The sequence below is a fragment of the Protopterus annectens genome, chromosome 3.part1 (assembly GCF_019279795.1).
Source record: "Protopterus annectens isolate FY-2018-M chromosome 3.part1, PAN1.0, whole genome shotgun sequence".
NCBI lineage: Eukaryota > Metazoa > Chordata > Ceratodontiformes > Protopteridae > Protopterus > Protopterus annectens.
The window spans coordinates 99,804,354-99,876,442 of record NC_056732.1 but is presented as its reverse complement, the minus strand read 5'-3'; the positions used below and the strand labels follow the sequence as shown (position 1 = coordinate 99,876,442).

General features: G+C 37.2%; 1 protein-coding gene across 10 annotated transcripts; it reads left to right on the top strand.

Annotated features, from left to right (window-relative positions):
- Positions 1–58,320: 58,320 nt before the first annotated feature.
- Positions 58,321–67,437, top strand: ADCYAP1 (adenylate cyclase activating polypeptide 1). Of its 10 annotated transcripts, XM_044066609.1 has the most exons (7): positions 58,601–59,050; positions 59,488–59,592; positions 63,029–63,166; positions 63,523–63,618; positions 64,399–64,533; positions 65,002–65,113; positions 66,746–67,437. In XM_044066609.1, the coding sequence occupies exons 2-7, from the start codon at positions 59,495–59,497 to the stop codon at positions 66,758–66,760; spliced, it is 594 nt and encodes a 197-aa protein (XP_043922544.1). In that variant the 5' UTR covers positions 58,601–59,050; positions 59,488–59,494; the 3' UTR covers positions 66,761–67,437. The 10 variants fall into 10 exon arrangements, with proteins under 10 accessions (XP_043922541.1, XP_043922543.1, XP_043922544.1 ...); XM_044066606.1 differs by lacking the exons at positions 58,601–59,050; positions 66,746–67,437 and adding an exon at positions 58,321–58,581 and having other exon boundaries at positions 65,002–66,417; XM_044066610.1 differs by lacking the exon at positions 65,002–65,113.
- Positions 67,438–72,089: the final 4,652 nt, after the last annotated feature.

The following is a 72,089-nucleotide window of genomic DNA, read 5'->3' as shown; positions in this document are numbered from 1 at the left end:
TTTGAACAACAAATGCATGAAATAAGCTGCAACAGTTCTTGTTTTTCAATGATCCTACCAGCTGTTCAGGCTGTCTTGTTGTACCTGCAGAAAGACGTAGCTGATAATGGAATCAAAAGGTTAGTCAGCAAACTGATAACATCCTTAACAAGGAGATTTTCCAACTTGTATGAAAACTGCATTTACACAGTTTCAGATGGCTTGGATCCATGCTTCAAGCTGCATTTCGTGACACGTGTGCAGCAGGTGAAAGCCAAAACAGACATTGTTACTGCAATGTTTCTGTGTGAGCCAATGTCAATTCAGCCTACAAATCAGCCATCTGAAGTTGTTTCTGAAGTGACTGAATTGAATGAACAACCACCAACAAAAAAGACAAAGACAGCAGCAGAAGACTTTTGGTCATGTTGGGATCAGTTGCAGCCTGTTTGGGCACTGAACAGTGATAATTCTGTCTCCATAGAAACAGAACTGAGCAATTTTCTGACAGAGCATTGTGTTCTGAGAGACACTGACCCACTGAACTGGTGGAAAATGAACATGTCCAGATTTCCAACATTGTGTCATATGGCTAAGCACTACCTTTCAGCACCGCCTACAAGTGTACTAAGTGAACGTCTTTTTAGTACGGCTGGTGATACCTTCAGTGAAACAAGAAATTGTCAATGCCGACAACATGGAACGATTGGTATTTTTGAAAGCTAATGCAGTATTCCTGAGTTAAATGTACGTCAGTAAAAGGTCTGTCAGCTATTTGGTAACATCAGTAAAAAACTTTGACACCTACTTGGTAACATCAGTAAAAAGCTTTGACAGCTATTTGGTCATGGCTCCATTGTGGTTTTTTGGTTTTGTGGGGAGTTAAATGTATGTATATGATTATGTACAATAACAATTTCTTACTTTTAGCCCTTGTCATAGTGCACAGACAGCAGAACACAGCACAGAACAGTTTGCAAAACTTTAGTGTTTTGTTTTAGTGCTTAGACTCGAATGACTCGACTAAAACAACTATTCATATTCGTATTCATATTTGGCCGAAAAGTTGGTACAACTATTCGTATTCGGCCGAATACTGTTAATCCCCTATTCAGTACGGCCTTAATATATATATATATATATATATATATATATATATATATATATATATATATATATATATAGCTTAGATATAGCTGTATATATATCTATATAAATATATAAATATATATATATATATATATATATATATATATATAGATATATATATATAGGTTTACTATTAAAATTACGAAATTTAAAAAAAATTTTGTAATGAAATGTCGAGATGTATTGTTGAATCTGCAGATTTTCGACTGTTCAGAAAGTCAAAAATCTGCACTAATCCAAAAAAGTCAAATTCAACATTTTACGGCAATTAACGACAATGTCACCCTTGCTGTAAATCCCTAACTCCTACAAATAATATCCCATTTCTGTAGGGGGGCAAGCCCCCCTTCACCCCCCCAGCTATATATTCCAACTCCAAAATTGCACTACAATGAGGAAAGGTATGTATTTCCCTAGCCACACTGTACCGCAATCTCTGTACATCCCTTTGAATTTATATTAGTGAATGCACAGGACATTCGCTAATATAAACTTTCTAACATTCAGAATGTACTCATATGAACATCTGTACTTCGAATTGTTCATAGGTGTACATTCTAACGTTGAGATTTTAATAGTATATATATATATATATATATATATATATATATATATATATATATATATATATGTGCTAGTCTCCAAGTTGACTGAATGTTAGATTGACAGTTGCCAATTCAACTACATATGGTCAACTAGGTAGCTAATTGACAGGTGTGCGAGATTGCACAAATCTAGGAGTTGGGAAATTTGCCTTTACTCTGTGTTTGTTTGATCACTGCTTTAGTATATTTAATTGGACGGTGCAGTGGTGCAGCAGTAGCATTGTCACCTCACAGCAAGAGGTTCTCTGGTTTGATTCTCGGCTGAGGTGCCTTCTGTGTGGAGTCTGCATGTCCTCCCTGCGTTCGTGTGGGTTTCCTTCATGTGCTCCGGTTTCCTCCCACATTACAAAGACATGCATCTAGAGCCTTTCTCCCCGGGCCTCCGCTGAAAATTGGCTTTGTTCCAAGTCAGACTTTCCCGGTTAACAAATGTTAAATAAATTAATAAATAATTAGTAGGGGGTGTGGGGTGCAGCTAATCCCTATGGCAAAAAAAAAAAGTCTTTTCTTGTTTTTAAAAAGTAAGAAACTGCATGGGCCGAGGTTGTTTCTTGGTGCTGTATTGTGAGGCACTAAACAGTTCTTAAATGAGTTGTATCTTTTTGTAAATACTTGTACATATAAGTCAGAAATTATTTTAGTGACATTAGATATTTGCTCTGTTTTTACTGTCATTCCTAATTCCACTGGAACTGAATTTATGAAATTTTTTGCTGAATGATGGTAGTCTGGATAGCAGGGAGACCGATGTCATTTGTTTATTTGTTGAGTATGCTGGGAGCCATTGCAGAATCCCAAATGATGTGGATATACTACAAAAGGGCCTTACCAAAACAGATGCCTGGTGCCAGAGCCATGAGCTCAAGCTAAATGCCAAAAAATGTATAGTTGTCCCCTTTGGGGAAAAAACGTACCTGTGGACTACCACATAGGTGGCAGTGCACTAAACACTGAAAGTGTGATAAGAGACCTTGGGACACAGGTGGACAGTGGTCTCACCTTTGATAACCACATAGCCACAACAGTTAGAAAATCCTTCTACGTGGCACACCTCATCAATAAGGGCTTTTCATCCAGAAAAAAGGAGGTCATTGTCCCTCTGTACTCATCCCTCATTAGACCCATTACAGAATACAATGCTCCGTTTGGTATGTACCTCATAAGACATCTGCAACAACTAGAAAGGCCGCAGAAATACCTCACAAAAAGAATCACAGGCCTAAAGCAGATGCCTTATGCTGACCGTCTAAAGAAACTCTAGCTATACTCTGTCACATATCCCCTACTCAGAGGTGATCTCTGCCTAACATACAAGGCCATGTCAAACCCGGAGTTGTTGGACATGCTACACTTAAAGAAATCCCAATCCCTCCGAGACACATTCTCCAGGGATCTTAACCTTGTCATCACAATGAATAGGACAAGCTGGAGGGATAGGTTCCTGACCAAGAGACTCCCCATATTCTGGAATAGGCTGCCCATACATGTGAGGCAGAGCGCCTCAATGGCCCTCATCAAAATGAACCTTGACGATTGGATGGGAGATAGGAAATTCACCCCGGGGATCACATAAGTAGCCCTGCTAGACAGGGGTCCAGGAAAGTAAATATTTGTGGGAAGCAATAGCCAGGGAATCATTATGGTTAGGCTTGTATAGGCCCTAGGGCCGATAGCCTAGTACCTACCTATGGACCTATGAAGCTATAAGTTAATTTTAGAAAACAATGCCTTTCTGTATGCAGGAAAATATTACTGGCAACGATTAGGCATAGCTATGGGAACATCATGTGCCAATAGCTACGCCAATATCATGCTGGCATATTGGGAGCACCAGTATGTTTTACACACAAGTGATTACACTCCATATATTTGTTTTTATAAATGGTTTGTAGACAATGTGTTTTTGTTATGGAGGGGACGTAAAAATTCCCTACATGAGTTTGTAAGCTATTTGCATACTACAGCCACCTTCCTGACTTTTGCAGTGAAAGGTTCTTCTGAGTCCATAGATTTTTTTGGACGTTAAGATAACTAAAAACAGCAAAGATAATTTTATTATGAATGTCGCAGAAACACTATCCTGCATAGAAGTAGTATGCAACCACAGCATATTTATAAAAACATTATTAGGAATAAAGGACTTAGGATATCTAGATTGAACAGTGAGCAGATGGGTTTTAATAGTGATACTGATAAGTTGAAAACTGAATTTTTACAGAGAGGATATAAACAAAAGGAAATAGTAGATAAAACTCACTGATATCCCTCTGCTGAGGGATAGTTCAGCTCAACCTTACTTTTCTAGACAGGGTTCTCCTGAACCTTCCGCTAGCTGTATAGATATTGCTAATAATAATAGAGAAAATACTGAGCTATGCTATGATAAGCATGTCGGTTCTGTAGAACCACCTTTGAGAGGTACGTTTCCCTGCCATACATGTAACTTTTGCAATTACATTAATTCAGCAGGGATGTTTATACATCCTTCATTTGGTACGTGTCATACTTTTAACTTGCTAGCTGATTGTAATACATGACATGTTGTTTACTTAGCTCAGTGTGAACAATGTGCATCTTTCTATATAGGAAAGAGGAACAGAACATTAAAAGGGAGGATTAGGGAACATGTCAAGCATACTAGACAAAATGATGAGAATAATGCCCTGGCACATCATGCATCCTAAATGGGAGTTTCACACAATTTTACCTTTATGGCAATTGAGAAACTTGATTTTGGTGTCAGGATGGGTGATTATTTGAGTAGGATGGAAGAAAGGGAGTTACGTTGGTTAATTAGGTTGCAAGCCGATAGGGAGAAAGGCTTCAATGACAAGATTTTCTTGAAACCAGTCCTGATGTTATGAGATTTGAGAAGATGAAGGTTTTATTTGATACATATACTTCTTAGATATTTTGCAATGCAATATTTTAATAATGTTTCTTTAAGGAACAGTTAGCCAACTACATAGTATCAGAATGGAATTGTAACATGATTTAAATTCTGTTTTTTTGATTTGTAGCTTGAATGGTCTGAAGAAACAGCAGTTTTGCTGTGAAAGCACTTACCAATAATAATAAAAAGCCTCCAGTTGTTTACATGGTGCTCGAGATTTTGTACTTAGTAATTTTATAGTTTTGGTCTGCTACACCGTCGCATCCATTCACCAGCTTTTTTCATTTACATGCTTGACAATAAATGGTTTGTGACATGGCATGGTTGTAGTCATTGTCTGACACAGTCTGTGGATTTCCGATAGATATCATTAACCATGGCTTGAGGGTGTATCTAGCATTACCAATAAAATGCCCTTATGGAAAATCACCCCACACAAACCATCACTATAGGGTGCAAATGCACTATATGTGGGAGTTATGATTACTGCTTGGGTAGTCTGATGACACTTTGTAGATTATACCTTGTGCATTACAGGCCACATGCAAGTTGATGAGTGATATCCTTTATGCTTAAAATACTTCCTTTCCTGCTTATCAGATGGGGCCTTTATTTCAATGTAGATGCAGTCTATGCTCCCACAGTACCTCAGAGAGATGATGTATGTCATACAAAGCCCACATAATGCTGGTTGTCTCCTCTACGGCACATGGAAATAGTACATGCTCCCACACAAGTTGTGGCACTAAAGACTTAATGGATCATCCTTCAAGCAGATGTGTGTAATGCCCCTACCATGTCCCTCATTGGTCACTGAAAGTATCATACAGCTAGTATATCACAGAACAAAAACCACACTGCATCCTTGTCAAAGAACTCACTTTATTGGATTTTTTTAGTGCTTTTGTCTTAAAAAACAGGACTTCTTCAGAAATAACAAAGGTCTAAGAGACACTCCATTTTAAATATGCAGTAATCATGTGAAGAAACACACACTGTGTCCCTTGTTGTTTGCTGAAAGGTGCCTGTAGCTAGTGTTCTCAAAGCCACACATACTGTGGCATCCCCAGGGATAGATACTCTACAAATACCATGGGCCTGCAAATGAAGGCAACACATCTTGACCAGACATTTGATATTGCCTTTGACCACATGGTAGCAGCTCAAAGTTTCAGTGTTGTGAATGGCATGAAATGCAAGAGGTAGACTGATGGCCCTGCATCTCTGAGGGTGATGATGTACAACACCATGAATACCAGTGGTCAGTATAGCCTGTTGCACACACAGGTTTGTTAATGCTATAGTAGCTATACATCATTGTCTACCGCAACATGGAACTGTTTCTGAATACCAGGGTCAGTTGTAAATAAATTTATTTATTTATTTGGAATTTGTTTACCGCTAAAGCTCGACTGGGTCATGAGGTACCCATTTTCTGTGGAGGCCTGGGTAGAAAAGCTCCATATATATATATATATGTATATATATATATATATATATATATATATATATATATATATATATATATCAAGTTCTGTATGATAGAACAGATAACCCTGCCCCCTATTTCTCCATGGCTAATATTGCCAACAGTGCATTAATTACACATTAACAACAAAACACAATATACACAATTTGTTTTGGATTTTTCCTTAATATATATACAATTAAAAATCTTACAAATGAAATCTGTATAATTCTATTACGTGAACAAAGCTTGTTCAACTCATCACTAAGGCCCTACACTATGCTTAGAGTAAAAGTAAAAATCAAAAATCTGCATTAGAACAGTCATTTGCAAATAATGGCGGTCCATTTATCATCAAACAGTGATGTGTATGTATCAGTTGTTTACCTGCTATCAATATATACATAAAACAGACACTTTTCAATCTAGTTACTGGTTATAGATAAACAGTTGAAAGTGTATACTGATTGCAAAAGTGAAGGAGCTGTTTACCTTGAACAATATGAGAAATGAAAGTAAATTCTAAATACAGGTTATACCATAATGAAGGTAAAAGAACACATGTATATATATATATATATATATATATATATATATATATATATATATATATATATATATATGTATACCATTTTCGACCAAATGGAATTCGACCAAATGAGTTTTCAGTGAAATGCATTTCGGTGAAGTGGGCTGCCTGAAATCATTTTCGACCAAATGTAATTTGACCAAAAGCAGTAGACCCATATATATATATATATATATATATATATATATATATATATATATATATATGTATATATATATATATAAATAAATATATGTATATGGATCTACTACAGTTTATCAAAGTTTCAAAACTTTGAAGACCATATGTCCGAGACAATATGAGCGAAGTTTTATAACTTCAAATACTTTGCATTGAGATTGTTGTACAGCTCGGAACTCGGGATTTGCCATTTTCCTCACTGTAGTACAATCTCAGAGTTGGTATATTTAAGTAGCAGGGGGTGTGGGGGTGCAAAAAGGTAAGTATAGCGCATTTTGCTTACTTTTTGTGGTTTTTATTTTTATTTAGAAGTTTCAAAACTTTGCTCATATGGTCTCAGCCATATGTTCTTCGAAGTTTTTAAACTTCGATAAACTGTAGTAGATACACACACACACACACACACACACACACACACATATATATATATATATATATATATATATATATATATATATATATATATATATATGGTTTACTATCTAAATAAAGAAAGCAGTAACAAAGACTATTCACATCTCCAAACTGGAACAGCGAATAGTGTCAAGCCAACTGCTCAGAATGTTGATTTTTTCAGAAGGAAAAAATTGACATTCGATAAGTAATGGACCACTCACAATCCAGAAAAAACACCGGAAAAAAGGCATACACATGTCTGCTGTTTTGCAGTGATTACATGGTGCCATTGATTACAACCACCACATTTAAAGTTTCCTCTCTTTCTATTAAATGTGGTAAAATCAAAAGGTAATTTTACCCCACCCCTCTCTAGCATGTCCTTAAATGACAAATCTCTCTTAAATACAATTTTTGGATGAATACCTAATTTTTCTTTTACACCCCCCCCCCCCAAGTTGGTATATACCATACAGTCATTTTCTAACTACTTTGTCCTTGATTTCAACTAAAAAGGTCATAGGGTAAAGTCCTTTTGTAAATAAATCTAGTATAAAGTCCACTTCTTTGGTTGTAATCAATGCCACCACAAGATCACTGGTGAAAAATTTAAGGTTTCTACTATTTACATCAGTATTAAAGGCTGTTATACTTACCACAGCAAGAATGTGGTTTATTTAGCCAAATGTTTAAAATGTCTATCATATTATGTTGGAAAAACATCTAGGAAATTCAGATAAAGAATATATGAACATTTGGCTGATATTATGAACTGTAAATCCACAAATGCTTTATATGGGCATATCATGATACACCAGGATCATAAGTTTGTTTTTTTGGTAATTCAACAAATTACGCCAGATTCTCAAGAGAACGTCATACCAGGACATTCAGATATATGTGAACTTAACTGGGAATTGCATTTGAACTCAACAATTTTGCCAGGGTTAAATGAGACGAGTAGTATTAACTGTTTGTTGAAGTTAAAACACTATGAGGGGTTTTAGTATACTGTGTTTTACTTAATTTCTAACTTTTTAATTCTTTGTCTTAATTATGTATGGTTTTCTATTGGTCATATGTTTTTGAAAGTAGTATAATATATGTGATCTTAACTGAATTGTTAGTTTTGATTAGGTCCCACAGAGTTCAGGACGAAAGTGCTTAACTTGCTTTTATTCTATTTGCAAAAAATGTTGGCTTTTCCTGCTGTTTGTCACCTCTACTAGTTTATTTTAAGTTACTCTTGAACTGGGCTAGGAAAGAGCACTGCTTTACATGGATGGTAATTCTATTCCAGAGAAACAGTAGTCTGAGACACATAATTGTCTCTTCAACATGTCCTATTTGTGTTGCAGATGTAGTTTAGGTTACCAGATTGGGCAATTCTAATCACACTTGTTTTTCAGATGTGCAACAGGTGCATCAGAGTGGGACTACATGATGCTTTATTGGTCAGTCATACATAGGTTCATAGGTTCATAGGTTCATACTAGGCTATCTGCCCTAGGGCATTTATAAGCCTAGCCAGAGTGTGTTTGGCTTTCGCCACCCATTTTAAATGAATTTTGCTATGCCCTTTTTCGAGGTTAGTATACTGTGCCTCTGTCTAACAGTGACACAGAAGTGATACCCGAGGTAAACCTACAATCTCCCATCCACTCATCAAGATTCCTCTTGAAGAGAGTTAATGAGGGACTCTGCCTAACCTGGACTGGGATTTTATTCCAGAGTGAAGGGAGCCTCTGCATTATGAATCTGTCCCTCCAACATGTCCTATTTATTTCAGTGCTGAGGTTCAAGTCTCTTGAGTGCATAGCTCGATGGGATTTGGATTTTCTGAGGTGCAGCATGTCCATTAATTCCGGGTTGGACATGGCTTTATACGTCAGGCACAGATCGCCTCTGAGCAGGCGGTATGCCACTGAGTAGAGCTGGAGTTTCTTTAACCGGGCAGCATATGGCATCTGTTTGAGCCCTTTGATCCTCCTGGTGAGGTACTTTTGGGGTCTTTCCAGTTGCTGCAGGTGTCTGGTATGGTACATCCCAAAAGGGGCATTGTACTCAATTATGGGCCTGATGAGAGATGAGTAAAGAGGCACGATGACCTCCCCTGATCTAGATGTGAATCCCTTCATGATTAGGTGGGCTACATAAAATGTTTTTCTAACCACTTTGGCCACGTGGTTTTCAAATGAGAGATTGCTATCAACCTGGGTCCCCAGGTCCCTAATTACTTCTTCCATACTTAATGGATTACCACCTATATCACCTCTCAGAAGCCTGTAGGAGACCAAGAACAGGGATAGAGCTTTGAGTTGATCCACACAGGACATGATGTATACCTCCTGTAGCCATTTTGTGATGAACCTCTCTGGACATTCCAGTTGTTGCTTATACCTGGTCAGATACGTATCAAAGGGGTTTGTGTATTCAATTATTGGTCTGATGTGGGTCAAGTACAGCAGAACAATGACATCCTTGGACCCAGATGTCATGCCCTTGCTTATAACTTGCACAACATAGAATGATTTTTTTACTACCATAGAGACTTAATGGTCAACGGCCAAGTTACTGTCTGCATGCATTTTCAAACCCCTGGCCATTGTGTCTACTCTTAAGGGTGTATTATTATTAATGTGGTAGCTTTTAGAGATAACCATTCTCCCAAAGGATACTATTATGCATTTCTTGGCAATGTGCTTTAGACTGTGGCTCTGGCACCATTTATTAGTCTGTGTCAGGACTTCTTGGATGAGATTTGTTTTCTTTCTAAGATTCTGAGAATGCACCTAGTCTGCAATCATCTGCAAACTAGGTCAACCAGAGGCATGTCATGTTGGTCTTGATTTCAAAGAAGTAGATGCCAAAAAGGACCACCCCCAGCACTGACCCCTGAGGTACTCCACTAGTGACTGGTTTCTTTGTGTAGACAGACTCCCCTAGCCAAACATCATGGTTCCTATCAGTGATCCAGCTAGCTATTTAGCAGGTGACAGAGACGTTTATAACTAATTTTGTGAATTTGTCTACAATTCCCAAGTAAGGTAATGTGTAAAATGATTTGACCAGGTTAAGGTAAGCAGAATGCACTATTTTGCTCTTGATCATTGCTTTGGTGACCTTTGTGATGTCCTTTCTCTGGGACAATAATCAAGGAGCATCAACCCTCACCACTGACAATGGTGGGGAATGTTCACTTAGAACAAAAATAGCTACACACAGTAATTTCAGATGTAGCTGTCTCCACCAAGCACAATTTCCTTTAAGAGCACACAGGGAGCACACTCCAGACCTCAGACTGGGTTTTCCTCTCCAGGCCCCAAATAAGACTTCACCTTTCTCTCTACAAAAATCAGTGCTCTGTGTCCCTGTTTCAAGTAGCTGATACATACACTTTTGATTTTCACACACACACACACACACACACACACACACACACACACACACACACACACACACACACACACACACACACACACACACACATACACACCTGTGAAAGGCTATCACAGATTTACCCACTATACCACCTCTACCCAGACTGTAAGGTAGATTCACTGTCACCAGCCAGCTACTTTAAGGCTCATACCAGGGTACCCAATTACTCTTAGGAAAATGAATACTTATACAAATGGCAATGTTAACCAAGAGGCAAGAATTTCAGGAGCATGGAGCAACGGTGCACCCAAATAAATGCAATTAATCTCAAACGTTAAAATATTTTCTAAAAGACCAGCCATAATGAAAGGTTTATATATATTTTTAATAATAAATAATAAATAGAAAACTTGAAAATACTGAACATCTATTTACAATAAACACCAGAGTTTTATTCACAGGAAATAGAAAAAAATAACACAGATGAAAAGACTCAAACTGATACAGAAAAACAATACCTTTAGCTAGTCTCACTATTTTCCTAACTGGCTGAAGAATTACAGTCCCTAGTTACGTTACTTACAAAAGCAAGTCAAGACAAAGTGGTGTGTGGTCTTTCTTGTCAGGTTCCCAAAAACTAAGTGCTCAGTGTCACTATCACATCTCTCAGTAATATCTAAAATACTTTCAGTGCTGGCTATAGAATTACTTCACATCTGATCACCTGATTCTGTGGTTCCCACAATACACAATGACTAAAAGCTGAACCATGATCTAGCACAGATGTGTTACAATACACACCTAGAGCTTTTCTAAGGCATCTAGAGACTTTAAAACAATTCCAGTAATTTCATCCTTCCTAAAGAGACTAACCAGCATTTCTCTGGCACTCCAGTTTCACAATTAGTTCACAACTAAGGACAATAAGAGCCCAGGCCTTTCCCAGACATTGTGTCTCTGGCTGATTCATACCTGTACGATAAAATAGTTATGGCCTAAACCAAGTCATTTAATTTTTGGCTATTTTTCTTAAGGTGAGCTGAGGGGTGCTTAACCCCTTCCCTTCCAGGATCCTCTTTTAACATGTATACATTTCCTCAGTTATAGCAGTACAGTTTGATGTAAATGTATATTTATTTTCTTTCCAGCAGGACCCACTGTTGATACATTTTTAATACACACTGCTTTACAAATATATTTTTATCACAACCATCTATACAAATCAGTTTAATATACAAATGACATAAAATTCTTTACAAATCTCCAGCTAGCCATGCTGACATATGTTACACATGCAAAACCCTACTCTCTCTGGCATAGCTGGCATTACCTCACATCATCACATCTTCCCCCCTTTGAAGACTCAAGCTTGTTTCTCAAGTGACCATGGAGAAATGTTGCTAGAGAGAAATGAGCCTGTCTGAGAATACATTAACCCATACCCTGTCTTGAGATCTCATCTGCATTGGCATGGCTGAACCCACTCCTAGTACTAGGTTTCCCCATGAATATGTCTCCAGACTCTGCTCGATTTCTCGAACCTAGGTAGGGGATAGCCATTGGGACCTTGCTACCCCTTCCACTGACGTGTCAGTCTGAGCCTTACAGAGGAGATCAGTCACCAGATCCCCCTCAGACTCCTCCTGCCACCATTTGCACAAGGGTCTCCCTATCATGGTAAAGCTTCATCATGTTAATATTATACAGTTTGTGCTTCTGCCTCTTGCCTAGCAGTTCTACCATGTAGTTAAGATCACTGACCTTCCTTACCACTTTGAAGGGTCCTTCTCCAGCTGCCTGCAGATTATTGTGTCTCACAGGAATGAGCACCATAACCTGTTGTACCACAACATACTCTCGGGCTCGAGCATTCATGTCATACCAGACCTTTTTCTGCTGTTGGGCTCCTGCCAGGTTCTCCTGGGCCAAGCCTTGTCCTGAGGTTTAGGACATATGCCACAACAGACTCCTTGTGGGATTTACACTCATCTTTCCATTCATCACAGATCAATCCCAATGGTCCCCTCACACTATGCCCATACAGTAACTCAAAGTGTGAAAAACCTGTAGATTACTTGGGTACCTCTTGGTATGCAAACAGCAGATGGGAGCAAATATTTGTCCCACTCTCTCTTAAACTGGTCTACAAATGCCCTTAGCATGGTTTTTAGTGTAGAGTTTAACCTCTCCACAAAACTAGTAGTCTGGGGGTGGTAGGGGGTGGTCTTTAGGTGCTTCAACCCACAGAGCTCCCACAGACAAACCAGCAGGTCTGACATTAAATTGGCACATCTGTCAGTCAGTATTTCTCTCAGGAAACCTACCCTGCTGAAAATTTCTAACAAAGCATTTTCCACCTTCTCCGCCTCTGTGGGGGACAGAGCCACTGCCTCAGGGTATCTAGTAGTATAATCTACTACCACTAGGATATATTTTTTCCCTGTGGAACTTGTGGTATTCAGAGGCCCCACAATATCCATAGCTACCCTCTGAAATGGGGTCCTCAGTCACAGGCAAAGGCATAAAAGGAGCTTTGAGCTTGCTTCCTGCCTTGCCTACTTTTTGGCACAGCTCACAGGTCCTGCAGTACCATGTTACATCCCTTCCAACCTTAAGCCAATAACAGTTCTTCATATATGTCTCTTGGTATGCTTTATGCTCATATGACCTGCAAAAGGAATGTCATGGGCTATGGCTAGAAGTGACAGATGGTAGGCTCTAGGCACTAGCAACTCCTGTACTACCTCACCCTCTAGCATCCCTTGTGGGCCCACCCTCTATACAGTAACCTTTTGTTCCTGTATCCAACAAAAGCACTGTGTTGAGGAGTTCAAGACACCAGCCAGCCCAGATATTGTCACAAGTGTTTATTGAGCAAAAAATCAATGGTGAAATAAAAAAGCGTTAAACGCCAACTGAAACAAAGCGTTATTCGTCTGAACCTCAGACTTCATCAGACATCAGTTTAAAACAATTAAACAATTAAACAATAATATATATAGACAAACCCATTCAAATAGTCCAATGAAAAGCACAAATTCATGAATAATTTATCAGTATCATGTGAATGGAGCAAAATAAATATATATTGAACCATATTATGTTAAAATACGTTGAAAATAGATATCCAAATATGAGAATGAATAAATATGTTAATAAATATATTAATAAATATGTTTAAATATGTAGTTTGTATGATGTTAAAAATGTTAGAAAAATGTTAAAAAATTCTGAATAGTAACTACATAAAAACTATACACCTAATAGTACAAACAACTGGTATAACACCCCCTCTAGTGGTCCATCAGGTAAATACAAATCCCACCTTAAACTCATTTAAAATCCAAAACACTGAAAAATTGAATTTTCTTTAGTGTGATTCCATAAAATGGTAAATAAAATTCCAAATGCAATAAATAACTTAAAATATATCTCGTAAAAATATCAAATTATACTGTTCGGAAATGTAATATATTATGAATAAAAATCGTAATTAGATATGAAATAACCCTCAAAAATGAATGAAACATCATTTATAATCTTCTTTTGTTCCTGTATACAGACTCCCCTTTTCCTTGAGAATCCGATGGGAAGGTGGCCTAATGGTTAAGGTGTTTCCCTTGCAAGCACAAGGTGCAGGGTTTGAGTCTCACAAGGGATAATTGGCTAGGCTTAAAATGGCTTGCAAGGGCAGTTAGCTTAGTACTAATCTATGAACCTATGAACCTATGAACCTTCCTTAGCTACCTCCCTTAAGCCTTGTAATGTAGGGTCTGAGAGCTGAGCCTGTCTCAACTGCACCTTTGTGACTCTTCCCAGCTCCCCTTCCATAAGAAGCCTAATATCTTCTACAGTGGTACCTCACTCCCAGGCTGACAGTGAGGTACCACTGTGAAGCCTAATATCTTCTACAGTGGTACCTCACTGTCAGCCTGGGTGCTACCACTCACCTTTGCCCATGTTGTCACTCTGTCCAAGGGAACATCAGTACATACCAGTAGTTGTGACTCACCTATAGGCTCACTGCTACAGGGTAGCTCCTTCCCTGAAACAGACACATCACCAGTCCCGGCTTCAGGTGTCGGGTCTGTCTGGGTCACCTCCAAGCTACCAGACCCACATGCCTGTTTCCATGCCTGACTGTCTGTAACTACATGCACACAAGGTAATGCATTATCAGAATCATTCCCTATCAAGAGATCTACAGGGATATCCTCAAGCACACCTACTTGCTTGCTTCCTTTTCCACCCTCCCAGTGAAGATGAACTCTAGCCAAAGTAATTTGGAATGGGGTCCCCCCAAAGCTCTGAACGTAGTGGACTGCCCAAGCAAGTACTGCTCCTCTTTAACCACTGCAGGCTTCATAATTGTTATGTCAGAGGCTGTGTCTCTCTTAGCAGTGGTCTGTTTCCACTCACTAAGATAAGATACAAACTTCAGTGATAGTCTGGTACATCTGTTGTCTCCAGACAACTTAGCACTGGCATACTGTTATTCCCACTTGTTGGCTCCCCCACCTTTTGTCCCCCACCTTGCTTCAGTGGACATTTGTAGGCTATATGACCCTTCTGTTTACATCTAAACCTTGATCCTGCCATGGACCTGAACTAGTGGCTTTTGCTGTTACAGGTGGACTCCATAGGGGTGGTTTAGGCTGCCTACCATGGGTTCCCTTATATCCATGTGCAGCACAGGGTAACCCCTTCTTGTGCAATGGTGCCCTGATTGCTAAGTAGAGTTTTGTCTTTTCTCCCCAGTTCATCTGCAGAGTTACACTCATGGTCTGCCAGCCAGATTCTCATGTTCTCAGGCAAGTGTTAAGGGCTTGTTTCCTCACCAAAAGGTTTGCCAGTCTTTCAAAAGTGCTGACCTGGCACCCATTCACCAACCTATGAAAATAAGTGCTTAGCTCAGCAGTATAATCCCATACACTTTCATCTGCCTTACGTCTATGCTCACTAAACCTTTTTCTGTAAGCTTCAGGTATTAACTTAAAACATTCCAGTAAACATTGTTTAACCTTGTCATAATTTAAACAATCAGTATCAGACAATTTAGAAACAGCAATTAAAGCTTTACCATGGAGTAAGGGGGTCAGGAACCATACTTAGAGCCCTTGGTCAGCATTATATTGCCTACATACTCTTTCAAATCATTAGTGAATAAAGTTATCAAAATTATCACCTTTATACTCTGGAAGAAATGTACTGACCTTTGTTGCTTCTGGGATTTGGTTATTCCCTTCCCCATTACCTCCATGTTCCTGTCAAAGAGTCAGCATGTCCGTCTCATGTTGAAGCTGCTTCTCATTTTCTTCAGCCTCCAAACACTGCAGTGTCTCATTTTCTTCAATCTCCAAATGCCACAGTGTCTCTGCCAATTCTAATGTCATGTATTTTGCCTCCAATTCAAGTCTCTTTAACTCCAGCTGAGTTTTTAAATGCTCTGAGGGAAAGGTGAACTGTCCTATTTCTGAGGGCTGCACATCCCCATCACCAGACTGGCTGTCTTCCTGGATGCTGGTCTGTGCTGCAGCTGTGATTATAGCTGAAATAATTTCCTCTTTAGTCAGGTTGGCATGCACCAGTCCTTTGGATTTGCCCACCTTAGCCAACTGGTTCACTGTCAGCTTGCCATAATCCTCTGCTGACATATTTCCCCTGATTTCCCTATCTAAACTAACAAAAATAAATAAAACCGTTGTGAAAAATAAAACCCTGTATGTTTACTTTGTAGCTGCTGACAGTACATACACCTTTAGTGACAACTGCTTACAGGCTAAAGAAGTTCAATTAATATCTACACCACTGCTCATCAATACATGACTTCCTTCCTCTGGGCCAGTAATCAAGGAGCCTCAGTCCTCACCACTGACATGGCTGGGGAACGTTCCCTTAGAATAAAAATAGATATACAGTATACAGTAATTTCAAATGCAGCTCTCTGCATCAAGCACAATTTCCTTTAAGAGCACAGGGAGCACACTCCAAACCTGGGGCTAGATTTTCCTCTCCAGCCCCCAAATAAGACTTCACCTTTCTCTTTGCAGAAATCAGTGCTTTGTGTACCTGTTCCAAGTAGCTGACACACACACACTTTGAGATTTGATTTTTACACACACACACACACACACACACACACACACACACACACACACACACACACACACACACACACACACACACTCACTCACCTGGGAAAGGCTAGGACAGACACTATACCACCTCTACCCAGACTATAAGGTCTACTTTAAAGCTTTTATCAGGGTACCCAATTAATCTTAGTAAAATGAATGCTTATACAAATGGTAAAGTTAACCAAACAGCAAGACTTCAGGAGCATGAAACAACAGTGTCACCCAAATAAATGCAATTACTTTCAAAAGTTAAAATATTTTCTAAAAGACCATAATAAAAAGTTTAACTATATTTATTAATAAATAAAATGGAAAACATGAAAATACTGAATATCTATTTACAATAAACACCGGTTTTTACTCACAGGAAATATAAAAAATAACACAGATGGAAAGACTCAGACTGATACTGAAAAACAATACTTTTGGGTAATCTCACTATTTTTCTTACTATCTGAAGAATTACTGTTCCTTAATTAAGTTACTTACAAAAGCAAAGCAAGATGAAATGGGTGAGTGGGCATTGTTGTCAGGTTCCCAAAAATAGAGTGCAAAGTGTCACTATCACATCTCTCACCAAAATCTAAAATAATTTCAGTGCTGGCTATAGAATGATATCAGATCTGGCCATCTGATTCTGTGGTTCCCACACTACCCCCCTGACTAAAATCTGAACCAGGATCTAACACAGATGTGTCACAATATATACCTAGAGCTTTGCAAAGGCATCTGGAGACTGTAAAACAACTCCAATACTTTCATCCTTTCTGGAGACACTAACCATCATTTCTCTGGCACCCCAGGGTCACAATTAGCTCACCACTAATGACAATAAGAGCCCAGGCTTTTCCCAGATATTGCATCTCTGGCTGCATTCAGGCTTGTAAGATAAAATCTTTATGGTATAAACCAAGTCAATTAATTTCTGGCTATTTTCTTAAGGTAAGCTGAGCTGAGCAGCAGGACCCACTGTTGACACATTTTTAACACAAACAGCTTTACAATTCAGTTTGATATTTAAATGACACAAAATTCTTTAGAAAACTCCAACTAGTTATGCTGGCATATGTTACATATGTACTGCCCTACACTCTGTGGCATAGCTGGCACTACCTCACATAATCACATCATCTTCTTGAAGAAGTCCACCAGAATGAGTTGGCATAGCCTGCTTTGACTAAAACCAAATGGGTTGGATCCAGTGTCTGATGGTTTCCTATGTCATTGCTTATCATTTCCATGATAATTCTTTTCATGGCCTTGCATATGAGGTTAGACGTATGGGTCTGTAGTAACTCAGGGCCATATATGACCCATCTTTGTGCAGCGGGATGGCAGTTGAAGTCCTCCATTCACTTGGTACAAAGCCTGTCCAGAGGCTATGGTTAAACAGTTATTCGACTGGTTCTGATATGTTGTGTTTCATACTATCTGTTAAAAACAGTATCCTGGATATCAGCGGGGCCCACTGATACAGTGTCTTGAGCCTTTGAGAATACATTGAACACCTGCTCCTAAGGAATAATTTGGGGCAATTATGGTTGAGGTTATTTCCTGAGGGGTGTCTGAGAGGGAAAGGAGGTAAAATTGGAGTTACATTTCTTGGCCAGTAGGTTTACTATATCTTCAGGCTCAGTATAGTTGGCTCCATTTACAAGTAGTTTGGCACATCACTGTTTATTGCCTTTGATATTGCAGACATAGCTGAAGAATCCCTTGTGATTACCCTTCAACTTGGAGGCTATTTTAACCTCAAATTTGGCTTTGGTAGACTTGACTAACCCCATGAGTTGCTTATTTAGATTGATGAGGGAGTTTTTACTTTGCAGGGCAAGGAACTTCCTAATTTTTAACATGATTTTCTTCCTTTTGTTATATAACCTATTGATGTTGGGATCAACCAGGTTGGGGGGGGGGGCTTGTTTTCTGAGTTTGTCTTGTGATTATTCTGGCAAAGTACACAAAGTACAGCTGTCTATATGCAGCTATTAATGTGATTGGACAAGGGTTTCATGAATAATTTTGCATAGGCAGTGGTGATTTCTAGGTTTTGGGGAGGCTTGAAACTTTTAAAGGCTTCATTTAATATTAGGAAATTTCCTTAGAATAATTTCTAAAAGTTCCAGGGTTAGCTGAAGTGCTGGGTTGTATTTTTATTTCAAAGAAGACAGCTTTATTGTTTGACATGACCACTGAGGACATTGCACCATACCTCTCAACCTTTTAACTCAAGAAATCTGGACAAAGACTGATATAATGGGAGGACAAAGACTTAAAAATAGGGACGGATTTTAAATATTGCTTTTATATGAACTTTGAAAGTTGGTAAAATAACAGGATTTGTGTTAGTATGCATTTTCCGAAGGATATGAAGTATGAAACTCAAATGCATGTCATTATTTAGTGATTTTAATCCTTAGATTATCCCAGTGATTTGTCAAAAGACACAATATCTATAGAAAATGGAGTAAAAATATGAGGCAAATATCTGGACATTCTATGAAAATCTGTACACTTGAGAGATATGCTTTACACTGGGGGGGGGGATGCAACATTCTTCCATATTTGTGAGGTCAAAGATGTAATAGACATACTATAAGTGCTATCTGGTTCAGAATGTTTGTGTTTACGAAATCCAGGAATCTCTGGGCCTGCATGTTTGGGTTGTGTATGATTCCCAGTTTATAGATGGGTAGTTAAAGTTTCTCACAAATACGGTGTTTGGTTGAATGGGGATTGTCTCTACTACATTAAAGTTTGTGCTATAGATTTCACAGGTCATAGACTGGGATCTGTAGCTTGGAAGGACATAGTATGGAACTTTGCCTGTGGTAATTTGGACACTGAGAAGCTCAAGGATGCCATATTGTTTGACCAGCCTTGTGGTGTGTTTGTTTTTTATATAAATTGAGACACCTCCAAATTCTGTCCCTCCCTGTACAGTAGCTGGCTGAAATGTGTACAAGGCATTATAACCTTGCACTGCTGGAGTGCTCTATTGAACTAGCTTTGAGGTCAATGACAGTGCACGTTAAAAGTCAATTTTATAAATCCTTTCAAGTTCTATATGGTATTCTCCAGGGACAAGTATTGGGTCATTTTTCTGTTTATTGATTTATTTGCATCTGCAACAGGAATAATCAGTCAGATGAATCACATTTACTGGTGATTACAAAATTGTATTGGTTGTTTAACCGACAGATAATGTATTTGATCTTCAAGGTATCTTGAATACAGTTTGGCAATAAGGCAGAAAATAATTCAGTCAAGTATAACATCAACACATGCTATAGTACAGTATTGATATAATAGCACTGTCTGTCATTATGACAGTAATAATTTTACCTTAAAACAAATTGAAATAAAAAAAAACAGTTGTGGGTGCCATTGTGTCCAAGACATTATATTAGTTGTTTAATGTAAATAATATTACATAGACATAACATGCTGTATTTCAATGTGTAGACATTCACCAGTCACCATGAAGAAAACATTTGTTTTATGTCTCTATAAATGCTTAGTCAGACATACTGTTACTGAGAAATGTGAGTTTTAATGTGCGTGTCTTTAAGGGAGGTGGAGCTCACTGAGACTGCGTGTGACACGATCATTTCCTCAGTGTCGTTATTCACTACAGTGCCTTGGTGTCAAGACCTGTGTCTAAGCCGTTTTACTTTATTTCCTGACTATGGGCATTCCTTAGGTACATGCACTACATGATGTCAGAATAAACCAGTTTTCTATCACAGTTTGACTTCTGATACTAACGGCTGCACTTTTTGGTCTCCTCTGTTTTTAAATTTCTTGCATCATTCTGCTGACCTGTATTCTTCGTAGAGACTTCTGTACTATTACACCCATAGACTGCAATAATCACATTAAAGTTCCTTTTTCTTATTTTCACATGTATTTTATTTTTAATTTGTTAACTGAGGTAGAGCACTGATTCAACTGGATGTATTTCCGTCTCAGCCCTGGGGTAAACACAATAGGTATATGACGTGCAAAGTGACTGACAACCTACAAAATATGCATGCATTGTATAAAGGGTAGATATCAGAGCTGGCATGCTGAAATAATTACAATGAAAAGCAGAATCAGGGCAAGCTACTTGGAGGAATGTAGGGCAGGAAAAGGTTAAGTTATATGACCTGAAAGACAGCAGTTACATTTCCTTAGATTTACATGCTTTTTAGTTCTGATTGGAAATGGGGTAAGAGGAATGATCTTCAAGAAAAGGAAGAAGAGATTCCCACAGTTTGGGACCAGTGATTCAGAAAGCATGGTCTATGCACTGAAACATCATTTTTTTTGGGGTCGGGGGAGTGGTGGGGGTGGGAAGGTTTGAAGAAGAGGATCTGAGTTGTTAAGATTTCTAAGACTGTATGTTGGTACATCTCTGACTAGTCTGAAGGATAGTAGGGGGAAGGCCAGAATGTTGTTTCACAGTTAGCAAGTCAACTTTACTAATGGTTTTGTAGTAGTGTTCATTTCTTGGGGAGGTAGTAATAAATCTAAATATGGTGTTTCAGAAATTCTGAATGTTGCATGCATTTCCTTTAAAAACTGCAGCAATCAGAGGGAGACCAATGAATCTGAATATAGTATTTGAGATGGTTTGAACAGTGAATGCATTTCTTTTAGAGATTACAGCAATCAGAGGGAGACCATATTCTAGCTGAGCCAGTAAAATACCTTTACCCATGGCATTCCTACAGGGTCTGAAAAGAAAAGGATAGATTCTATTTTCTCTAGAACTGGAGTGCATTGATCTTTTTGTGTGTGTAGTCAAGATGGAGATGGAATTTTAAGAAGGTATCCAACCATATCCATTGGTATTTGAATGCAGCAATGTTTTCAATACTGTTATTTAGATGACTGATGATTTATAGAGGTCTGGAGACAGAAGTGAGGTACTGCCTAGAGCCAATAGCCAAAAAGCGTTGTTTTTGTTTTAGAGGAGTTAAGCAATAATTGTTCATAAGTAATCCAGTGAAAAAGGGAATGCAAATCAGTCTGAAGTTCGAGTTTAAGAAAGTGGAGACAATGACTGCAGCAAAACAGGACTGTGTCATCAGCATAAAGCAGGAGATGAAGATGAAGTAAGTCACACAGAAGTTTGTTAAAGTAGATAAAAAATAGGAGAGGTGCCAGTTCCTTGGGGATACCTTCTGCAGATGGATGGATGAATAGATGGATGGAAAGACAGATGAGTTGAATTTCACTGAGAAGTGTCAGTTAGAGAGGTAGTTTTTGAACCAGGGCAGTGTGTAGTCACTAAAGCCTATTTCAATGAAATGGTTTGGAGAACTGCGTGATCAACAAGGCCCTGGACTATTCAATAAAAACTGGTATTATTAGGGAAATAACAGACCATGTAGGGGTGTTATGAGGCTTGATGCTGCAAGTGGGGGGCTTTTCCACCCCTGGAGAATGCATTATTCCTTCTATAATGCCCACCCTGGAGGACATTATTGCACTTAGAAAATGGCCTGTCTGAAAAAGTGGTTTATATTTGTTTTATTATTAAAATATAAATAGTTCCTTCTCCTAATGTTTTATAGTTTCTGTAGGATGTGTATTTGCTGCTGAAGGATGTATTTTACATAATGCATTATGTATTTGCTGCTGAAGGAACTATTCATTTATTCATCATCTATTTCATACATATGTAACTATTTAATGTCTACATAGACACACACACACATACACACACACACACACACACACACACACACACACACACACACACACACACACACACACACACACACACACACACACTCTGAGTTTTATACATATAGACATGCTAACAGATGCAGTGGTGGGGAGACAGTCTCTGTCACACATATGCAGAACCTCAGAGACACATCTACCAACACATACACACAGAGGCACAGACAGACTCACACACATAGACACAGTCACATGTACACACAATGTATGATCCGACATCGCACTGCCTGTCACATTTGTTATACATTAATTAAACTAGGCCAAACAATATTTAAGATAATGTTTTAGTTTCTGAATTTTATAAAGAGAAATAGGTCTATAACTGTTGGGAAATACAAGGTTTTTACTCACCTTAAGGAACAAGACAGTAAGGAATATGGTGATATAAAGGATTGGTGAAATATGGTCTTATCTAAACTGAATGTAATTTCATAAAGGCTTTCTTAATGTGTGCATATGTCTTTAATAAGATATGCATGTAGGTATATTATACAGATCCACACTTATTTTTTTTATTTCTGCAATTACAACCAGTTCCTTGACTGTGTGCGTGTCAGATATCTTGTTTTGAGCAAATGACTGAAAAATGCATGCAGTGCAAAGCAATGTATGTCTTCCTACCTCATATACTTGTCAGTTGTCCCTAATTTTGTAAAATATCCTTGAATTTGCCTCATATTTTTGCTGACTCTTGAAAAAAATATTTGATTTTTCTAGTCTGTGTAGACTTCAACTGTCAATAAACCCAGCCATTATAGTTTAATACTTTTTACTGATCAGAAAAAAGCATGCTGATACAAAACCTCATGCCCTATTAAATTCCCTAATTATGGGTCTGTTGTGTCACCCCGTCATACCATTATTGTTGGCTTTGTCCAGAATTCTAGAGCATCTTGATTAAAGTTGAAGTTAAGATGAAGCATGGGCACACGCACACACACACACACACACACACACACACACACACACACACACACACACACACACACACACACAAACACACACACACACATGACACATGTACACACGCACAGACACACACAGGCACACACATGCGCACACACACACACACACACACACACACACACACACACACACACACACACACTCTCTCTCTCTCTCTCTCTAACACACGCACACACACACACACACACACACACACACACACACACACACACACACACACGCACACACACACACACACACACACACACACACACACACACACACACACACACACACACACACACTCACACTCTCTCTCTCTCTAATATATAGACACGTGCACACACACACACACACACACACACACACACACACACACACACACACACACACACACACACTCTCTCTCTAATATATAGACACGTGCACACACACACACACACACACACACACACACACACACACTCTCTCTAATATATAGACACACACACACACACACACACACACACACACACACACACACTCTCTCTCTATTTATTGTAGTTAACTGCATTAGCTTTTTTTTATTACATAATAGACCTGCATTATCACGATCATTTATTTTCCTATACATGCTTAATGTGGCTTTTTAAGTTCATTGTATCAAATGCAGGTTGGGTCTGCTGTCCCTCAGTTTTTGTGCTTATAAGCTGTCTCGATTCCCTGGTGCTATTTCTCTCTGTTGATTTACTGATGGTCTGGCTTGGCAGTCTGCTTTACGTCTCATCTCTGATCTCTGGAGGTACCTTTCCTTAGGGTTTCTAGAGGATTTTAAGATATCTTCATTTTGTTGTGTTACTTACTCCATTTGATTATATTGATTTAGCATGTTGTCATTTTGAAGTTGATAGCTCTGAAGCTCTCAGGGACAGATCTCAAAAGAATCAGGGACAAATCCAGAAATAATCAGGGACAATCAGGGACACTTTTAAAATATTCAAATTATTAACTTCAGACAATGACGGAACAAGAAAATGTGAATTAATATTCATTTTTTGAAGTAAAAGAAAGCTACAACTCTAATTATTGTGATTATTTATTAAGTATAATTGACTGTTTTCTCCAAAGGTCACCAATTTTTAGGAAGGATTAAGAGGGACAGAGCTAAAATTTGAGTCACAATAAGGGACGTCCCTGAAAATCAGGGACGATTGAGAGGTAAATGTAAATTCATTTGGATTTTTATCTAACATTTTTTGCATTTTGAAGCTCCATATTACATTGTTTGTGTGATCTGATTTCTTTTGGCCAGATATTTGCTGCTTGCAAGCTATGTCTGTGTCTTCCACTATTAATTCTTATTTGTATGCTGATAATTTAGGATCTTCTTGGAATGTTAGAAGTGTCAGAATAACAGCAAAGCAATTTAATATGTTTAACAAACATATGCTGGTTCATATTGCATCATTTCAAACAGTTAAAACCTAATGCTGTACTACAGTGTTTGCTGTAAGAAATTGGATGGAATACTTATTCACTAACAAACATAAACAAACAGGATGTTTTAGTCTTGTTTTTCTTTAATCTTAACTGGACCCGAGTTGAAGCCCTTTCTGGTGGGTTTGGCTGTTAGTGATTCGTCAAAGTATTGACACCAAATGTGATAACATTACTTGGGACTGTATCTTTACATCTATAATACTGGAGAGTTGATGCATTTTGCCCTTTATGTTGGCTCTGGATAAAACTAGTGACATATGTTTTTCTGTGATCACTGGAGAGGGTTGTAATGTCTTTATGCACCTTGTACTAAACAAGATTGCTAAAGGTGGAACTTATCTTGCTAGACATTGAGTATGATTAACCCATTGGTAGTGAGAGTCCATGCTAAAAGACACAAAGAGAATAAGGTATCCTGATATGAAGCAGTTTATCATTTTATCCCTACTACTGTGGTATCTAGTATAATAGGCATTTTTCTTATCAGCTCAGACAGTCAATTGTTAAGCCTCATGGCCAGATAGTATTCCCCTTGATTTGTATAAAATGTTTAAGAAGGAATTTGAGGGATCTTTTTCAATTTATTTAATACCTGCAAAGTCTTGGGTACACTATCATACTCCATTAAGTTGACGTCCATTGTCATGTTCCTTAAAGTGAGTAAAAGCCTTTTATTTCCCAAAAGTTATAGACCTATTTCTCTCCTTTCTAAATAGACCAAACTGTTCTAACTAGGGTATTTATAAGGTTGGAAAGATATATCTCTAAACTGACCAGCAGCTCTCAACAGGATTTGCGAAGCATAAAAAGGGACAGTTAATTTTTTACAACTGTTTATCAATATTCAGCACTTCTGTTTCATTAGGGACACCCCATTTGCTACTCTTTCTTGTTAACTTCAATAAAGCATTTGACTTGCTCATGTGGGATTTTCTTTGGCCAGTGCTGAGTAATTTTGCAGCTGTAGGCTATTTTATAATCCGGTGTAAACTATTATTTCCTCTTCCTCAGGTAGTGAACTATGGCCAATACACAGACCTATTTCCCTTCCTTGGAGGGACCAGGCAAGGATGCCCACTTTTCCTCTTAATTTTTATTCTTTTGGTGGAAGCCTTCAGTTTGTATATCAAGCAGTATTGCGACTACTGGGGGTACAATTTCCTGATGGGATTGTTTTATTTATTCTTTGTTTGTTGATGATTTTGTTTTATTGTTGTCCAGTTCAAGTCACAATATCAAAGATGTATTAAATATACTGAATACATTTTCAGAGGTATCATCATTTTCAGTTAATTGGGATAAGGCATTTATATTCCCTTCAATCCTATGTGAGACCTTTTACCACTGGTTAAAAATTTAGGGATATGCTCTGGCTCCTGACAAATATAAGGAGATTGTAAATGTCTATCACTACATTGTTATATGAAAATCTCCCTCTGCTTGACCAAGTCAAAAGAAAATTAGGGAATGCTCATACTCAGATTATCTGATTTGGATGAAATAGTCACAGCTGATAAGTTCCTGCTCTGAAAAAGCTGTATTTATCACTAGACACAGTAAACATTGGTTCTACTAATGTTGGTGTGATACCCTCACCCCATGTAATAATGAGAGAAGGGGGGTTGATGATGAAAACGTTATGGATATTCTTGAATTAATTATGATACAAAGCCATCTTGATGGTAGATCTTGGTTAGAATGTATGAAAATCTGAGACCCAGGTGACCATGAGCTGGGACAATTATTTATAGTTCTCAAAACTAAAATTTCATTTTTATCAGATGAAATCTGGGAATTATACCACTGAATTGATTTACAGTTCTCCAAAAAAAAAAAAATTCCATTTGAGATGAAGAGAATTATATCAATGTTTTATTTTCGTGAGATGAATTCTGTGAATTATATCAATGACTTTTTAAGTCTAATTCCTAGTTTTTACCATGAATTCATTATCATTTTCTTCTGCATGTGTGTGTGTGTGTGTGTGTGTGTGTGTGTGTGTGTGTGTGTGTGTGTGTGTGTGTGTGTGTGTGTGTATATATATATATATATATACACACACAAAAGTAAAGCATATACAGTGTACAGAAAATTCAATAAAGTGACAGTATTATAAGTAGTAAGCATGACAAGGAATACAGGTCATGGAGAATGAGTAATCTAGCTTAAACTGCTAAATTTCATAAAAATCCCATGTTTTCCCAAACTCAGTCCAAATGTGGGACTTTTTTTCCCTTCAAAATGGAATATTAGGATCCCTCTCTCCCTCTCCCTCTCATGCACTCTTTCGCTCTCTCTTTATATACATATAAATAAATAAATAAATAATAATAATATATATATATATATATATATATATATATATATGTATTATATATATATGCATATATATATATATATATATATATATGTGTGTGTGTGTGTGTGTGTGTGTGTGTTCTATATATACACATACATAAGCACACATAGATGCACACACACACACACACACACACACACACACACACACACACACACACACACACACACACACACACACACACAGAAAATCAGAACTTAAGTTGATGCAGTATACTGAATACTCTATAAAGTAATCTCACAGTATTATAAGCAATAAATGAGTGTTCTGACCCAAAATGCTAAAGACTATCAAAATCCCATGTTTTCTCAATATGCAGTCCAAATTCAGGATTTACTAGTAGTTTCCCAGACAAATGTAAAATAAGGAGCCTGATCATGAGCTGCACATTTCCAGGTGGATTACCTTAATTGATTTTATCGCTCATCATTTTCAAGATGGGATATAGTTTGGTTTTCTATATCTTACATAATTAATCTGAATCCCATTTTATGGTATAAATGGATCTTGTGCAATTGCATTATTGGTCCAATTTATGCTATTTCAGAGACTCTGGTTTCTTTTTCTTCAACAATTGTAAGAAATACTGTTTACCCAATATCAAGTAGTGGTAGTATTTATAGCTCCACTGCATTTGTCAACCTTTCCAGAAACCCAAGGATCCTCTTTTCAACTCATTGAGCAGTATGTCCTAATTTGTGCATCTATTCAAAGGTTTATTGGCAATGCTTTATTGAGCTTTAAGCAAACAGGGAAGGAGTGCCATATTAGAGGACAACCGCAAATGAACAGTCATTGAAAATATTTCTGATTGGCAGCAATGTAGTATGAAATGATGAATTCTAAAATCTCCCTCCCCTGTGTAATTCTCACCCCAAAAAATTGCATTACTGACATCCGTCTCTTAAGATATGTGCCAAGAGGAGGCTCCAAGGATTGATCATTGCTGGAGATGTTTCAAAAATCAGTGGATTACTTGCATATCATCTGGAACTGTAAGAGCAGTCAAATTGTCTGAGCAATGATGCATTCAGCTGTTGCAATGTCTTGCAGAACTTATATTCCTCTCATTGTGAACCAAAAGGTTTGGCTTTTGGGCCTGTACGATTTAGATAATGTTATGCCTCCTGTTGTTTTACCCTAGACATTGTCAAATGATGACATCCTTCATCTTTCAATATTAAAGGTGGATTTCTGATAACATATCAAATGAACTGCACTGTTATGATGACAGCTTTAAAGGGGTTACTTCACACTATTACATCATAATTGATGAGTACTGGTCATTTTTTTCTAACTGTTTGGAACAGTTAATTGTAAATATATTATTGTGAATTAATTACTACAGATGTTCTGGTTTGCTGTGCTAATTTTCACATTATTAATGTTATGTGTGGATTTGTCCAGTAAAGCAGTTTAAAAAATATATTTACAATCACAAAATAATATATTTACAATACTGCTAAGATGATATTAAGAAAGGGAGTTCCAGCACTTGCTGTGAAACAGTGCATATTAAAGACCAGTAGAAAAATAATAGCAAGAGATAAATGCAAGGGAGAAAATGGTGATTAAGAGAATAAACAGGTTTAGTAAGGGTAGGGAGTAGAGTGTGAGGGATTGTGAGGGTGATATAATTGCCTTCAGTGTAATAAAGGATAAGCAAATAGAAGTCTTGTAATAAGGAAATACAAGTTGGTTATGTGAGTTGGCTTTGTTTAAAGAACTTGTATAGATGGAATTTTAGTGATAACCTCATCCTCAATCTGAAATATTACTTAGTGTTCCTGATCGTACAGGGTAGTGATTTCCCAAATATGGGGCAAGAAATGAAAAGCTGTAATCACCACAGTGTAATGTGTTGTTGGGTTTACTTTAAGGTTAGAGCATTTCTGGAATGGATTTCAGATTGCAGTTAGTATATCAAGTGGAAAGTGTACCAGACAAAAATGGAAAGGATTCTAATTAGTGCAGTTTACAGAATAAAGAGTTAAAGAACAGTTCAGACTTTAGCCATGTGATAAGTCATATTATTTGAAAGAAGAACACAGTGGTATTCAATGAGGGGATCATGTTGTCAAATGACATGTTCTGTTGGATGTAATGTACAGGAATGGATAGTTATTCTTGGAAGCAGCTGCTAGTGGGGAGGCCGTATGAAATGGGATATTTCCTAGCCCAAAAGTGAGATTTGATGATTTTTGTGTCTGTCTTATGTGTCAGTAGAGGTCAAGTTTCTGATTTTGTAAAAGTCCAAGGTACCTTCTTCTTCTTTCGGCTTTTTCCTGGTTAGGGGTCGCCACAGTGGATCATCTGTCTGCTCATGATTGGCAGTGGAGTTTTATGGTGTCGAGTTTCCAGCCCGGCGCCCAATCTTCCACAGAAGGCACACACACTCACACATGCACACACTCACACCTAGGGCCAATAATGGTGCTTATTTCTAGCAGATGCAGATTTTTGTCTAAAATTTGCAACTTGTTTAGTACAGCGCTCAGTTTGAGTTGTATCCCAAATATCATTGTTTTAGTTTTGTTAGAGTTAAGGATGTCATTGTTTCACTTTTATTAGAGTTAGAAATGTGTTGTGGTTTTCTAGCTGGGGAGAACAAGACTGTTTTTTTTTTTTTTTTTTATGCTGGAGGAAGTGGGTGGGTAGGACCTATATAGAGCTACATTATCTGCACAGAGGATTATTTTTAAGTTTATAAAGATCTACAAGTATGCAGTTAGCAAACAATAAAAAAGAGGGAAATCTAATGGGGCCTTGAGTGATACCTTGCTTAAAGGGGACTTCTTTGATACTGGGGAGCATATTTTTACTAGAAAGAATATGGAAATTAATTTCTTCAACCAAAGAGAAGCATCATCATTAAACAGGGCATTAAAATGAATTAATGGTTTATTAGATCCCCAGAGTTTAAGTAGTAACTTAACTTCAGTAGTGAGTCAGTTGTTGGTCTTGGGTTTATTAATCTGGTGATGATGGAAATGTAGGTATTTAGTAAAAGAAGAGTGAAATCTATGAAAATCTTCATTGCTGATTCAGGGTATGGGTACTGAAGAAAAGATTACCATTAAGTGTGTCTAAATGGGGTTTTAGATTTGTGACATTATTAGCTGTTTTATTTCTAAAGGAAATGTTCTAATAATTGTTTATGGTTAAAGACTGAAAAATGAAGACAAGATAGGTAAATAGTCACTGAGATGTGGGCCGACAATTAAAGAGATAAGGGAATTGGGAATATTAGCCACTGATAGGTCAAGAAGAGTATTTAAGAGTGTGGCTGTCTTCAAACTGGGACTGATTGGTTTAATACGTAGTTGGAGATTTGTAAGGTAGGAAGAGATAATTAAAATGGCTTGCTTGCTGATCTGAGTTTTTCTATAAAAGGAGGAAGAAGAAGGACTTAAGAGGGGTAGGGGTGGGGTATAGTGGACTATTGTCCAATAGGATATAAACTGAGATGTAGAAAAGTCTTGGATAAGTATAAAGTAAATGATGCAGCAGAGTTTGCACCAGCACACTGACTTAATAAACAGGCAGCAGAGTAACTTTCCTGTCAGCCTGCAAGGCTTGCCGAGCAAGGTTGTATTAATTGTTTTAAGGTAGAATGTGTGGTATTTGCCTTGCACAAAGAATACAAAACAGCAAAGTCACTCAGTAAACATGTTGGGAATAAAAATGCAGAAGCTGTTCCTAGCCTGCATCCTATTTTAATATGAAGCAATCGCAGTGAGATGAAGGAATGCTGATAGGGATCACACAGTTCTTCACCTTAGGGATGTTTATATTTATCATCATAAATCTCAGGGATTCTTTAAAGGATATCTTAACTACTTTATTTTTATGGGGGATAACACTAAAGAAGAAAAAATACTTTTCACAATACACTCTTCTGTTAAAAAGAGCCTCTGGATACTTTTGTAGATGTTTACATGTTAGGGTTATCATGCTTTTGTTTCAGTTTGTTTTCCATGCAGAGATGAGCTTTCTTGCAGTCAAGGCATAGATAAGGAGGCAGAATCCTTATGTTGTTGTTGTGTCTTTCGGCTTTTCCCAGTTAGGGGTCACCACAGCAGAACTCCGGTCCACTAATGATTGGTAGTGAATTTTTATGTGCCGTGTTACCAGCCCTGACGCACAACCTTCAACGAAGGCATGCCCATTCACGCATGTCTCCACGCAGAAGACACTCTAGCCGAGAATCGAACCGGACAGCGTCTTACTGTGAGGCGACAACGCTACCGCAGCACCACCACCGCGGATAAGGAGGCAGAATCCTTATCCCTAACACAATTGCATGGAAACATGTTAGAATTCATGTATCACATCTAAGCATGTGTTAACTATAAAAAATACATGAAATTTATTGTACTGACCTCGTGTTCGAACAGACAGAACAAATGGTTCAAAATGGTGTCATTTGTAACATGTTCAATAATTACAATTAGGAGGATGAACTGATACCTCGTGACATTCAGCCTTTATGTTCGATACAAGTAGAATACCTCGTGACATTCAGCCTTTATGTTCGATACAAGTAGAATCCAATTTCCTTCAGTATAAATGTCCACATGTTCTTCTATTTATAGATTACTACTGAAATGTTACAGAAATCATGCAATTTCAAAGCTAAAAAACAAACTGTATTGCTGTGATGAAGTCAACGTTTGTAAAATATCCAATTTCAGAGGAAGTTTGTATCTGATAATGGTTCGCAATCTGGGAACCATGAAAAAAGTAACTTGTTTATAAATTAATGGGAATCAAATACATGGTTGATTATTGGTTATTCATGAACTACTCAATCTATTAATAATCAAAGCTACAGGAATCAGTATAATAAAGATTTAAATACATTATCCCGAGTCCAAAGTATCAAAAAAGTAATGGACAAATGAAATGTGTAATCCAAAAACTGAAAAAACCTCATCAAGGAAGTGTGATCTCACTCATCTGACTGCTATGTGCTTATACTTGAAAATAGGAACACAGCCCAGCAATCTACCAGTTTATCTTGGGCACAGATACTAATAGCTAGAGACATAAACTGGAACCAATCAGCTAACATTATGAACTCTACTAGATCTTGACAGTAAGCAAACAGCTGTGGAACTGCAACAAGAAATGCAAGATAAGTAGAATTTCAGCAGATCTGCAATGAATATTTTTATTTAGTAAAAAAATGTTCACTATGAAAGCTAATCAGATTCATTATTCAAAACAGTTATAAGTACCGTTCTAGGTTCAATTCCCTGGTCAACAGAATTTCTTTTCTTTCTTTTATTACATCTCATTCCAGGTTCTTCTATGAATAAATACATGAGGTTAAAAGAACATCTGATGAAACTACTGGATTTGGGATTGGTTATTCATGAACTACTCAATCTATTAATGATCAAAGCTACATGAATCAGTATAATAAAGAGCTGTTGCCTAAAACAGAGCTTAAGAAGATGGCTCAACTGCCTTCTGTGAGGTAGAATGTTCATCTGGTCAGCAAAGAGTTGCAACAACAACTTGCAGTTGTGTTGGATACTAAACTACACATAACTAATCCTGCACAAGTTCTGACCATCTCGTAATAATATTATTTGTGAACAAGAAAGTAGAATTTCAGGACAGCTGTGTTGGCAAAGATGGATAAAGCCCTGATTTTTGCACTAGAGGACTGGGTTTGACTAGCAGCACTAGAGGACCACAGGTGTTGACATGTGGAAGTGGGAGAAGAGCAGTAATTGTCAGATAGTCCGCCTCGAGGGAGGAGCCAGTGCTGATTCTTGGTGCAGGAATAGATGACAGTATTTGTACTAGCTGGTCACCACATAGCAGAGGCCAACATATGTGGAAACGCATGAAATCCCCAAGGATTCACCATGCAGATGTTGGAGACAAGACTAAGGTGAGGCTATTAGGAACACAGTTCTAAAATCACCATATCCTACAGTCTATAGCAACATTACTCTGTAAACCCAGCTCTCACCTTCTGAGAAATGAATAGGCTAGTGGTTAATCACTACTGGGAAAATAAATTGGTCAGTAAGGTGACGGGAAGCTTGGGAGTCAAATAAATTTTAAAAATAAATAAAATAAAGAAATGACAGTTTGAACATGACTGAAATGTATAAATATTCTATGTTTATTATACTGATAAAAAGTTGTCTGGTATAGCAATTGTATGTAATAAAATGTAGGTTAAGATATTTGCATTTGGAAAAAAATATATATAAATATTTTGTTTAATTCACATACACCCTTATTTTTTATTGCAGGGTCAACATGTGCTTGAATAATTATATATATGCATACTCTTACACTTAATTATTAGTGAGAATAAGTATAGTGTAGCATCAGCATTGATGTATGCATAACTCTAACAGTGTAAGGTCTTTCTTTTTAAAGTAAGATAGATGTAACATCTAGAAATATGCAACTTTGTGTGTATGCCTTTAAGGAAACTGGAACTATTACAAGCATGTGTATGCGTCATATTATCTTTCCCAGAGTTAGTCTTCACTTACTTGTCATGATGTCAAGACCTTTGTTCAAGATTTTTAAGTACTATGTGTGTGTTCCTTGGTGTAGATATATAAAAATGTCCCTTTTTCATTCTATTAGATGTTGATTTCAAGAAACTGCAGAAAATCCAAAGATATTTCAACAAACATTATATGGGCCTCAAATGTAAGTTGAACTGGAAGCACCTGTTCATTTGCCACATGAAGATACTCTGGACCCTTCAATAGGAAACCAGTACTAAAGTTCAGTTAGAAATGCACAGCAAGGGAAGGAGCAGGAAACAGTTACATCTCCGATGTTGTCAATATTGAAGAGTGATAGGCCAGTGAGTTCCCATGTGAAACAGCAATGGATGATGCACCGTGCAGTTGAAGTGAATATGTGATAGGAAGATGTTCTGGAACTTTCTGTAGAATGCTCCCAGGAAATGGAGAACCAAGAATGTGCCCTCACTTTAGAGGAACATGATCTAAGGGAAGAGTTGCTTGGTTTAATAGAGATGGATAGACATATCAATGAAACAAACAGATTGCAGAATGTCAATAAAACCCAACATGTTAGAAGTCTGATAAACCAAATGAGCACAACAATCAAGATATTAACAGAAATTCGTGAGAATAAAACAGAAGTAAATAGGATGTATTACTGTGCAGTTAAATTAGTAACAAAGTCTTACCACAAAAATATAGGGCAATAAGGGAAAGGAAGGAAAGAAATCAAATGCCAACATGGAAATATCTAATAGAGAAAACTATAAAACAATTAAGGCAAGATGTGCCACTGTTAGAAGAGTACAGACTATAGAACAGATCAACAAAAATCTTTAGAAAGACAGACATGATAAAAGCAATGTGCAGAATCAGAACAGACTAGGATCTATCATACACTATTGCAAATAATAAACTAAAGATATCAGCAGAGGCAAAAATCTTAGAAGATATGCAGATAAATATATGCAGATCAATATAAAGGAAAAGTACAAAATAAGCAATTCATTGATGACCCAAACGTGTTTTATAGAGAATTGGGAAACAAAGCAAAAGGAACAGAAACACCACCAAAAAAAGGAGAAATAGACACCTTTTGGAGAAGAAGAAGAAGACTCTGTGGAACATAATAAAGATGCCGAATGGACAGAAGAAGTAAAAGAAACAGTAAAATTTTATTTATTTATTTTTATTTAACATTTGTTGACCGGGAATGTCCAACTAGGTTCCACAGATCCTGTTTTCAGCGGAGGCCCGGGGAGAAATGCTCCAAATGCATGTCTTTGGAATGTGGGAGGAAACCGGAGTACCCGGAGGAAACCCATGCGAACACAGGGAGAACATGCAAACTCCACACAGAAGGCACCCCAGCCGAGAATCGAACTGGAGAATCTCTTGCTGTGAGGTGACAACGTTAACCGCTGCACCACTGTGCAATGTTTGTGTAAAAAGTTCAAATGTACAGGATATGAAATGTGATGAAGTAATGGTGAGAGAAATTTAAACAAAATTAAGAAAAGCTCCTAAATGGAAAGCCCCAGGTCCAGATCCAGTACCTAACTTCTGGCTAAAAGTATTAACTCTTTACACTAAGATTTAGCCCTGAGTAACAACTACTTACATGTGCACCCCAAACAAACACCTGATTAACAACAGGAAAATGGATATTCCTTCTTAAGAGTGAACCCGTAAGCTATCCTAAAAACTATGGACTAATAACTTGTCTTCCAATGCTGTATAATCTATATGCTGGAATTGATAACAACAGAATTTATAGATATTTAGAAGAACACTCAATCATGGCAATAGAACAAAAGGGTAACAAAAGAAAGTCATATGGAAAAAACGGCTCATTTGTTGTTAAACAAATTCATAATGGAGAATTGTAAAAAAGGGAACAATCTAAATATGGCAAGGATAGATTACAAAAAAGCATTTGACAGCATCCCACATTCATGGATAAATGAGTGCTACAGATGTATAAGATACATCCCTACATTGATCATTTGCATTACAGTAACCATGAAACAGTAGCAAGCCACTTTTCAGCTAAGCCATGATAAAGGACAATGTATTATCCCAGGGATAAAAATTCAAAGGGGGATATTTCAGGGTGAATTTTTTCACTGCTACTCTTTTGTCTTGCACTTAACCCATTAAGCTGTCTACTTAAAAGATTAGATGGTTACAATTTGGCTCACAGAATACAAAGAAGTGTAAAGACTTCTTATATTCTTTTTTGCGGATAACTTAAAACTGTGCAGCTCATCAGATAAAAAGCTGAAAACACATCTGGAAGTGGTCAAAACTTTCTCAGTTGATATGAGAATGCTGTTTGGACTTGGGAAAATGTGCAAAAGCAACATTTAAAGCAAGAAAGCCGTACCTCCAAGAAAATACTAGTCTAGGACTGGAATGTGATATATAGGAAGATGAGCAGGAGTAAGTGAGCAAACATTTGAGAACTGATGAAGGATAAACAATAAAACATAAACAAATACAAACAAAGCTCAGTAAGGAACATTTTAGAAGACTAAAGTTAATACCGAAAACAGTCATGCGGTCCAGGAACAAATTCCAAGCTATAAACCAATTTGCTATTCCTATTGTAACTTACAGTTTTGGGGTAATTGACTGGCTCCAAAAAGTATTGGAGCAGTTGCACAAGAAAACAAGAAAAATGCTTAATGTTTATTAAATGATATATAAAAATCAGTGTTTACCAAGATTATGTATTCCTTAATTTGAACAAGTTATGGGTCTCTTCAAAACTGATTACATATATAGATCTGCAGTCATAGGACTGCATACATATCTGCTGTGAAAGTTTTAAAACATGACAAGAATAAATTTAAGATGACTTCCCTGGTTAATTTAACAAAGACATATTGGTGTCGAGTAGGAATGGAAATCAAACCAGAAGTAGAAAAAATCAGGCAGCAACTGAATATGCCAAAAAAACAAGAGAAAAAATATAATAAGAAGGCTCAGATGAGAAGGCAAGAAATGTGGAAAGGGTATAAATATAGTTACGAGTACAGAAAACTCCTAGAACAACTTCATATTGTTCAGGATCTGACACAAGAATGGTCAAGGAGAGGTGAATTTAAACCCAAAGATGAAAGATTAATATTGGTAAACTAGGATATGGACTACATACGCACTGGTTTACAAAGTCCATTGAACAAGTGAGAGAAAGAGACAAGTGCAGGTTCTGTAAAACAAAACTGGAAACATCTTGTTGGTGGGTGTGATACACTAATGACAGAGAACCTGTATACTGAAATGCAAAGTAAGACTGTTGCATTGGGCTTGTGGAAACATTACAATACTAAAGTAGCTAAGAAGCACTGGAAATATGAGCCACAAAGCATTATAGAGAATGATGAAGTTTATATCAAATGGGATCACCCATTACCAACAGTTCAAAAAATAGATAAAAAAAAGATATAGTAGTTCATGAAAAGAAGACAAAAGTAGCATTAATCACTGAACCTGCCACACCCAGTAATTATAGCGTCTTATGAACAGAGAGACACATAGTTATAAAATACCAGGATATGCAGGCAGTAATGGGGGCAATGTGGAAGAAGGATACCCAAACAGTTCCAATAGCAGTAGGAGTTATGGGTCTCATAAAAAATAATTTACAGTCGTATTTAGATATGCTATCAATAGATGTAGCAATACTAATTTCACAAATTTAATCATACTTTGACTTAGGAATGGGTTCCATTCCCATCATGGGATTAGAAACCCAAAAGACACTGAGAAATTAAACCAGGAAAAAAGTCATACTATAACAGATTGTGTCACCTCAATTTATTATTTCACGAGTTTGTTATAATATTTAACTTTCACTACCATGACCATACTGATGACACCAAGAATATAGGATAGGCATCTGTTGTCGACAAGTGTCAATCTGAGATTAAATGCAACTGTTTCATTCTGCTTGAGAGGAATGATATTGTATCACCTACTTTTTAATTTACATTTGACTTCCCATCTGACTATGTCTAAATCTCTCACTTTGACAAATCAACAGGAGACATAAAAGACAGATTCCTGGACAAGGAATTAAAGCTCAAACAGCCTGTTCATAAGGCTCAAGTCTTGCACATCTACTGCATTTTAATATTTCAACTCTGAGCTTTGACAACATTTTTGAAATAGAGCATGCAGTGTAAGAGGTATGTTAAAGGATTTCTTATGTAGGTATGATTTATAAATAAAATCTGGACACCTATGTAAATTGATAAAGTAATATGCAAACCTGGAAAGACAGTAAACACAAATTTTGTTTTCTGATACTAAGTATAAACAAAATTTGATAATATTCTTGCTGAAGAAGATAAACTTTAGATATCAGTATACCTCGCAACTGTCCAGATTTTCACAGAATGCCCAAATTTTTTATTCATATTTTTAGTCTTTTCCTCATAAAATATGAGGCTTTCAGGCAAACTATTAAGGACTGAAGTGATGAAATAATGATAAACCAGGGAAGTCTGGCAGGGCACAAAGGCTCCTTTTGCTCCAGTACATGCACTACAAACAATATATTTTAAGTTATGCAATATCAACAAAGCACCATTAGTTGCCTACTGTTTTAGATAGCCATGTTGCTGGATTAAGTTTAACTATTTCTCTCCTGACAGGAGCATGTTTATTTAGTATATTGGTAAAGTTTTTTTATTAATTTAAATGGTGCCTTCACCTAAAGAATGATTTTTTAACATATTCCAATTGTATTGGTTGAGAGTAGAGATGAAACTGTCTACATTAAAATTGGATAGATTACTCACATTCCTGTATGCATGATGTTTTACTGAATTGCATGCAAGCCTGTTCTCAAACTGGGCAGGTGGTCACAATTTGCCAGACAGTGTGCCACAGTTATATATATTATTGGGTTTAGTTGAGAGAATCCAGTCTAGGGTAGAGGCCTTTTATGTGGGCTTGTTATATCTTGTTGGCATATTGATGAGCTGAGAGAAACCATATCAGATATAGTTTGTACCCAGTCTATATTAAGGTCCCCAAGGATGATGGTTTCTTCAGGTATATTTGTAGATGCCCAGGATAGTATGCCCTCTGCTGTGCTGATGTTATTGTCAGAGAGGATATTTAAGGCTATGCCACATATAGTCTTATAAGAGTTTAGCATGAGTAAGGCAATAAGACTCTCTGCATTATTGAATGAAGGATGTTTTTTCTTATAAAGGGATATGTTTGGGTGTTTTGGATATATAATAGTTACCTCACCTGCTTTTATGGATATCCTGGAGGAAGGATTTCAATGTCTTTGACTTCAGGTTTTGGCCACATTTCTGTGATACCAAGGATGTTAAGACTGTAATGAGGTATGAAAGCAAGACGTTCAGTTACTTTGTTACAGATACATCCAAAACTGATGTTTATAAATTTTAGACTTGTTTTACCCAAGTTGCAGGAATGAGGTGTTACAATATTAATGGTTGTGTGGTCATTATGGGAGAGACTGCTCTGGTTGGACGTGCGTTGGGGTGAATGTTACTATATATTTGCAGACTGGATAGGGATAGCTGGAGTATACAATGCCCCTTTGTTTTAAATTTGTTCTTTGTGACTGATTTGTGAGTTGGATTGCATATTTTTATAAATGCCTGTTTGAAAAGATGTATGCGGGATAGGTTATAAAGGTTCTGTGCTATACTGAATGAAATATAAGAGTAATTGCCTTTGAGAGCAATGGACTGAGCATTGGGCATAAGACTGGTATTGATAGGTGTAGGATATTTGGTTATGTGGGCAACAAAGAAGGGGGATGTGAATTGTAGTACTTTGAATAACATGCTAATTATTATGTGAGTGTTCAGTTAGTGAAAATTTAAACAGGATACTGATAGAAAGCTGGATAGGATTTGATGGGTTGTGGGTCGGGTGAAGTTGCAGAAGTTGTTGAGTTACAGTGTAGAAGTAATCAAGCTGAAAGAAAGAAAAATGGTAGAAAGTGGTTAGTGGGTGTGTGAAGGGGGACAAAAGTATGGATTGTGATTGGTGGGAGTGTGGTGAGATAAACTTAGGATAAGTGGAGAGGTTGTGAGAGTGGGTGGGAATTGGGGGTAGGATAGGGGAACAGAGTGAGCCTGAGTGTAGCAGTGGTGAACAGACCAGGCTCAGTCAGGTACTTCAATGGAACACTGCTACTCCTCCCACAGATTGTTTTCCACCAAAACAAATCAATGATGTAGAATGTTTTTGAATACAAAGACAAGGTTTAGAACTCTACTTGTGGTGAGTCACAGCATTTAATTTTATTGTTAAGGGATTTATTTATTTTTTTAATTAAAAAAAATTTTTTTTTTGCAGTTTAGCTTCATATTAAGCAGTATAAGGCCTGTATGTGGAGGTGGGGAGTTTCTACAGCAGATTTAACACTATGGTACAGATCACACTGATACAGAAGTAAGGGAGAACAAGATATTTCAGCAGTTTATATGCATACAACACAATTCTTAACTTTTCACTTTTAACTAATAAAACCATTTTATTTTCCAAACACTCTCTACTTCTTCCTTCGCCCATATGTTGAGTCAAGAACCACACATCTATTAGACATATTACACTTTTTTTTATTTCTATGCCACTTATAACATAAAAATGGCAAATATTTTATGTATTTTATTTGTCGTTTGGTTACCAGGAAAGCCTGACTAGGTGCGTAACCCATTTTCAGTGGAGGCCTGGAGAGAAGAGTTCCATATGCAACTTTTCAATACAATGCTAAAATACATTACAATGCAGTAGTACAAAAATTCAGGAGAGAAACTATACTATGCAATTATGAAAAGTGGTACATAATCATTTGTATGCAATACAGTTATATTTCATCCTTGTTTTACATTTGTTACACACACACACACACACACACACACACACACACACACATATATATATATATATATATATATATATATATATAAAAAGACGAAAGTTGTATTAGGTATGGGGAGAGTTCAGTAGAATACAGATATCTTTATTTATATTCAAGGATAGCATAAAAACATCCCTTTCCTTTCTTTGTATTTTTACTGCTTTTGACTTTTGTTTCTTTGTCTGCCTTATCTCCTGTACATTTTTGTAACCTCATTACTTTCTAATTCTTCTTCATTTGCTCTTCTTGTGTATTTTCTTGTAAAACTTCATAACTCTATTCAGATTTGGAATCAGAAACCTTTTTCATGCATGCAGTTTCTATTTCACCTTTTCAATAGCAGTAACAACTTGCTTCTTTACATCTTCACATTTAGTTGTTTCTTCCCCTTCACCACCACTCATGCAGCCAAACTATAAATGTCCCTACTAAAAAAGTTTTCTGCATTTTATTTTACAATTTTTATGGTATGATCCCTTATGTTTCTTTTTATCACAGTCATTTATAAGATGCACATTGATGGCATAAAAGTTGCACATTTTTGGCTGACCTGAATATTAACTGTATCTCTTTTTCTGCTTACCATAAATTCATATGCAGTAGTTTATGATCCGCAACTTGCAAAACTACTGCATTTCCCAGACTCAAGTCCATAAATATCTCTTAAATGCTTTCTTTTTTATGATATAAAGAGTCACACCCTTGTCCCCGAAAAATATTTTTTAATTACGTCTTGGACACTTTACCTGTTCGGAATAAATCTGTAAAAGTTTTTGAGTGTTTATACTAGAAAAATGTACTTATTCCAGAGATACACATCCTTCTTTTTCTGAAGTACAATAAAAAAAAACTTTCTATCAACCACAATGTTACAAAATACCTCAGTCTCTAACTAGATTAAGGAATGAGTGTTGTAAGCTCTAAATCATGGGAGTTCCATTAACCTCTCAAAAAATCATATACCTGTCTGTGAGTATCTACTTCTTGAAATGAGTTCTCACCAGTTGTCTTTGTTTGTGGACAACTGCTGTCTATCCACAAACCTATAAAATCTGCTGCGCATTGTCAGTATATGTACAATGTTGCTAAGACCTAGAACTCCCTATCTGAATCCATCAGGTCAATACCTTCCCTCCCATCCATCAAAACTATTCTGAAAGACTTCCTAGCCAAAAGCTGGCTATATTCTTGCTCAGCACCAGGGTAAATTATATCCCTAAATATGAACAAATACCTATTCAGACCTTATTTTTCCTTACTCTCCCCTCTTTATTCACTTCCTTACCTCTGTCAATTTCTTTCTCCTGGCTTTCTCTCTAAATATACTATAACTATGATCTTCTCTCACTTCATATTGCAATTACTGTTGGTATTATACTAACTTACCTTTAAATTCTCTATAAACTGGTTGCAGTTTTTCTATTAAATCATTGTCATATATATTGCATATATTCTTGACCAATGTTTTCATATTATGTCTAATTTGATATCATTATTTAAACTGTAGAAGTTTTTGTATTATTTTTAAAGACAGTAAAGCTAGTGTTTTTAAAATATTTTGTAACACTTACAAGCTTTCCCGGTGGGCATTCGGTGAAAATGGTCTCCTGCCCAGTCAGACTTTGCCCAGTATTCAAATGTCAATAAATAAATAAATAAAATTTACAATAATATTATTTCTGTTCTTACCCCCATTTCAACAGCCACCTCTGCAAGCAACCTCTCCCCTTGGCATTTCTGTTGCAGACACTTATATTGTTAATATGTACATGTCCACAGATATCTAGTACATTTCCCCTGAATGCTTTATTTGGAGTATCATTTTAATAAAATCCACTGTATAAGCAGCTGTTACCTATTACTTAGTTTCTTCCTCATATTCAACACATCTTGCCTCAACATTTACCCAGTCCTCCTTAGTTAGGTCTAAAACAGTTGTATCATCCAAACCACCTTCACTATCCATAGTGGTCACTGGTCACTGCTCCTTATTCTGAACAGCAGCCTTCTGACCATAATTACCAGTTTCCTGGTCTCTGTACTCCACACCTTTAACATCTTTCTTGGTACATCTCTCACCAGCAGTGGCAATTTGGTGTTCCTTAGTGAAAGAGTCTGGGCTCTGTATTACAACTAATCATATTCACACAAGCAAACATGCAGAATATTTAAAAGAAAATATCTATATACATAGAGAGATATACGCAACTGCAGACTTATAAAGGAAACCATGTCTCTGAAAATGACCAGCCTCAGCCTATCTGCCACAGCCATATTTTTTGTAGCTTCTTTTATATCCCATTTTTATTACGTAACTTTTCATTAATTCTACCTTCTAAAAAAATAGTTGTCAGACATGTTTTATTACTTTTTATCTACAGCCAGCTACCTAACATTATCATATGCACCTAATCTTTTAATATGCATTGCAACATAAGATAACACAGGCATTTTAACTTCCTTAGCCACCAGGCTCCAAATTCTGCAATTTGCATAAAATCCAGAAAAAGACAGTGAGCCACTTTCTTCACCCCATATACATTACACAAACATTTTCCACCCTTTTGTATTTCATGTCAGCTTTGTTTAGTAATTTGTTTATTAACAGTTGTGACAAAATGTCTGTTCATTTCCAAACCCTAGTAAATCTTTTAATTCTTTACAATACAGCTTATCTTTCACTATCCTTTTAGTCTTAATAAAGACATATCCAATAATATTTATCCATGAATCCATGATTCATCATAACACTTTTTTCTCATATCTCCCATCTTTATTACACCTACCTTATATAACTTAATGTTCTTATAATATTCTACAGTATCAGTATATATATAACTTTCTCATTTTTTTCTGGAGATTGACAGCAGGTCCGAATGTTGTTATTCTTTTTTTTTCTCAAAAACATACTTAAGACTTCTGAATTATATTATCTTTTTTGTAATAACCCAGACTGTGTGGAAGGAACACAAGCAAAGTACAGGGTTAATCAAACCTAACTCCCCTCTGTCTTTAGAATTATAAAGAATTCACAGTGTTATAGGATATAAATGTGATCTTATTATTATGAAAATTTCAGATAAAAGCGTAATCTCTCTCTTTCTTTTGGAAATGTACATTGCCTGCATATGTCAACTTCCATGATACAACTGAATTAATAACATATGTTTTTTTTTCTTAAAACTTTCCCTAAATATTTTCTACACTATACTCATGTCCTCAATATCTCAGTTTACCTTCTTTCACTGTTTCATAACACCTGCTTTTGTTGCAAATGTAATCTCTAATATTTGGACATCTATGGTGAAAAAGTAAATACCCCCAGTCCTTTACATTTGTTTTTATTTAGTCTTAGACCCATAATCCACAAATATTTACTTCCAAAATTACTTATCTCATGTAGTCCCCATTTTCTACCACTAAAACAATATCATCTACATAAGACAGCATAAGGGATACACACACCCTGGTGTAATTCCCATTCTGCAACACCCATTGACATAGTATAGTGTGTTGCAATAACATTCACATATAATACAACAATAATTCCAGTAAAGAGACATACTAGCTTGACACCTCTCTTGACAGCTGTCAGATTTCCTGTCCATCCATTAAATCCAATTGTAGTGTTTTTATACAATATTTGGAATAAATATAACAAACTACCCCACTATTATATTCCATGCTTGTTTCAAATGGATATTATTATATGTATTTCCAACATCAGACACCCCTATTTTGCCCACCTTCCTTCCCACAAATGCTATCCACTACTTTCTTAATTAAAATATCATATCCTACACTTTACTTCCTCTAATATGGAAAACTGCATTGTCTGTAATGTGTGTCAGTACTTTTCTTATTCTTTTCAGTAATATTTTCATTATTACTCTGTAATCACAGATACAGATTGTGTAGGTCTCCAGTTTTTTGGATATACTTTCTCATCCTTCTCCATATAAATTTGAAAAGCTCTTCATGGATATCTTCCCTTTGTATATCATTACAAACTAATATTGCACTACTTCCAAAAATGTGTTTTTTTTTTATCTGACATAGTTTTAAAACTGGCTACTGCATCCCATATACCCTAGTGTACTGCCAGTTTTAGTAGGACCTAATTCCTCATCAATTTCCGGTATAGTGGTAGGTGTATTAATCTATGTTTGGTAATCCTGATTTAACTATTTCACATGCCATTTATTTATAATTAAATTGGTAGTATTTTTCCATGCTCCTTTCTGAAATTATTTAACTGTGTCAAGAATTATATCTATTATGGTGTACAATAAACCTTATTTATTCATATTACCTTTCATAGATCCTTGAGTATTTTACCCAAAAATTGTGACACTTCCTTTTTCCTATCATTCAAACTGTTATGCTGCATACTTAGTATTTCATTCATGATTTATTTTCATTCATTTATGATTTATTTTCTTCACATTATTTCCTTTGCATCTTTGAAGAATTTAATGAATTTCATTTTGAATACATTTCAAACGTCTTAGCTAGCAATCTTTAATATATTTTTGTTGTATTATAAAACTATTCAGACTTGAAATAATTCTGCCTATGTTTTTTCTTAAACACAATATACCCAGTCCTCTCAGTTGTCATAAATCACTGCATACTTGTATGATTTTTATGTCATAATTCGTTAACTATACTTTAAAGGTATTCAAGTACAACTAGCAATCAGTATTTTATGAATTTCACATTTTTAATTCTATCCCCCTTCTCCTTGAATGTAGCCCAGATTCCCATATGATCAGGAAACAATACTATTCTAATTTCCTCTTCCATTTTCAAACCCCCTTCAGAATAAAACAAGTAATTAATTTCAGTAACCAGATATCCTAGTTTATATGTAAAATAGCTATTTTTTCCTAAGGCTCCCCCACCTTTGTGACCTCAAACTTTGCTAGTACTGTTTTTTAACTTACATTTAAAAATATCCACAATAATTATATCCATAGGTTCATAGGTTCATAGGTAGGTACTAGGCTATCAGCCCAAGGGCCTACGCAAGCCTAGCCAGCAAGGTTCCATAGCTTACCTGACACAAGAAAGTTATTTTCCTGTGCTACTGTCCAGCAGAGACACAGAAGTGATCCCTGGGTTGTATTTCCTATTTCTCAACCACTCATCAAGATTTTTCTTGAAGAGTGCTAATGAAGAACTTTGCTTGACATAGATGGATAGCTTGTTCCAGAGTATAAGAAGTCTCTGGGACAGGACTCTATCCCTCCAGCATGTCCTGTTTATTGTGGTGACAAGGTTTAGGTCCCTAGAGCATGTAGCTTGGAGGGATTGGGATTTCTTTAGGTGTAGCAGGTCCAACAGCTCTGGGTTTGACATAGCTTTATATGTTAGGCAGAGATCACCTCAGAGTAGGCGATATGCTATGGCGTAAAGCTGGAGTTTTTTGAGGTGGTCAGTGTAGGGCATTTGTTTGAGGCCAGTAATCCTCTTTGTGAGGTACTTCTGTGGCCTTTCCAGCTGCTGCAGATGTCTTGTGAGGTACATTTCAAAAGGGGTGTTGTACTCTATAATGGGTCTTATGAGTGATAAGTAGAGGGGAACAATGACCTCTTTTTTTCTGGATGAGAACCCTTTTATGATGAGGTGTGCCACATAGAAGGACTTCCTGACTACTGTGGCGATGTGACTATCAAAGGAGAGACTACTGTCCACCTGGGTCCCAAGGTCTCATCACGCATTTGGTGTTAAGTAGATTGCTGCCTATGTGGTAGTTCATGGGTACAGAGTTTTTACCAAAGGGGATGACACTGCACTTTTTGGCATTGAGCTTGAGGCCATGGCTCTGACACCAGGCATCTGTCTTAGCGAGGCCCTTCTGTAGGATGTCCACATCATTTGGGGACTTGACTATGGTTCCTAGTTTGCAGTCATCTGCAAACTTCATTAGCCAGAGGCCTTCTGTGTTAGCCTGTACTTCAGAGAAGTAGATACCAAACAGGAGAGGTCCCAGGACGCAACCCTAAGGTACTCCACTTGTCACTGCTTTGAGGTCAGATTTGGAGTCTGCAACTTTTACAGTGTGGGTTCTGTCAATGAGCCAGTTGGCAACCCATCTTGTGACTCAGGGATTTATACCTAGTTTAGTGAGTTTAGCTATAATTCCAGAATGGGGGATGGTGTTGAAAGCCTTAGCGAGGTCAAGATAGGCTGTGTGAACCACCTTACCCTCATCTACGGCTTTGGTGACTGCCTCAAAGAAGTCGATGAGGTTCAGGAGGCATGATCTGCCTTTCACAAACCCGAACTGGGTGGGATCCAAAGTTTGGAGGTTACCAATATCTTTGTTTATGAGTTCCATGATGATACATTCCATGGCCTTGGAGACCAGGCTCATCAGACTAATAGGGCGATAGTTCCTGGGATCAGTGGTGGCTCCCCCTTTGTGGAGTGGGATAACTGTTGCTGTGCACCATTCAGTGGGCACAAAGCCTGATGCGAGGCTATTATTGAACATGGTGCTTAAGTGGGGAGCCAATTTGTTCTGAAGTTTGTGTTAAACGCAGTCTGGGATGTTGTCCGGTCCCATGGATGCTGTGTTTTTGCTTTAGAGAGTACAGCTTTTACCTGCATAGTTGTGATTACAGGGACTCTGCATTCTTCCTGTATAGATATGGGCCCTTTAGGGGGTGAGGGGGTGTAAAGTTAGCACTGAACCTATCTGCCAGGATGTTGGCAATATCAGTTGGTTCTGTAATTTTCATGCCTTTGTGCTGCAACTCAGAGCAGATCTGGGTGTCGCTATCGAGATTCTTGACATAGCTATAGAATGCTTTCTAGTTGTCCTTAGAATTAGTGACAATTTTGTTTTCGTAACTAGCTTTGGAGGATCTTATAAGGGATCTCAGCTTCTTACTGAGCCTGACCAGGGAGCTCCTCCACTCATGGGATTTTACTCTCTTTTGCAACAGTTTCTTCCTTCTGTTGTACAGTTTGTTTATGGCAGAGGACCACCAGATTGGCTTCCTTTTTTTGGGGGATAGCATCTTGGTTCTGTTTGGGATAGCACGACCCAAGTACTCGTGTAAGTGCTTATAGAGTGCATTTGTGTAGGATTCAGCAGTTGTAACTGTATTGTCCATCTGCATGGGTGTCATGAAGTTCACCACTTCTGTCTTAAGAAGCATGAAGTTAGCTTTGGAGAATTTTTTTACCGTGGTTTCCTTAATGGGGGGTGGGGGCGAGATGTGGATATCAAGGGTGATTAGCTTATGGTCGGATCAGACCAACGAGGAGTTGACTTCAGGTGTGGAACACCGGTCACTCATGTTGGTAATGACTAGGTCTAGGATATTGTTGCCCCTGGTGGGGGTGTGGGTAAGTTGATCCAGGGCACTGGAGTTTATGAATTCCAGAAAGCATTGAGCTAAGGAGTTGGTACATGAGTAGTTTTCCCAGTTAATGGTGGGGTAGTTGAAGTTGCCCATTATTAGGGTGTTTGGTTGAACCCTAATATTTTCCAGTACATCAAGAAAAGAGGAGTGGGAATCCTGAGGCATGATAGGGAATCTGTAGCAAGCTACAATTTGGATTGCAGTTTTGCCCAGAGTTAGTTGCACTTGGATAACCTCAGATGCATTATGCTGAGCAACTAGCCTGGAGGTGTGGATATCCTTAATGAATATGGACACACCTCCGCCTTTGGTGTTTTGGTCCAGGTTACATGGCCGAAAAGTGTATTATGAGTTATAGCCTGGTAGTGCAGGGGTGCTCTCTGGAGCCTTGAATCAGGTCTCAGTCACTGCACAGATATCGATGTTCTCCATTTTAAGGAGTGCCTTGAGTGAGTGCATTTTGAGATTTAGACTTCTAGCATTGAGTAGCATTACCCTCAGTTTTTGCTTGCCTGTTCCTGTTACGGTGGTGAATTTGTTATTTGAACCTTGCCTAAAAAAGGCACTATAGGGGCAACAACAGCCTTAGCCAGTATCTGGAATCCCAGGGGCAACAGGTGCAAGCCATCTGTGGCAAAGCATCGTGGTCTGTCGACCATGTCATTCCAAGCAGGCAGATACTGGATCCCCTTAGAATGACACCAGAAGCTTAGCCAATTGTTGAAGTCAATCATTTTGTCCTTGTACTGCGGTATCATTCTGGGCGATGGCAGAATGCTACTCAGGGCTAGGGTCATACCTGCCTGGGCTACAGGTTCGGAGAGCTCTTCCATGTCTCTTTTCATGTAGTCTAGGGAGGTATGTCTCAGGTCATTCACACCAACATGGACAATGACAGAGTCGTATTTGTGCTTGTTGTGGAGTGACCTGAGTGAGTGGGTTATGTGGCGGATCCTGGCACCCGACAGGCAGCTGACAGTACCCTTCTCCTTGTTTAGCATGGTGAGTGGGACATCAGTTTGACTGACTATAGAGTTACCTATGACTACTGCGTTGGGTACGTTGTTTTGCCTTATTGGTTGTGGTTGAGTGGCACACTAAGTCTGTGGGCTATGTGTCATTTGGGTTGTGTTGGGGGATGGAGGTTGCTTGCGTTTCTGCTTTGGAGGTGTCTGTTGTTTAGACAGATTATTACTGAGAGCCTCCGCGAATGTTTTTGTGTTATTATGTGTGGATTTCGGTGGTGTAGATTTAGTGAGACTATGTGATGAGTGTGGTGTGGTGCAAATGTTTACCTTCTCCTCATGACTGTCAAGTTCAGTCTTGGTTGCAGAGAGCTTTACCTCCCATTTGGCTAGATAAGTGCATCTCTCACAGGTTGTAGTGTTGTATGGTAGGAGGAGAGGGTTGTCTGTGTACATGAGGCAATTTCTACATTGCCTCAAGATGCCCAGATTCATCAGATAGACAAGAGAGAGCACTGGGAGCTGACCCTTGGACATGCCTGAATAAAAAAAACATTTTCCCCTAGATAAGTGAGGAAAGTGAGTACAAGAGCTGTTTTTCTCTAAGCAAGTGAGCAAGTTCTGAACAAGTGCTGAGCATGAATAAGCAAATTTAAGTACTAAAACTAAGAATATGTATCTGCACTAGATGAGTTACAGGACAGAAACAAGTGCAAATAGTCTTTCAAATCAGAAAGTTGAGAGAGATGGAAGAGATTGCCCAAACGGCCAATAACTACATTTTCTGGGCCAGAACCACTCCTTATGTGGTAGACAGGTTACCTAGTGCTTACCACTCCCACTAATAAGCTAGAAGGCTTCCCTCCAACACAGAAAGGCTTGGGGGGCTCAGAAGCTTACATACAGTCCATTCAAATAGCGGTCAAAAGAAAAGTGTACCTCTAACTCTGTAACAGCTTTATTAGTTGTTAGACACTTTTGCTACACTTTCAAGCTTTGCGTGTCAGGGTAAAGTGCATACTTCCAGTACTATTTTGTTGAAGGAGCCATGCCTGCTTTAACAACAAACTAAAGCTTAGCAGTGAAAGATGTTTAAGTTTGTGCACCTTTCATACCAAAGAAAATGTGGTTAACAAGTTTGTCATACACCTTTCATACCTCAGAAAGGTACACAACCAGCTTGTTTTTTTTTTTTCCAGCTCTAGGGCATAATTAGTGTCCTCCATGTTTTCATGTAAATAGTATTCCTATCTGGAGAGTGATTAGAAGGAGGCAGCTAATGTAATTTAAGAGGTTTGATTAGATGAGTTTGCGAATGGGCTGCTCTAGTTTTCAGGGAAGATATTTATTTGAAGTTGGATAATTTTAGTGAAAGAGTACACTACAAGGTGATGAGAATCATGACATGATCTCCAAATTTTACATTGTACATGTACAGTCATAATTAGGTCATTAGTTTGGATTGCCAAACAACAGGTTACTTTTTCAGGAGTGTCTAAAATGTGTGGTTTCACTTCCTTTGGAAAGTTCTCTGGCATCATCATGCATGTTGTCTAATAACAAATGCTGTCATCATTGCTTTAGACGTTGCTTTCTCTGATTCATGGTAACACATTCAAGTCTAAATAACTCATTTCCTAGTTTCCTTTCTAAGTGATAAGTAGCATACGGAGCACAGCAATTGTAGTCTGAATTGGAGAGAAGGATAAAATTGTTAAACACCTTTCTAACATAGACACAAATTACATCATTAGCAATGGCCATTGCCAGCTATCATAGAAAAGTAGCTAGAATCTAAAAAAAAAAAAAAATGTAAAAACTACAAAACGTAGTAACCATTTCAAATGTTGATACCTGATAGAGCAAGTCCTGAAAAAGGGAGACTGAAGTGCCAAAAAAAAAAAAAAAACAGATTTTACATGTATTAAATCTGAGATGGCCATTTTGCTGAATATTCCCTTTCCTTCGAGGTACGACGATCTTGGAGTGGTGGCTTTTCCCTTTACATCAGAGGTACAGCAGAGCTTGCCCACTACAAAAAAAAAGTTCAAAAGAGAAGAGCCATGTTTGAGATTCACTCTTCTACTGCAGTTTCAGTCTTCATTTTTCTGTGTTTGACACTTAGCATTTCAAATACTGACATTTCAATAGGGAGCCTCAAAACACACACACACACACACACACACACACACACACACACACACACACACACACACACACACACACACGCACACACACACACACACACACACACACACACACACACACACACACACACACATACACACACACACACACACACACACACACACACACACACACACACACACACACACACACACACACACACACACACACACACACACACGCATCCACACACACACAACACACACACACACACAACACAGTTCTGTATCTATCAGCTTTTAAAGAATGAAAAATGATTTTCTTATGATGGGCTATTCTGAAAAAGAGGTTGATGTGGCAGAGAAGTAAGTGTTAACCAGAAGAACAAGTTATGCTAGATCATATTTTTTTCCAACAATAATTGTTCTTCCTCTGTGTCCATCACTGATATAAATACCCTTAGATTTTTTATGACATATTCTAATGATGCCTATATAGTCTGTGATATAGTGAAAAGGAATTGTCACATTCTCATTACTGATGAGAAATACAAGAGGATTCTTGGAGAAACACCCAATTTTTGTAAAGGACCAGTCATTAGATGCCAGCCTTCCTTTCCTCTATCCTGGACCCGGAAGCATCAGTGCAGGATCATGTTATTAGGACTTATCATACAAAGATCGGTACTTGTAGTGTATCTGAGTGGAAAAGCTAACTTCCCCTGACTATTTATGATAAAACTGGTGGAGGCAGAATAGCAGAAAAGACAAGCACTCATTAATGTATTTTATTAACTATGCTCCTGTAAATTGCATGTTCATGCTTCAGCCTTCCCAGCTGTAGAAGTGGCAAACAGAATTGCAACTCTCCTTCTCTCCTCCACTCCTAAATCAAAGGTTAACTACTGATTTGTGGAACTGCTTCAAGTATAGGGAATTTGGTCTCTGTCCCAGGAAGTGAAGCCCAAAACATATGAAAGAGGTATTGGATATTATTCTTGCACTAAAGTCCTTCCAGGTGGTCCTTCATCTAAGTACCATGCGAATAGTAGCAGGTGACACTGTAATGATGTAATAAATAAGCAAGCAAGAGGATACTCTGTCTTAATATCTATGCAGGGTATCACTGATAATTTGTAGACAGACACTTTAATTAAATATTATTCTCCACGTACTTTACTTGCCAAGGCAATAAAGCAAAACAGCACAGATATTAACATATCAGTTCTTCAGGAGTCGGTTCTGAGCAAAGCTGTGGTCTTACACACAGTAAAGAATTGGAGCTGAATGGAAAATATCTGTTTGCTTTAAACTTTAACAACCAAATGTTTTCCTTTTGATTTCATGACCATCTAGTGGTAGCAATGAATACGTTCTCACTTCCTTAAAATCAGACTCTTCTATGTGCCATTTAGATTTGTACTGCAGAAACTACATTTGTCTGTATTCTCCATTGTTTCTTTAGACTTTGTGAACAAACTTGTATGTAGTCCACTGTCTTTAGCTGCCACCTTCTCTTATACAAAACATTCTTCCAAAGATAAAAGGAAGATAAAGCAAATCTAATTCTTACCACTCTACCCTGGACAAGGTAACCATGGCTCTTTCTGTAATCTATAATATCAGTAGCAGGATCTTTGATGTCACCTCTCAACACTAACCTTTAGTTACAGCAAGAGTGAAAATCCTTTTCAGAATTCTGACTGGTAATGGCATTTAAACTCTTCATTTTATCCCTAATACATGTTTTTGCTCTTTTTTTAATTATCCAAATGTTAAGGGTTTTTAATACCATGACAGGAAAGGAATGCACTACAAAATCAGGACATAAAGATCATGAAATCAATTTTGTTTTAGTCTTTGATGTTTCTCAAGACTGTTCATTTCAGCACACATAATCTTCCCAAAATTACCTCCTTCTGTGGTTTATAAAAAGTTACATGTATTAGTAGCATATTTAAATATGCTTTGATTTTTTTTAATTAACCCAGTTTGTTCCTCAAACTACTGGAAATATATAGGTATACTTTTTCCACATTGTTTTACTTTCAATTTGCATGTCTTTATATGGGATGATTTTTACGTTTTTCAATGCATAGGACACCATAATTGCTAGGTATAGCTATTTTAATAATTAATCCTGATAGTTTTTCTTTTCTTTAACTAGCAGTATATGATATTCTTTCTTCTTCCTTCTTTACTGCTGTTATTGGATAACCCCACATGATCATTACTTCTTTTTTTCAGTTTTTGTTTGTGACTCATGTTTCTAATGTCTCTCAGTTATTTCTATACTATAATGTTTGCTGTCTCCAGTGGAACATCTATATCACATTACTGAATTTTCAGATAACAGATGCTTAGCCATTAATATACCACTGCATGCAATAATATACACAACTGTTTCTAGATCTATGCTGCAGAAACTATATTTGTATGCATCCTTCACCATGTCTATAGATTTAGTGAACAAACACATATGTAGTCCACTGTCTTGAGCTGCAGTTATTTTCATTTCATCTGTTGTGTAATTTCACTTCTCCTTAGCCATTCATGAGTCAAATCTTGATCAACATGTGGTTATTCCACTGGTTCTCGATACTAGCCACTATAACTGGGCTTTTTCATTTTTCATGTCTTCCAGTCAGTACCTTTATATTACTTATTTGAAACACTTTCTATTGCCATATGTTTTGTCTACTTTTGCTTCAGTTTTCACATCTACTCCCTTCCAAATGTTTTGTTAACCTGAGTAAGGATGTAATCATCATGGTTTAGGACTTTTACTATGTTTGGATTAGATGACTAACAAATATGAATGCAGTTCCACAGCTGCAGACCTATACATATGGCCAATTTTCCATTTTGTCCTAAAGTATCTTGTCTGGTTTTAAACTGGTGAAGTGAGCAAATCCAGTAGCAGAATTTACCTCCCTTTAAACCAATCTGATCTGTTGACTTGAAATATTTATCTCGATAGACAGTTTCTAGTGGCCAGTATCTGTCTCCTTCATGTGCTCAAGTATTAAACTGATCATAATACACCCAGTCAAGCATAATATATTGTTTTCTTAGAGCTAATTGATTTTGTTGTAGCAATGTGTGTGGCATCAACTATATTGTTAGTGATTCCAAGGCTGTGGCATGTCAGAGGTACAATAAAATGCTTCTCCCTTAATTATTACTATTTTCCAAGTTGGAATGGAAGTAGAGTGCAATTATTAAAGGGTTATGGAGATAAGGCCCTAATCTGGGGTTGGAAAAGCATTAGTTTTCAGCTGTTTAGTTGCAAAGAGATCCTTACATGTGAGTCCAAGTGAATAGATTATATGTGCACATGAGTAAGTATTTTTGCTACAATTAAGACCAAGCATTTGTATTAAGAGTTATTGTCAAGGTATCATAGTGAAAGCCTGATATTGCAGCTAGAATTTCTGAGCTGTATGCAATAATGTGTGATGAGCCTTACCAGTTCCCCAAAAGAAAAGCATGTCCTCAGGAGCAAACCTTTCCTTTGTGAGTATAATGTTTTTTGAATAAACTCTGACTGTTTATTCACCTTCCATTTATGAAACAAATCCTACATCAATGGCCCCTCTAAACTATAAATTATAACTAACTCATCATAACAGCAGATCTAGAAATAATAGGATCATTGTTGCATTTATTTTCCCTCTTGCCTTCTTGTACTCCATACACACCAAGTCTACTGGGACCTTCTGGTAGTCATTTTAGACTTCAGGTATAATATGCTTTACATTTGCAGCTGCAGTTTAATGATTATACATACAGAGTGCTTGAATATTGTGTTTTCCATATTGTTGCCATATGTTTACATTTGCATTAGACTTTGTGCTTTTCCTTGTCTTTCTTGGCTTTTAGCCTGCCACAGTAGAATTGTTTGTGTATTCTTGTTTTGCTTGTAAAAAAGTGAGAATACAGCATTATAACCTGGTCTACATCCTAACTGCCATGTTTGGACAATTCACTTCAATGCACTAGGGCTAGATGCCATCTAAGTGCAGAGAAATCATGCTGAAGGCCAGGCACCACCTCCAGTAAACATCATACATATATGAAACCTTGCAGCAATTATCCTATTATATATATATATATATATATATATATATATATATATATATATATATAGGTTCACTTCAGTTCACTGAACTTTCAATTCACTGACTTTCATTTCACTGACACCATTTCACTGAAATTCATTTCACTGAAACTTCATTTCACTGAAAGTTCATTTCACTGACAAGTATTATTACAAAGTAAATGGAATATGCCCCCTTCCCCACTGTAGTGCGACCCTGGAGTGAGAATATATAGTTAGGGGGGTGTGGGGGCAGAGCCCCCCATCGGGGGTGTGGGGGCGCAGCCCCTAACTTACTTTTCTTTTACTAAGCAATATTATATCAAAACGTAAGAATATCATATGAAATGAAGTGGGGCTGCCCCACACCCTCCCAACTATATATTCTAACTCCAGGGTTGCACTACAGTGGGGAAGGGGAATATTCCATTTTATTGCTAATAATAGTTGTCAGTGAAATGAACTTTCAGTGAAATGAAGTTTCAGTGAAATGAATTTCAGTGAAATGGTGTCAGTGAAATGAAAGTCAGTGAATTGAAAGTTCAGTGAACTGAAGTGAACCCATATATATATATATATATATATATATATATATATATATATATATATATATGTGTGTGTGTGTGTGTGTGTGTGTGTGTGTGTGTGTGTGTGTATGCATGTATCATGTTATTATGACTTCTCTCACAAAAAAGTACTTGTAGTGTACCTCAGTGGATAAGCTAACTTCTCCTGACTATCTATGATAAAACAGGTGGAAGCAGAATAGCAGACAGAACAAGCACTCAATAATGTATTTTTATTAACTATGCTCCTGTAAATTACATGTTCATGCTTCATCCTTCCCAGCTACAGAAGTAGTAAAGGCAAGACATCACTAAAAGAGGAACAAAGTACACATAAACAGCTGTGAAAGAGGGGCTATTAAAGTAGAAACTATAATGCACAAAACACACACAGAAAAGTACACAATTTTTCACAGATTGTACAAGTATTTTACTAAGAGGTACACAAAGTTAGGAGTGTTGTAGAATAACTCCTTACACAAAATGAAGTATAAATGACTGGCATTTATTCTGGGATTTATTTTTGATGATTATACAAATGTATGTGAGTGAACTGACATTTTGTTGGTAAAATAAGAGGAAGAAAGTTAAAACTAGAGTCATTAAAAGTCAGAGGTGATAGAACAAAACAGAGATAACATGCGATATGAAACTCTACCACATGGTGGTGATGTCCACCTATTTTATCTTACCTATGGCCCTCCATTTTAAGGATGTTTTCGGTCTCTCTCCTCTTTCTCTCTGTCCATCTATCTACCTATTTATCCATTCCCCCACATACAATTATGAATATTTGTATGTGTGTGTATGTATGTATGCAAGACAGGTTTTGTAGAAAGTAGTTTGAACAGTTTTTGAGTAGACTGTTTGGACTCCGGAGTTATTTTATTTTTTTTAATGTAGTCGAAAAGTATTTTAAATATGATCCGTGTTAGTGGTGGGGAATTCGTGAAAAAAGTACCGGCTGTACTCATATGACCATACCAGCTCCAGCTTCTATAACATGCGAGCATACCTGAACCTTTATATTATTCATTAGTCATCCTTTTTTGTTTGGGTGGCAGGTGATAATGATAAGTTAGAGTTTGTTTGTTTGTTTTATAACTGTATGAGAAAGTGGTGAGGGGTTACCCGTTTTATTCCCATTGCATTTAAGACATGTAGTCTGCGGTTTGACTCTCTCAGCATCCATTTACTTACTGTGTGGCTGTCAGCAAGTCACAGCCAGATACTGCTCCTTACATGTTACCACTTCTGTCCTTGGGGCTTACCCTCTAAAACTTTAATGTCTACTGACTATAAGTCTAATAGTATACTGCACAAGATTGTTCTTGTAATTAAACATGACTGCCTTTGCTCTGCTGGTTTGAAACCAGGCCACAATTGATTGCAACCACTGAGGATGTATGTATTTGTGAAGATGACAAATTAAAACCTTTTTGGAGCTCCTGACGGGGAAGTTTACGCATTAAGAAATGTAACAGGCAAAGCGCAACAGTCTTATCATAAGACGCATAAGACTGTACATAGCATTCAACCTGTTACCTCAAGCGTGAGGGACAACGCCAAAAATAATCAGAGGCAACTGGGGCACTTTCTAAGTATGTGGTAAACAATATAAATCTGGGACACTTTTCTGGGGCACTTTCTAAGTATGGAAAGGTACTTATCAGTTGGAATGATGAAAGGGTAACATTTTTTTTGCATTCACGTTTATTTTTAAAGTAGTATTCGACTGTAACGACCGATAATATTGATTTACTACAGTCAACACGTTTCTGCAACAGGATCAGAGCATTTGGGAAAGATGAAGCTAAAACCTGAGCCTAAATCAGGGAAGACATTAAAGTCGTGGACAGCTAGGAGATATGACTCCAGCATCCAGAAAAGGAGAGAGTAAAAAGTATCTATTACTGTTTCTATTCCCGAAATATCCAATTGTTTCTAAGTCGGTTTCCAAAACCCTTCGACATATACCCCTTTTAAATGATTGTCTCACTTTTGCATCTGCAGTGATTGTGTGCGATCTAGTGTAACAAATCCAGTCCCCAAACTACAGGCGGCATAGATCATAATGCGCGAGAAAACACAATTTGACATTTTTTAGTAAAGTTAAATTACAGTTATTATTGTGTGTGTGTGTGTGTGTGTGTGTGTGTGTGTGTGTGTAGGGGTAGTGGTCGAGGTGACAACATTATTTGTACATGCATGGAGCCCTCAGTAGTCTGCAAGCCATGACAGTCAATAACCATTTGGACATTTTTTTATGCTGCTGCGGCTAAGCAATGTCGCATAAAATGCATTAAGCATTGCTATAGTTAGTCCACATTTATTTTTGTAATTGTAAAGCATGTATCTACGCATATCACCTCTTAAAGTAAGAAAGTTTTAGTTTTGAGATGCACAGTTAATGTGCTCCTCTATCTATAAGACAAGACTTTTTGAGCTCCACCTTCTGTAGACAGTTCTTCCAGCAATCCTCCCCGCTGGTTGTAATCTTTTTTATCTGCTTAATTGAAGTATTTTGTGAACCTTCCCGGGGAAAAGAACAAAACCACATACCCCGAAAGAATTCCTCATATCTCTTGTTTTTACTTTTTTTGGGAGGGGGTGAACAGCATCCTTCCTGTGTTTGTCAGCACAGCTTTTCATGGATGGCTTACTAATGGGAATCCCTAACATTCCAGTATAAGCTACATAATTGACAGCGAGGGCTGCTATACAGGTGAAGTGACAGGAAATGTGATAATTAGAAAAATCCCAAAGTGTAATTTGGCATGGGTTGCTTGTAAGTTTATGACTTGTGCTAGATCATATACGAGAAAGGAAGAGTTATAGTCCGGGAGGAATTTATTTGGTGACGTCTTTCTGATACGTGACTTATTCTGTAAAAGGCAAGCTGGTTGATTCATGAATAAAAGTCCGGGCGCAACGCTATCGGGAACAATAGCTAGTATTTAAAGATAATATGTAGACAAATGTTTACTGATAAAGCAGTGTTTGCGAAGATTTCTGCTAATTGCATATATATAGTAGTGTGGTGCTGGAGGTTTGGTCAAGTTCCAAGCACAGAAGAAGGCAGTAGCAGGGTCGCCTCAGAGAAGCAGTGCAGTGTGAAAGATCCGCTCTCATTCTCTGCATCTCAGCCCAAGTCGGATCACATTCTGCTCAACTCCCTGCCCGGACTTTCATAGGTATGTGACAATCCTGCAACTTGGGAAGACACAGCTACTAGTACGCCACTGTTTTGTACCAGAAAAAAATAGGAGCTCAGGTTTACCATGGTACCCAAGAAGTGGGACTCAGCGGACGAGAAGAAGCGTGCTTTCTTCATTTTTATTTAAAATAGATGGTGGTATATCCAGGGGGTAAGAGTATTGTGGTAAGAATGCGAATCTGAGTCTCACGTCTGCAAAATAATCAACTGCATTGCTTGTTGTTAAGAACTTAGTTCGTAATCTTTTCAAGTTTAACAAGTGCAGCTGACAGTTTCAATATTATGTCTTTGCAATCATGTGTATGAAGTTTTTTTGACAATTTCTAAACACACGCACGCACACACAAGACAAACCAGCAAACTAAACGTTCAGCTTTTTAATTGATGCATATTTTGATGATTGTTTTTCAATAGAAAAGCTATGCCCAGCAAATCGACCGTAGCATTACTGGTCTATGGAATAATAATGCACTGTAGCGTCTCCTGCTCACCTGCTGGTCTCAAGTACTCTGTCCTTAGGTAGGCAACTTTTTTTCTTGATTATATGTTACATTTCATTTAAGGCTTCCAATTACCCTATTCGGTGCATGTTGTTTATCTTTAAGATGGCATGTTGTATTAGCATGGCTTCCTTCATCCAGTCTTGAAGTTAACAGGTTTATTGGGACTAATTTAAGAACGAATACAGAAACCAAAGGTATGCAAGCATTAACTGATTATGTTGCTGCTAGCCCTAGAAAGACCAAATGCACATTTTTGATGGACCGTAACACAAGAGTATGCAATGGATAGTACAGTGCCAGTTCTCCATGTAGGAACGACTGCTGCTTGAATAAAGCACCTTAAACTGCAGCAGCATATCAACAATATGACAAGATGTTAATCAAGAGAAAATTGTTCAGCTAAGGTTCTGTATTATGCTTAGGGAAAATAAAATAGAAAAGATGCAATGATTTTAAGGGCACTCACCTTACTCGGGGGTATAACGGTGCTCTCTTTTGGTTCTTAAAAAGGCGTGTTTACGTGTTTCTTGGAGAGAGCAAGTGTGCTGTGTGTCTGTGTGTGGTTAGTTAGATTATAGCAATAGATATAGATATATACTACTGAAACTGGATTAGAAGGTGTAGGGAAAATGGGTATCTCAACGAAATAAATTGTAATTCTTCACTTGCATCAACACAGAGGGCATTTACTTTTCCCACATGTTTTATTTGTTTGGGCACAGCTTTAATTAGTTACAGATCGGACTGATTTAAAATAAGTTTTAAGCTGGCGAACGGATAATGTCAATTAAGTACGACTATTGATTAAAGGGCATCGTGTGTCTAATTGCTGCTGAGATCACTGTTAAGGGCATTTAAACTCTCAGACAATTTCTCTTCAGTGGAAGGGGATTGCTAAAGATAATGAAGGAAATTGGAACCGCAGGGACTTGAGAGATGCGTCATTTACTGAGAAATAGGGTAGTAGCAAGGGGAGGGGTGGGTAAGTGCAGCAGGAGGAGGAGGCCGGAGCAGTAGATATTCTGTAAAACAAAGGATTAATATTCAATATTTATTACTTTAGAGAGAGGGAGACTTTTTAAGGCTGTGCTTACTAAGGGTCTTACAACAACTATTTCAAACTTGGCTACCACTGATATGTACTCGATTGTACCCCCTAGGCTGTGTGCCAGTCGTTGAAGCAATCAGAACATTAACGTCAATAGGCGTGCTTCATTCAGTAAGCTTTATAGTCCCGCTTTATACCATCTGTACGAGTTTCTACAGTCTTAGGTAAGGGTGTCTAGTGGTTTGATTGCTACATAAAATAGGATGCATTGTATTTGCCTTATAAAAACCGCATTTAAGAACAAATCATTTTCAGTTTAGGTGCCTAGAAGTGCTGACAGTTTATGCTGGACGAAAGAATGGAAAGCGGTGGGATATGACAATATTATTGCTAAACAAAGTATAGACAAAACATTTACTACCTTGCCCTCAGCTGTTATGATTTAGTCATAGCACTATGATTTTTGCACCCAAATTTAACTTTGTTCTTCATAGATTTAGGGGTTGTTTCCGTGCATTTAGATTTAGCCTTTTTAAAAGGAATCAGATTGATTAACTAATTGAATTATGCCCATGCAAAAATTTCATGCCACATACTGTATGCAGTCTGTTAATTGAAGAAATATAGGCAAGTGCTCCTCCGTCTGAACCTGTGCTATGATTTTAAGGGCTTGTACTATGATTTTAATCGGAGGCTGAGGCACACCACTTAACTGTCCAGATTTTCGCAGAATGTCCACATTTTTGCCTCATATTTTAAGCCAGCTTCTCATAAATAACATTTGTGGTTTTCTGGCAAATCATTGAGGATTGAAGTAATTAAACCATAATATACATTTGAGTTTCAAACTTCATATCCTTCAGAATATGCACGTCAACAAAAATCCTGTTATTCTAGCAATTTTCTAAGTGTAAAAGAGAAATACTTAACAGTTGTCTCTATTTTTGGGTCCCTTCATTATTTTAGACTTTGTCCATATTTATTGCACTAAGAGGCTGAGAGGTATGCTGAGAGGAGTGATGCCTGTTTTTATTTGTCGTGCTCCATCATAGCTTTGCTAATCCAAATGTGTAACTACAGTGGTTCTTTACATACCATATAGGGCTAATGATAAGCTTGGGTTGCTTTTGTTTACTCCTCCTATTTAGAGTAAAAAAGACTTGGAAATAGAACACATCACAACACAAAGGCGCCTGTCTCATAATAGCTTGGATAGTTTTGTGACAACTCGCACTAATCTTGTGACGGTCATATTATAAAAAAATGAGGAGAGTAGCACCCCATTGAAAAAAAAATCGGCTTTTGTGTGTATTCTGCAGCTTCAGCACAGTTGTCGTCACACCTTCTAATAGCAACGATTCAGGCATACTGCTATGATTATTGTTCTCAGATTTAGCCTTGCTCTTCCTAGATTTACTCGTCTTAGTAAAGCTAGACCTCTTTAAGGGTAAATATGTTACTATCAAATAGACCTACACAAAGAGTCCTTATCCTGAATAAAGGGTTTAGTATCTCTTGTACTTAAAATGTTTTTTTTTACCTGTAATAGGATATTTGAGGCCAATGCTATACTATTTTATGCTCAGAAAACAATAGCTGCTAGACTGCTAATAATAAGCACATTTTAAGGTAAACAATATCACACCCCCACCCATATCAGCAGCTATCATATTCATTGAGAACTGCTTGTTTTAAAGGCACAGCATGTTTTAATCTGGTGGTAGTCAGTAGTGAGAAGCACAGATGGTTTCAGCAAATTATGAAGGCTGCAGAAGCAAATGCCCTTCATCTGCAAGGTGCCATTTTGATGAAAACTGACATGATATTAAAGAACAAACAGAATGTAACTAGAAAATCACATATGCAAAGAGTACGTTTTTGAAAAGAATATTCAAGTATGGACACCATTCGAATCGTTCATAGGTCAAGTGTGAAGCAAATGTATTTAGAAGCATGTTAACACTGAAACAAGAATGTGAGTTGATCAAATAATTGGTTTCTGAGTATGGAATTCGTTGTCTGATAAAACAAATGAAGTAACTGGACCGCCTAGCTGGAATGGTTATGCAACACTAGTAGTTTGTTTATGCCACCCCATCAGCTGATTAGGGTAAGTGTGCGGTGCACATGGATGTTCTGTAACAATTTTTGTAAGTATGTTGTTTCACTTGCCATGTTTTGAATATCGCTTATTATGATTGCACTTATCCTAAGTCAGTTAAAATTCATTTAAGCTCTAAAGACAGTAGTGACTTTAATGCTCCTCTTGAGATTTATGGAAAAGATCAACCCTGCAAACAAAAAGGATCAACCAGGAAAGCACACCGCTTATATTGACAAATACACAACAAATTTACATGTAATTGTGTTACCGCTTAAATGTATATCTTTGATACCTTTGCAGGCTTAATGATGAACTTTTATATGATGAAGATGGAAACACTTTACCGGAGTTAACTTTTGAAAATGATCCCATTGGTATACGAAGTCCACCATCGGTTCCCGAAGATATGTATAGATTATATTATCCACCGGAAAAAAGGTGATTTAATTCTCTATAATATTGTGATTTTATGTAGGTCAGCCTATCGAAAATAAATTATCAGCATTAAATGTAGCCTTAATCAGATACAATGTATTAACTGTGGAATTAACTTTGACGACTATATAGCTAAGCAGTTGATGCATCTGCAAACGATTTAACAGTTTACTGTGTCTGATGTGGGTTTGATGGGTGACTGTGTGTATGTGAAAGAAAGAAAGAAAGAAAGAACGAGTGAGAGGGAAAGAAAACGAGTGAGAGAAAAAGAGGGAGCTAGACAAAACGAAAGTGTAATAAACTGGGAAGCCTTGTTGAAGCTGGGGAATTGATATGCGTTGTATTTGATGTTTTATTAGACATGCTGATAAAGTATTCCACGATACATATAGGGCCATCCTGGGTGAGTTAGCAGCAAGGAAATATGTGGCCTCAGTGATGAACAAACGCGTAGGGTAAGGGCTTACTTATAACATTTTCTTGTGAGAAATTTGCAATAATAGTTAATGATTTAGCTTAGACTTAATAGCAGTATTTCACCTCAGCTTGAATCGACCTCTCACTCTTTCGTTCTCTTGCTGTCTCTCTGTCTGTCTCTCACTCTGGCACACACGCACGCGCGCACGCACGAACACACGCACGCACACAGGCGCGCTGGCATGCAAAAACACACTCTCTCTTTTACACGCGCACGCGCGCACACACGCACACACACACACACACACACACACACACACACACACGCACTCTTTCTTCCTCCCCTTTCTGTCAAATTCATTTTGTCTGTCTGTGTATGCACCTAACAAAACATATTCACCCACAGGTTTCTATGTTTCTCATACTTCTACGTCTAATGTATTCGTTTTTTTACAGGTCTTGAATGCAGATGGTATAAAAATGTATAACAAAAATAGCTATTTATAGTGCAACGCATTAATAAATCTCGTGGGAAACTAGATTAGATTTTCTTAATGCATAATTCATGACGACTAAAGTCACTAGACGGTCATATTGTATTATTAAACCCTTTGCTCCACCGGACAGATGCATGAGCAGCTCCCTTGCTTCAGTCTATATATATATAAATGCTCTTAATTCTACCTTTCATTAGAGTTAATTCTTGTTTAATTAAGAAATGAAACGTGTTACAGGAAGTAAAAAAGGCACAATGAATTAAACTGAAAGTTACTATGCAGTCAACCTTTTCTGCAATTGTTATAATTTTCCGTTTACAGTAGTGGACGCAGCGTGGAGGAGAATTCTGAACCTTTATCCAAAAGACACTCGGATGGCATCTTCACAGACAGCTACAGTCGATACCGAAAACAAATGGCTGTCAAGAAGTACTTGGCAGCAGTCCTGGGGAAAAGGTATAGACAAAGAGTTAAAAATAAAGGACGTCGGTTAAGCTATTTGTAGCGATGAATATAGACATCTTGTGTTCAACAACTCTCCAAAGCAAGAGTAATTTCAAACTGACTGAACAATCATTGCTCCTGTGTTATCTAAACATGTATTTATGTATGAAGTAAAGCCATTAAATTAATATTTTGATAATAATATTGTTTTTTTCTTTTGTACAAAGCACTAGAGAACGCACAGATCTACTTTGTGGACCAATGATTAAGTTACCTATATATATATATATATATATATATATATATATATATATATATACATATATACAGTTTGTATAAAGTGTGTACAAGAACAGAGAAGTCGCCTGAGCTGTTTATGTTTTGTATAAAATAAATAGATAAAAAGGACAATCATTGTTTTGAATACCACACCTATTTTTGTAAAAGAAATTAAGAGGATAGTATTTTTGTCCACAACAGCCTTGAAGATATTAATATTGACCATTTGCTACTGGACATAGACATTGATGCTCTACTACGAGGGGATTATGATGCTATTTTGGGAGAATTGCTGAAGCAGATTCCTCCCCGGGTGAGTTTCATCTCCCTTTCCAAACTACTTTTCATACCAGCCTGTCGCAAGGGGCACTGTCCCTCTTGCTATAAATTTCCAATTTTCCTACCTTCTTTCGCTCCAGTTTTACCTGTGTCTCTTCAATGGGGTTATTATAAATCATGCTGGCCAATCAGGACTGTTGAATAAAATAAGAAACTACTGTTTTATGATGTCTGGTCTAGATGTTTCTAAACCAGAATATTTTTAAATTGAAAACGACTAAGAATATTCTGCATGGTTTATAACAGCCATCCAAGTTCATGTCTGCACAAACTGTTGTTCCTGCTCTCTGATTGCAAGGTAGGGACCACATGCGTGCCTGAAGCTCTCCAAAATTTACATTTATATGTATTGCGTTATTTTAAATTTCCCTGTTTCAGAGCAGTAATTGGTATTATTAATATGGTTAGAAGTATACTCTCCTGGCCATTGTTTGTTTGGACTACTTCATTTCGTAGTGCAATTTTCTCACCCAATATGGGAAACGAATTCTGCCCTCTAAAAGGTTGCAGGTCTGCTGTATTTTTAACCACAGGGTTGTTAATCAACTCAACAATTCAACATATAAACATGGGAAACGATGCTGAAGTAAACTAATATCAGACATTCGCAGGTCTCCCCAAACAATGGCCTGATCTTACTCACAGAACCACTTGCTTGAAATTATTTAAAGTTTCCTATGAAAAGATAAAATGGAAGAGCAGAAGAGTCATGGATGTTCTGTTAAGTGCGTTTTTGAAAAGGAATGAAGCCAGGCTAATTGGAGGGAAAAGCACATCCTTTAGCTTTATTGCCTAGCTGAGAGCAGCTTAGGAACTTAGCTTTATGCAAAGTATTATGTGTTACTCTCAAGTGCTGTCAACACTTTTCATCTTGTATTTAAATTACTTTGAACTTTATTTCTATCTCTCTCTTACAAACTTTCACTTGGACTCGTTTACTTTTTATGTTTTATTGCTGTTTTGTAGATATATAAATCTTCCATTTTGTCCAGCTTTAAAAAAAGCACTACTGCCGTTTTATTACATTTTTATTGTTAATGCCTTACATATTTTCATTTGTTATGATATGCTGGCATGTTGTGAATTTTAGGAGCTCTTTACTGTGGTTATCACTAAATAATTATGCACTTACACCAGTCTTTTTGTTCCTTGTTGACTGATTTGTTGGTTGGGGGTGGATTAATTTAATTATGATTTTGATGAACTACGCATATGACATGTTTAATATAATATGTAAAAGCATGGCTTTAATGTCAAATATTTAGCAGGTGATACACATTTGTTGGCTTGTTTCTAACTTGTGCCTTGTGTTTCAATATTGTACTTTAATTTAAATTTTGCTGAAGAACACCTTAAGTTGGAAGGACCCCTTTAGGAAGCAACACTTCAGTTTAAATGCCTATAACACACACACACACACACACACACACACACACACACACACACACACACACATACACACACACACACACACTTACGTTTAGCATCTCAAACATTGCACTAAGAAAATAAAATATTTAACTAACCATCTAGTTCAACCACGAAGGGAGATCCTTACTGTGATTATCTAAAAAGAAATTTTACTTTTCTCCTTATCATTTTATAGGGTGGGAACAAATAAGTCGAAAAGAAAAAAAGAATTGGTTTTAGGGTCCACGCAAGAAGGATATGCCAACTGCTCCTATATCAGATAGAATGTTGTACAGTTATTTAGGCAGCATTGGACCTCAGCCGGAGTCCTGTGTCTGAAATGAATCTTACTTGAATTTTTTGCATTCTCCTCAGGCCATGTGACACAGGAAGCAGCTTGCATCTTTGGTGCCTTCCCTCGCCTCTTTATACGCCACGAATCACAGATGGCTTTTAGTGGCCCTACAATGCTGCAATACATCAGCTTTGCTTAGTTTTCATTTGCTTGTTTTCTAGTCAAGGTGGGCGGGGAATGTTTTGTGTTGTGTAGGATGTGATCTTTGAAATCCCATTCTATTTATTATTTTTATGAAAATTTTGAAGTGTAATCGGCTAGCTACCAGCATCCCATGTTTACAGTGGCTATTCCTTTGAAGGATTTTTACAATGCCAAAAGCCTTACTAAATTATACAAATCATTAGATTTAAGTAGTACAGTGGTCTGATTAGATGTTATTCATAAAGTCTTTATTTTATGTGCCATTGATCACAACGATAATTTTAACAACGATTATTGCACACAGTTGCTCTAACTAGGAATAAAGCTGATACATGTCTATTCATATCATCTGTAAATTTTGTATTAATAAATTTTTGTACACACCACAACCTCGTCTAATGTTTGGAAACGTATGAAGACTGCTGCTGTACTGCAGTTATAGAGCCTTTTGTAATAGCAGGCATTTGCCTTGGTAACTTAGAATTATTTTGCTTCTTTGGACCATGCATGCTTTGCCGTGTTTGATTATTTAAGTGGTACTGGATTTCATAAATCATTTGAGTGAATTGTGCGCTTTCCTGACAAATCACTGGCCTGACAGTAATCTGAAGGATGCACTGGTGTACAATACCACCGAACTTAACACAGGCCAGAGGCAAGGCACCCTCGATGGGTTTTTAAATGGGTGTGCCCTTTGTTATGTTGTTTGAGAAATGGGAGAGGCTTTTAACGTTGTACCCTGTCATTTAAGGGCACCAGCAGTCAGCAGATTGTCAAATTTGTTCAGTTACACAACGAACAGGTGGAGTTTGTTTGGCTCAAAACAAGTCTTATAACACATTTACCTGAAGCTCAGTATTGTACAGTTTATGCAAAGGGGAAAGCTTGTTCACGAGCCTTTCTGTTGCTTCACATTATTACTTCCTGTTATTTAATCAGTGTTTACGGAAGTCAGGTTGGTTGTTGAACAGTTCAAATAAGGTGCGCTTTTTGTAGTAAATTTGTTATTAAATTAACACGCAATGCATACAGTTCTCTTAATCCCAAAGTGACCTGGTTAAAAAAAAGTATACGTGAAAACTTTTATCAGCCAGAAAAGTCAACGCTTGTACGAAGAAGACTGAAAGACAACGAAGAAAATGATCTATCCGATGGACAGGCAGTTGTAATTTCATAATACGATTGTCTCAAGACAGACTATCCATTGACTCGGAAAACAAGACGCTCATCAGAAAACGTTCACATTTTCAGTAGTAGTAGTTAATAATTTCAGGTCTGTTTCTCATATATTTTTTCACTACAGTTATTTACGTTGTGAAATAAATGTTAGCAAAATTCAAGGTTAGAAGGATATAGTCCCACGCAGCCCATAATGATAAACACAGTGGTGGCGGGGGTGCAAAATTATTGTTCCTTACAATAAGAGCAAATCGAGATTCCTTTAGAATTCTCCCTCAGCCAAGATCTGGTTGTTGTCTTATACACCATATCAAATCTTCAGTTTTCATAGGAGGGGGTTTTGAACGAAGGTCATAACGTTTTGATATAATCCTGTTATGCACACCGTTTGTTGCACATTGCCTCTTTTATCAACCCTGTACAGGTTTTAGAAATAAATTACCTTGCTAAGAAAAAAGTCACTTCAATACCCCAAAGCAAAAGCTGATACATTGGAGTCCTCTGTTTAATTCAAACTCGAACGCCTTCCTGACCTTCCTTTTCATAGAGAGAGAGAGAGAGAGAGAAAGAAAGAAAGAAAGAGAGGGGGAAAAAACCATCCTGCCCTGTCAGGGCTTATACATTTATTTATTTAATTTATATAATTCTTTATGTTCACGTACTAGTTTATTCAAAACGGTGTATTTTGACTTAGAACAGGCTTTTACCTGTTTTATGTTTAACGAAGTGGACACACTTCTAGCAAAAACAAATTCAAATTCGTACTCTTGACATTTGCAAACGATTCTACTACCTTAAAAGTGAAACAAAACTCTCAGCCTGGATATCAGAAAAAACGTCTTAATTCATATAAACATAAAGTAAAGCCAACTGAATATTCAGCATTTTGCACCTTCTCCTTATTTCTAGTTTGAGGTTGTAAAAATTAAGTCTGATCACATTTAAAATGCTACTGCATCTTTTAAAATTCTGTACCAGAAACTGTGAGTATATATAGTGATGGTCTCAATATAATGGCACGTTACCGATTTCAGACGCCTGAACTCATAGTCATCTGAATGAGCCTGACCTGACTGGAGAGGTGTAGTTACTACACTTATTCAGTTACATTCAAAGCAGTAATGGGGGGGGGGGGGGGTGTCTAAGAAATAAATACACGCTTCATGTTTTCTGTTATGGAAGAGCGTCTTGCATAAAATATCTTCCATAAGTGTTCTTTATTCAGATACACGAATAAACAGAAACTTCAGTTAACACATTTCTAACATAATTTGTACGAGATAAAAAAACTCAACAGGCAATCACTCAAGTTTGAAAGAAGAGCAAATGATTTTGAAGTATAAGAGCATTAATGTAAGAAGCAGTTTGAAAAGATATACAATGTCTGTCTGTGAAGTCATTACTTTTTACGTAGTCTAATGAGGAGGCCTCGTAGATTATTTATAACCCATTTGGAGATTCTCATTAGAAATTCGATTATCTCCCCTTAAATATTTTATCACCTAAGAGGTCAAAGCAAACTCCCACTTCTACTTCCCATTAAGTAATTACTAATAGACTATGCACTTTTCCGTGATAAAAGCTGGAGAGAGAGAGAACTCTAGAACCATTGTTTGCTATCTAAGAGGAAATGAACTCATTACAAACAAATGCTAGTGCGTAAGATAGGTAATAGGGCCGCCCCCATCCCCGACACACACACACACACACACACACACACACACACACACACACACACACACACACGTTCAAGTCTGTTTTGAAACAACAACAAAAACATGCATAAAGTCATGTATGTGAAATAATGACGTTTTGTTTTTGTTTTCGGATCAAGAGAGATATGTATACTATATGTATATATATATATATATATATATATATATATATATATATATATATATATATATATATTAGCCACCTGCACAAAATGGGGATTTCTGAACAATTTACAGAAGCTAAGATGCTTGTACAGTTATTTTGAAGAACTGTATTTTTTGTATCACTACTTCTCATTCCCATTTTGCATCATATACAGTGGAAAAGGTGACCACTTGAATTTAGCAAAATCCCACGTATTCACATTTTCTCCACTGTGTCTGGCAGCCTCAGCAGTTAAATGGCCATCCACATGTGAGAAAACACTGCAAGGAATTTTCCTCCATGTTAAACATTGATCTTTCATTGGTGATTTTGCCCATGCATTAAAGACGTATTGTGCTGTTGTGAACAAAATTTAAATAAATGTAAACAAATTTGTCACAGACCCATATATGTCTGTTGCTTAAACTGTTGAAGTCCTTACTTGGCAGCGTTTGTCCACCCTATCACAATCTCTTCTTACTACCAAACATTTTGAATAGCATACTCTAATATTCCAAGAGTCCGTCTACTCAACTTTCAATATAGATTTTTGATTGTTTTGACACTTTTCTGTGTGTGTGTGTGTGTGTGTGTGTGTGTGGGGGGGGGGGGGGGGGTAGTGTTTACTGAAATGCACTCTGTCGAATCAGTGTTCAGTAACAAGATTTCACCTGCCAGAATATCAAATACAGTTGTTCCAGACTGGCTACCGGTAATAGTGTAATCAGTAGTATCACCGAACTGATGGGCTACCTAAAAAGTCAGTACTTACTACAGTTATAAACAGATGTACTGTCGGACAGACAGACAGAAGGACACACACACTCCTATGAGGACTATTGGTTGAAAAGATGCATTGTGCAAGCAAGTTGGCTCCCTAAGATCAGAGGCTGGACAACCAGGAAACATGCTGCATTTGAAAAGCTTACCTGAGTCAACAAGTATAGTAAGCGTAAACAGGTTTTCGACTTTATAGCGTAGCTTCGGGTAGTTACGGCAGATTAGACATAATTTTTTTAAACAAGACTGAGGTGTGGTTTACATAATCACTATTAGGCTGCAGCATGATTTTAATAAAACAATGTATAGTTTTAAACATAACTAAAATGTCCTAGGATTTTACTGCAGCCATCGAGTGAGAAAATTGTGGTACATTCTTCAAACTCCTGTACCTCTACCTTTTCACACTGTAGCTTTCCTTGTATGGCGAGGTGTATATTATAAATGCAGAATTAAATATACAAAACGTATACAAAAAAATCTTATACTAGAAACATTTAATAGGACAACTAGTAATATAACAACTATATATTACTCCGGATACAGTTTTTATTTTCTGGTTCACCTGTTGCCCTAAAATTTGCCCTAGAATTTCATTTATGTATTCCAGCTCAAACCTAGGACATCGATAGTATTGTGTTGGGCAACGTGTTAACTCCTTAATTAAATGAATGCTAATACACTCTAAAATTCAATGCTTCTTGGTTTATGTCCGATTACATCTATGATGTATGGCTTATTTTCTTGAGCTTTCTGCCCTGGACACACGGAAGAAATATTGTCCCACATCACCATGTGAAATCAGTTATGAAAACATAACCTTTTGGCAAAAATATATACACTTACAACTTCCTGTCACAATTTTTACTCGAACGATTTACTGAAATCTGAATGCAGGACTGTAGGATCATATGGCTAATTCTAACTGTACCATCGGCATAAAAAAATGTTAAATATTTGAGTCCAGCTAAGTATTTAAGACTCTTGCCTTAGGAAATGGGATAGTATATGCGTTTTTGTTTTGCCAAAAAAAATGTTCTCTCGGATTCTCATGCCATAGCTGAAAAGGAGATAATTCAAATGGTCTGACATTGAGATAAAATAATGGTGGAGACAATAACATTTTCCTAGCTGGTCTGGTTTCACTTATTCTAAAGTTATGATGAGGATAGTTATAAAAAAGCTACTATGCTGTTGGTTTTGATTTGTAATATAATCGCCA

What these genes read in the sequence shown, in the direction of transcription:
- ADCYAP1 (XM_044066606.1), top strand. Translation starts at nt 59,495, where the DNA reads ATGCCCAGCAAATCGACCGTAGCATTACTGGTCTATGGAATAATAATG. An exon ending in CTCAAGTACTCTGTCCTTAG is followed by an intron (nt 59,593 to 63,028) that starts GTAGGCAACTTT and finishes ATACCTTTGCAG; the next exon opens with GCTTAATGATGAACTTTTAT. An exon ending in GTGATGAACAAACGCGTAGG is followed by an intron (nt 63,619 to 64,398) that starts GTAAGGGCTTAC and finishes TTCCGTTTACAG; the next exon opens with TAGTGGACGCAGCGTGGAGG.